Source organism: Oncorhynchus gorbuscha, linkage group LG20, assembly GCF_021184085.1.
Source record: "Oncorhynchus gorbuscha isolate QuinsamMale2020 ecotype Even-year linkage group LG20, OgorEven_v1.0, whole genome shotgun sequence".
Lineage (NCBI taxonomy): Eukaryota > Metazoa > Chordata > Actinopteri > Salmoniformes > Salmonidae > Oncorhynchus > Oncorhynchus gorbuscha.
The window spans coordinates 31,938,651-32,010,061 of record NC_060192.1 but is presented as its reverse complement, the minus strand read 5'-3'; the positions used below and the strand labels follow the sequence as shown (position 1 = coordinate 32,010,061).

Sequence of the window (71,411 nt, the reverse complement as noted above, 5' to 3'; positions counted from 1 at the left end):
TTTTCCAGAGTCTGTTCTGGACATGGGGAATGTGAAGAGAACTCTGGTGGAATGTCTTGTGGGGTATGTATGGGTGTCTGAGCTGTGCGCTAGTCCAAAGACAAGCAGTGATGCAGTCAATCTCACCTCCACCCTGAGCCAGGAGAGACAATTATCAGTCATCAGTCATGTTGAATGCCCTTCCCTATAAGCATGCTGAATGTTAGTTGTTCATTTGTTTACTGTGAAATAGCATTGTATCTGGTCAAATACAACTCTTCCCAAAAGTTTACTAAGGGTTGGTAACATGCTGATTGGTCAGCTGTTTGAGCCAGTAAAGGGGGCTTTGTTATTCTTGACTAACGGAAGGACTTTTGCTTCCCTCCAGGTCTGAGTGAGATTCACTTTCCTGTAGGCTTAGATTGAAGAGGTGACAAATAGGATTGGTAGTATAGTCCACTATCATCCTCAGTCATTTTCAATCCAAGTTGTCAGACCCAGCTGCCTTGTCATTGTTTCGCACCCACATTACGGAATTCAAAATCACAGTGCTTGCCTTTCATAATTTGGTCAGTTATGGATGTGTACAGTATGTTCAGAATTTGTTGTTGTCAATCATGCCTACGTTTGCTAATCTTGCAAACGTAGGCATAATTTGTGGGCTTTGTGATGAATGAGCCATCTGATTCAATGAATGATGGAGCCGAGTTCGCCTTTTTGTCCAAAATGTCATTTAAGGAGCTCCAAAGCTTTTTACTATCATTCTTTATTGTCCCACCCTAATCTATTTCACCTGTCTTGTGATTGTCTCCACACCCCTCCAGGTGTCGCCCATCTTCCCCATTATCCCCTGTGTATTTATACCTGTGTTCTCTGTTTGTCTGTTGCCAGTTTGTCTTGTTTGTTCAAGTCAACCAGCATTTTGTGTCTCAGCTCCTGCTTTTTCCAGTCTCTCTTTTTTCACCCTCCAGGTTTTGACCCTTGCCTGTCTTGACTCCGAGCCCACCTGCCTGACCACTCTGCCTGACCCTGAGCCTGCCTGCAAACCTGTACCTTTGCCCCCTTCTGAATTACAGACCTCTGCCTTTCCCTGACGCTGAGCGTGCTTGCGGCACAGTACCGTTGCCCCACCTCCGGTTTACTGACCCCTGCCTGCCTTAACATGTCTGTTGCTGTCATGACTTCTACCGAAGGTGGCTCCTCTTCCTGTTCGGGTGGCGCTCGGCGGTTGGCGTCGCCGGTCTACTAGCCATCACCGATCCCTTTTCCTTTTCTGATTGTTTTGTCTATGGTTCTTTTTCACACCTGGTTTCATTTGCGTTAATTTCTGTGTGTATATATGTACCCTGTTGCCTGCCTAAGTTTATACGGGATTGGTCTTTCATTGTGATGTGCTTGGTGAGGTTATGCCGTTATTTGTTTTCACGGATTCTTAAGTGTGTGATTGTCGGAACTTTGTTTGTTCCTCCGTGCGTTTGTACGGGTTCGCTGTTGTCGACGGCGTTGTACCTTTTTCGATTGTGCCTTTCCTGTGTTGGTGAACTTTCTTATTAAAACACGCTTCTCAGACATCCTTGCTCTACTACGCCTGACTCCTACACCTACCACCTAGACGCAACATTATCACAATTGCCTGCCCCTGTTGCAATATTAAACATATTGTTTATTCAACGTGGTCTGCATCTGAGTCTTACCTTCATACCTGATACGTTATATAATGTATCTTTGTTTCATAGTACAGTTTCTTTCTTTTTGTTAAGTTTAGTCACATGATTTCTCCATTTATTTATTTGCCATTCGGCTGTGCAGCCAGACTTATTTGGCATTCCTTTTGCGACATCTCTCTCAACCATAAAATGATTTAATTCCTTATCAATCCATGGGGATTTAACTGATTTTACAGTCATTTTGTTAATGGGTGCATGCTTATTCGCAACTGGAATAAGCCATTTCATAAATGTGTCAAGTGCAGCGTCTGGTTGATCCTCATTACACACGACAGACCAGCAAATATAATTTACATCTTAAACACAGGAATCACTACAAAACCTCTTGTATGACCTCTTATACACTATATTAGGCCCAGCCTTTGGAACTTTGGTTTTCCTAGATATGTCTATTATATTATGATCACCACATCTGATGGATTTGGATACTGCTTTAGAGCAGATCAATCAATCAATCAAAGCTCTTCTTACATCGGCTGATGTCACAAAGTGCTGTACAGAAACCCAGCCTAAAACCCCAAACAGCAAGCAATGCAGGTGTAGAAGGAGCATTAGTAAAGATATGTCAAATGCAAGTGGATGATTTAGTTCCTGTTCTGTATGTAAATACCCTGGTAGGTTGACTGATGGCAGGCACTGGTTACAGTTTGAAGCATTTTCATGAGTGGACAGCTATTAAGCCAGTCAATATTTATGTCCCCAAGGAAATATACTTCTCTGTTGAGATCATGTACTGTACATTATCATACATATTACCCAGATACTTACTGTTAGCAATTCGTGGTCTATAGCAGCTCCCACACAAATGGGATTTAAGTGAGGCAGATGAACCTGTAGCCATATTACTTCAACAGCATTTGACATGAGATCCTCTCTGAGCTTTACAGGAATATGACTTTGAATATAAACAGCAACACCTCCCCCGTTGACATTCCTGTCTCTTCTGTAGATATTATAACCATATATTGCTACCACTGTAACACATTCATTATCTAAGTGAGTTTCAGAGATAGAATATGATTGTCATTTGTTACTAGCAAGTTATCGATTTCATGAACCTTGATTTTTGGGCTACATATGTAGTATAGGGTAGGCTATTTCTTGCGCAATTCTGGGATTCTTGATAGTTTTTATTGCTTTACTGGGAGGCTTATCAGAGGTAGACATGACAGTCAAATCAAATCAAAATAAAATAAAATGTATTTATATAGCCCTTCGTACATCAGCTGATATCTCAAAGTGCTGTACAGAAACCCAGCCTAAAACCCCAAACAGCAAGCAATGCAGGTGTTGAAGCACGTTGGCTCGGAAAAACTCCCTAGAAATGTTATGCAGGTGAATGAGGACCCAAAAGCGACTTGGCGAAAACAGAGTTTTTAATCCAGTAAGAAACTTAACAAAACAAAAGGCATAATACTACTCGTAAAAACGAGAACAGACTGGAGACTTGATCAAGAACTGCAGGTTGCCTCGGGAAGGCACTTGAACCTAGCAGACTCAGACACCTGCTCACCACGCAGCATCTGAGGGAAACACGACACGACAGGGCAAAACATAGACACAGCACGGTGAATTATAGATAAGGATCCGACAGGGCAGGAACGGAAAACAAGGAGAGAAATAGGGACTCTAATCAGGGAAAAGGATCGGGAACAGGTGTGGGAAGACTAAATGATTGATTAGGGGAATAGGAACAGCTGGGAGCAGGAACGGAACAATAGAGAGAAGAGAGAGCGGGAGAGTGAGAGAGGGAGGGGGAGAGAGAGGGATATAAAGAGGGAAAGAACCTAATAAGACCAGCAGAGGGAAACGAATAGAAGGGGAAGCACAGGGACAAGACATGATAATTAATGACAAAACATGACAGTACCCCCCCACTCACCGAGCGCCTCCTGGCGCACTCGAGGAGGAACCCTGGCGGCAACGGAGGAAATCATCAATAAGTGAACGGTCCAGCACGTCCCGAGACGGAACCCAACTCCTCTCCTCAGGACCGTAACCCTCCCAATCCACTAAGTATTGGTGACCCCGTCCCCGAGAACGCATGTCCATGATCTTACGTACCTTGTAAATAGGTGCGCTCGACAAGGACGGGAGGGGGGAGGGAAGACGAACGGGGTGCGAAGAAAGGGCTTGACACAGGAGACATGGAAGACAGGATGGACGCGACGAAGATGTCGCGGAAGAAGCAGTCGCACAGCGACAGGATTGACGACCTGGGAGACACGGAACGGACCAATGAACCGCGGAGTCAACTTACGAGAAGCTGTCGTAAGAGGAAGGTTGCGAGTGGAAAGCCACACTCTCTGGCCGCAACAATACCTTGGACTCTTAATCCTGCGTTTATTGGCGGCTCTCACAGTCTGTGCCCTGTAACGGCAAAGTGCAGACCTCACCCTCCTCCAGGTGCGCTCACAACGTTGGACAAACGCTTGAGCGGAGGGAACGCTGGACTCGGCAAGCTGGGATGAGAACAGAGGAGGCTGGTAACCCAGACTACTCTGAAACGGAGATAACCCGGTAGCAGACGAAGGAAGCGAGTTGTGAGCGTATTCTGCCCAGGGGAGCTGTTCTGCCCAAGACGCAGGGTTTCTGAAAGAAAGGCTGCGTAGTATGCGACCAATCGTCTGATTGGCCCTCTCTGCTTGACCGTTAGACTGGGGATGAAACCCGGAAGAGAGACTGACGGACGCACCAATCAAACGACAGAACTCCCTCCAAAACTGTGACGTGAATTGCGGGCCTCTGTCTGAAACGGCGTCTAACGGGAGGCCATGAATTCTGAACACATTCTCGATAATGATTTGTGCCGTCTCCTTAGCGGAAGGAAGTTTAGCGAGGGGAATGAAATGTGCCGCCTTAGAGAACCTATCGACAACCGTAAGAATCACAGTCTTCCCCGCAGACAAAGGCAGACCGGTAATGAAGTCTAGGGCGATGTGAGACCATGGTCGAGAAGGAATGGGGAGCGGTCTGAGACGACCGGCAGGAGGAGAGTTACCCGACTTAGTCTGCGCGCAGTCTGAACAAGCAGCCACGAAACGGCGCGTGTCACGCTCCTGAGTCGGCCACCAAAAGCGCTGGCGAATAGACGCAAGAGTGCCTCGAACACCGGGATGACCAGCTAACTTGGCAGAGTGAGCCCACTGAAGAACAGCCAGACGAGTGGAAACAGGAACGAAAAGGAGGTTACTAGGACAAGCGCGCGGCGACGCAGTGTGCGTGAGTGCTTGCTTAACCTGTCTTTCAATTCCCCAGACTGTCAACCCGACAACACGCCCATAAGGAAGAATCCCCTCGGGATCAGTAGAAGCCACAGAAGAACTAAACAGACGGGATAAGGCATCAGGCTTGGTGTTTTTGCTACCCGGACGGTAAGAAATCACAAACTCGAAACGAGCGAAAAACAACGCCCAACGAGCTTGACGGGCATTAAGTCGTTTGGCAGAACGGATGTACTCAAGGTTCTTATGGTCTGTCCAAACGACAAAAGGAACGGTCGCCCCCTCCAACGACTGTCGCCATTCGCCTAGGGCTAAGCGGATGGCGAGCAGTTCTCGGTTACCCACATCATAGTTGCGCTCAGATGGCGACAGGCGATGAGAAAAATAAGCGCAAGGATGAACCTTATCGTCAGACTGGAAGCGCTGGGATAGAATGGCTCCCACGCCTACCTCTGAAGCGTCAACCTCGACAATGAATTGTCTAGTGACGTCAGGAGTAACGAGGATAGGAGCGGACGTAAAACGTTCTTTTAGAAGATCAAAAGCTCCCTGGGCGGAACCGGACCACTTAAAACACGTCTTGACAGAAGTAAGAGCTGTGAGAGGGGCAGCAACTTGACCGAAATTGCGAATGAAACGCCGATAGAAATTAGCGAAACCTAAAAAGCGCTGCAACTCGACACGTGACCTTGGAACGGGCCAATCACTGACAGCTTGGACCTTAGCGGAATCCATCTGAATGCCTTCAGCGGAAATAACGGAACCGAGAAAAGTAAACGGAGGAGACATGAAAAGAGCACTTCTCAGCCTTAACGTAGAGACAATTCTCTAAAAGGCGCTGTAGAACACGTCGCACGTGCTGAACATGAATCTCGAGTGACGGTGAAAAAATCAGGATATCGTCAAGATAGACAAAAACAAAGATGTTCAGCATGTCTCTCAGAACATCATTAACTAATGCCTGAAAAACAGCTGGCGCATTGGCGAGACCAAACGGCAGAACCCGGTACTCAAAATGCCCTAACGGAGTGTTAAACGCCGTTTTCCACTCGTCCCCCTCTCTGATGCGCACGAGATGGTAAGCGTTACGAAGGTCCAACTTAGTAAAGCACCTGGCTCCCTGCAGAATCTCGAAGGCTGATGACATAAGGGGAAGCGGATAACGATTCTTAACCGTTATGTCATTCAGCCCTCGATAATCCACGCAGGGGCGCAGAGTACCGTCCTTCTTCTTAACAAAAAGGAACCCCGCCCCGGCCGGAGAGGAAGAAGGCACTATGGTACCGGCGTCAAGAGACACAGATAAATAATCCTCGAGAGCCTTACGTTCGGGAGCCGACAGAGAGTATAGTCTACCCCGAGGAGGAGTGGTCCCCGGAAGGAGATCAATACTACAATCATACGACCGGTGAGGAGGAAGGGAGTTGGCTCGGGACCGACTGAAGACCGTGCGCAGATCATGATATTCCTCCGGCACTCCTGTCAAATCGCCAGGTTCCTCCTGAGAAGTGGGGACAGAAGAAATGGGAGGGATGGCAGACATTAAACACTTCACATGACAAGAAACGTTCCAGGATAGGATAGAATTACTAGACCAATTAATAGAAGGATTATGACATACTAGCCAGGGATGACCCAAAACAACAGGTGTAAAAGGTGAACGAAAAATCAAAAAAGAAATAGTCTCACTGTGGTTACCAGATACTGTGAGAGTTAAAGGTAGTGTCTCAAATCTGATACTGGGAAGATGACTACCATCTAAGGCAAACATGGGCGTAGGCTTGTCTAACGGTCTGAAAGGAATGTCATGTTTCCGAGCCCATGCTTCGTCCATGAAACAATCCTCAGCCCCAGAGTCAATCAAGGCACTGCATGTAGCACCCGAACCGGTCCAGCGTAGATGGACCGACATAGTAGTACATGATCTAGATGAAGAGACCTGAGTAGTAGCGCTCACCAGTAGCCCTCCGCTTACTGATGAGCTCTGGCCTTTTACTGGACATGAATTAACAAAATGTCCATCAAATCCGCAATAGAGGCACAGGCGGTTGGTGATCCTCCGTTCCCTCTCCTTGGTCGAGATGCGAATAACTCCCAGCTGCATGGGCTCAGTCTCTGAGCCAGAGGAGGGAGATGGTTGCGATGCGGAGCAGGGAAACACCGTTGACGCGAGCTCTCTTCCACGAGCTTGGTGACGAAGATCTACCCGTCGTTCTATGCGGATGGCGAGAGCAATCAAAGAGTCCACACTGGAAGGAACCTCCCGAGAGAGAATCTCATCTTTGACCACTGCGTGGAGTCCCTCCAGAAAACGAGCGAGCAGCGCCGGCTCGTTCCAGTCACTAGAGGCAGCAAGAGTGCGAAACTCTATAGAGTAATCCGTTATGGATCGATCACCTTGGCATAGGGAAGCCAGGGCCCTAGAAGCCTCCCTACCAAAAACTGAACTGTCAAAAACCCGAATCATCTCCTCTTTAAAGTTCTGGTAATTGCTAGAACAATCAGCCCTTGCCTCCCAGATAGCTGTGCCCCACTCTCGAGCCCGGCCAGTAAGGAGTGAAATGACGTAAGCAACCCGAGCTCTCTCGCTAGAGTATGTGTTGGGTTGGAGAGAGAACACAATATCACACTGGGTGAGAAAGGAGCGGCACTCCGTGGGCTGCCCGGAGTAGCAAGGTGGGTTATTAACCCTAGGTTCCGGAGGGTCGGCAGGCCCGGAAGTAACAGGTGGCACGAGACGAAGACTCTGGAACTGTCCAGAGAGGTCGGAAACCTGAGCGGCCAGGTTCTCCACGGCATGGCGAGCAGCAGACAATTCCTGCTCGTGTCTGCCGAGCATGGCTCCTTGGATCTTGACGGCAGTGTTACGAGCCTCTGTAGTCGCTGGGTCCATTCCTTGGTCGGATCCTTCTGTTATGCAGGTGAATGAGGACCCAAAAGCGACTTGGCGAAAACAGAGTTTTTAATCCAGTAAGAAACTTAACAAAACAAAAGGCATAATACTACTCGTAAAAACGAGAACAGACTGGAGACTTGATCAAGAACTGCAGGTTGCCTCGGGAAGGCACTTGAACCTAGCAGACTCAGACACCTGCTCACCACGCAGCATCTGAGGGAAACACGACACGACAGGGCAAAACATAGACACAGCACGGTGAATTATAGATAAGGATCCGACAGGGCAGGAACGGAAAACAAGGAGAGAAATAGGGACTCTAATCAGGGAAAAGGATCGGGAACAGGTGTGGGAAGACTAAATGATTGATTAGGGGAATAGGAACAGCTGGGAGCAGGAACGGAACGATAGAGAGAAGAGAGAGCGGGAGAGTGAGAGAGGGAGGGGGAGAGAGAGGGATATAAAGAGGGAAAGAACCTAATAAGACCAGCAGAGGGAAACGAATAGAAGGGGAAGCACAGGGACAAGACATGATAATTAATGACAAAACATGACAAGAAAGACCAAAAACTAGGAAGAAACCTAGAGAGGAACCAGGCTATGAGGGGTGGCTAGTCCTCTTCTGGCTGTGCCGGATGGAGATTATAACAGAACATGGCCAAGATGTTCAAATGTTCATAAATGACCAGCATGGTCAAATAATAGGTCTGGGACAGGTAGCACGTCCGGTGATCACGGTCAGGATTCCATAGCCGCAGGCAGAACAGTTGAAACTGGAGCAGCTGCACAGCCAGGTGGACTGGGGACAGAAATAAGATATCGTGCCAGGTAGTCCTGAGGCATGGTCCAAGGGCTCAGGTCCTCCGAGAGAGAGAAAGAAAGAGAGAGAGAATTAGAGAGAGCATACTTAAATTCACACAGGACACTGGATAAGACAGGAGAAGTACTCCAGATATAACAAACTGACCCTAGCCCCTCGACACATAAACTACTGCAGCATAAATACTGGAGGCTGAGACAGGAGGGGTCAGGAGACACTGTGGCCCCATCCGATGATACCCCCGGACAGGGCCAAACAGGAAGGATATAACCCCACCCACTTTGCCAAAGTACAGCCCCCACACCACTAGAGGGATGTCTTTAACCACCAATTTACCATCCTGAGACAAGGCAGAGTATAGCCCACAAAGATCTCCGCCAGGGCACAACCCAAGGGGGGGTGCCAACCCAGACAGGAAGACCACACCAGTGACTCAACCCACTCAAGTGACGCACCCCTCCTAGGGATGGCATGAAAGAGCACCAGTAAGCCAGTGACTCAGCCCCTGTAATAGGGTTAGAGGCAGAGAATCGCAGTGAAAAGAGTGGAACTGGCCAGGCAGAGACAGCAAGGGCAGTTCGTTGCTCCAGACCCTTTCCGTTCACCTTCACACTCCTGGGCCAGACTACACTCAATCATGTGATCCATTGAAGAGATGAGTCTTCAGTAAAGACTTAAAGGTTGAGACCGAGTTTTCGTCTTTCACATGGGTAGGCAGACCATTCCATAAAAATGGAGCTCTATAGGAGAAAGCCCTGCCTCCAGATGTTTGCTTAGACATTCTAGGGACAATTAGGAGGCCTGCGTCTTGTGACCGTAGCGTACGTGTAGATATGTACGGCAGGACCAAATCAGAGCGATAGGTAGGAGCAAGCCGATGGAATGCTTTGTAGGTTAGCAGTAAAACCTTGATATCAAGCCTTGCCTTGACAGGAAGCCAGTGTAGGGAGGCTAGCACTCGAGTGATATGATCAGTCTTTTTGGTTCTAGTCATGATTCTAGCAGCCATATTTAGCACTAACTGAAGTTTATTTAGTGCTTTATCCGGGTAGCTGGAAAGTAGAGCATTGCAGTAGTCTAACCTAGAAGTAACAAAAGCATGGATACATTTTTCTGCATCATTTTTGGACAGAAAGTTTCTGATTTTTGCAATGTTACGTAGATGGAAAAAAGCTGTCCTTGAAACATAGATATAGTACTAAAACACTTGAGTGTCTCTCTTGATCCTAGGTCCTGGCAGAGTTGTGCAGACTCAGGACAACTGAGCTTTGAAGGAATACGCAGATTTAAAGAGGAGTCTGTCATTTGCTTTCTAATAATCATGATCTTTTCCTCAAAGAAGTTCATGAATTTATTACTGCTGAAGTGAAAGCCATCCTCACTTGGGGAATGCCGCTTTTTAGTTACTGTAGCTTTGCGACAGTATCAAAAATACATTTTGGATTGTACTTATTTTCGTCAAATAAGTTGGAAAAATAGGATGATCGAGCAGAAGTAAGGGCTCTTCGATACTGCACGGTACTGTCTTTCCAAGCTAGTCGGAAGACTTCCAGTTTGGTGTGGCGCCATTTTCGTTCCAAATTTCTGGAAGCTTGCTTCAGAGCTCGGGTATTTTCTGTATACCAGGGAGCTAGTTTCTCATGAGAAATGTTTTTAGTTTTTAGGGGTGCAACTGCATGTAGGGTATTGCGCAAGGTTAAATTGAGTTCCTCAGTTAGGTGGTTAACTGATTTTTGTCCTCTGACGTCCTTGGGTAGGCAGAGGGAGTCTGGAAGGGAATCTTTGTGTTGTCTGTGAATTTATAGCACGACTTTTGATGCTCCTTGGTTTGGGTCTGAGCAGATTATTTGTTGCAATTGCAAACATAATAAAATGGTGGTCCGATAGTCCAGGATTATGAGGGAAAACATTAAGATCCACAACATTTATTCCATGGGACAAAACTAGGTCCAGAGTATGACTGTGACAGTGAGTAGGTCCAGAGACATGTTGGACAAACTCACTGAGTCTCAGACCCCGTAATGGGAGGAGTAGAGACAAAAGAAGGCTCGGCCTCAGACTCCGACTAGCTGCTTAATGGGGAAAACGGGTTGACAGTTTCTGTCGGCTGAATGAGCGATACCGGTTGAGCATTCCTACAGCATTTCCCTCCAGAAACCATGAGAAAGTTGTCCGGCTGTGGGGACCGTGTGAGGGGTTTTATACTAATGTTACTATCTGTCCTTACTGGTGGCACAGACGCTGTTTCATCCTTTCCTACACTGAAATTACCCTTGCCTAACGGTTGCGTCTGAAGCTGGGCTTGCAGCACAGCTGTCCTCGCCGCAAGGCGATCGTTCTCCTGTATATTATGAGTACAGCGACTGCAATTAGAAGGCATCATGTTAATGTTACTACTTAGCTTCGGCTGTTGGAGGTCCTGACGAACCACGTCCAGATAAAGCGTCCGGAGTGAAAAAGTTGAATGAAAAAAAGTTAAGTGAAGGAAAAACCAAAAAATATAAACGGTAATTAAAAAGTAAAAACCGTAAAGTTGTCAGGTAGCAAAGTAAGGTTGGCAACAAAACGCACAAAACGCACAGCAACACGTAAACAAGTTGTGACCGGAAATGAGTGATATTTATGTTTGAGCTGATAGTGCAGGTTGCACTGCTCACAGTGGCTTCCTACTAGGACAAAACGTCTCAGTGCTAACAGTATAACTCAGGTTCATCAGCACATGATTACTGCTGACAATAGCTGTAGGATTGACAGATGCATTTAGAGGAACATAAGACAGGTTACTTACAGTATGACTGTCAACACCCCTGAGAAAACGTGCATTTGCAGTAGCACTCGACAACTCAGCGTCACAATGGTGGGGATGATCTGAGCAGGGTCACTGATAGGTCATTGTCTCAACACAGCTTTGAAATGCCAGGACAGGATCCAGGTACCAAGATGATTTAGATGGACTCCGTCATTCCTGTTCAGCATCTTCTGTTTCCAAAATGTATCTATATAAAGTATGCCAACAGAGTGTGCTAGTCTATGTCAGTTTCAGAGACTTTACTTCACTTTGATTAAATCATAGTCCAGTTTATACATCCAGACAACCTTGGCATGACACTGTCCTGAGGGGATTTGCATTCCAGACACACAGCATGTCATCACTAAGATATTTTCACTAGAAAGTGAAGTGTTTCATTCTGCTATCATCAATTAGAGCACAGTCCAACAATGCTGACAGGCTGACAGTGCAGTAAAATGTATTATCATAAGAAGGGAGAGATGAGGAGAATCATTTGTGATGATTCTACTGATTGATATATTTCGTTGTGAAGAACAAAATAGCCTATCAATCAACCCTGTAGAAGAGAAAGTTGACCCCCATGATTGACAGTCCAGAATGGTCAGGAAAGGCCTCAGGCTTAATGTGAGAGTAGAAAATATGGTCCTAGTGAGCCAGCACAGAGTCGCCCAGCGCCGCATGAGTTATGTTGCCTGCTGTAGTCTGACACACAGCCCAATAAATTTCTGTGCTTTTTCAGAGAAAAATACATTTATTTCACATAGGCGTGATCCGGTTCCAGTGGTGACCATGGAAACGGCTGGGATACTCTCTGCAGACTCAACTCATGCAGACGATAGCTAGGTGCCCCCGCGCCTCAAGGTTTCACATTGATTTAACACACATCAAACCTCCACAATAAAAGCCTTTGATTTGTTGAGGAGGAACCCGAGATGCAAGATTCAGTTGCATTTGCATTTCAATGGTATCATCTTTTCATTTTAGGTTCTGAAACATATCAGATGACAATAGGAAACATTTTACGGTAACCACAGACGTCTCTCTCTCTCTCTCTCTCTCTCTCTCTCTCTCTCTCTCTTTCTCCAGTATTCTATATGAGCTACAGGGAACTGAACCTGGAGCCTGTGGTCCACTAGAGTCATGGAAAAAGCACGGCTGTACTTCTCGCACACAAACCCCAAGCGTTTCTAGTCCCGGGAGAGCTGTAGAAATCTGGGGAAAGGAGGGTAAAGCACACATGTAAAAACGACTCTGTGGCTTATTTAGGACTCTATAACAGTGCAATGAGTTTCAAACGTTATTCCAGAAAGACACTGCTGTCATATTATTGAGAGAATGAAACTACTGAAAGGCACCGGTCAGATTTAAAATGTTAAACATATCAGCTGAGTGAGATTTTTTTGAACAGGGTATTGTAGTAGGTGCCAGATGCACCGGTTTGTGTCAAGAACTGCAACGCTGCTGGGTTTTTCATGCTCAACAGTTTCCCGTGTGAATCAAGAACAATCCACCACCCAAAGGACATCCAGTCAATTAACACAACCGTGGTAAACATTGGAGTCAACATGGACCAGCATCCCTGTGGAATGCTTTCGACACCTTGTAGAGTCCATGCCCTGACAAATTGAGGCTGTTCTGAGGGCAAAATGGGTGGGGGGGAGCAACTCAATATTAGGTCGTTCTTAATGTTTTGTACATTGTATTCCCAGAGCACTAATACTTTATTAAAATAATAATTTCCAAAGTGTTCCTTGATCACAGTACAGATAATTCAATATTCTACACTGCATGATTTTTATTTATTTATGTATTTATTTATTTCACCTTTATTTAACCAGGTCGGCAAGTTGAGAACAAGTTCTCATTTACAATTGCGACCTGGCCAAGATAAAGCAAAGCAGTTCGACAGATACAACGACACAGAGTTACACATGGAGTAAAACAAACATACAGTCAATAATACAGTATAAACAAGTCTATATACAATGTGAGCAAATTAGGTGAGAAGGGAGGTAAAGGCAAAAAAGGCCATGGTGGCAAAGTAAATACAATATAGCAAGTAAAACACTGGAATGGTAATTTTGCAATGGAAGAATGTGCAAAGTAGAAATAAAAATAATGGGGTGCAAAGGAGCAAAATAAATAAATTAATTAAATACAGTTGGGAAAGAGGTAGTTGTTTGGGCTAAATTATAGGTGGGCTATGTACAGGTGCAGTAATCTGTAAGATGCTCTGACAGTTGGTGCTTAAAGCTAATGAGGGAGATAAGTGTTTCCAGTTTCAGAGATTTTTGTAGTTCGTTCCAGTCATTGGCAGCAGAGAAATGGAAGGAGAAGCGGCCAAAGAAAGAATTGGTTTTGGGGGTGACTAGAGAGATATACCTGCTGGAGCGTGTGCTACAGGTGGGAGATGCTATGGTGACCAGCGAGCTGAGATAAGGGGGGACTTTACCTAGCAGGGTCTTGTAGATGACATGGAGCCAGTGGGTTTGGCGACGAGTATGAAGCGAGGGCCAGCCAACGAGAGCGTACAGGTCGCAATGGTGGGTAGTATATGGGGCTTTGGTGACAAAACGGATTGCACTGTGATAGACTGCATCCAATTTGTTGAGTAGGGTATTGGAGGCTATTTTGTAAATGACATCGCCAAAGTCGAGGATTGGTAGGATGGTCAGTTTTACAAGGGTATGTTTGGCAGCATGAGTGAAGGATGCTTTGTTGCGAAATAGGAAGCCAATTCTAGATTTAACTTTGGATTGGAGATGTTTGATATGGGTCTGGAAGGAGAGTTTACAGTCTAACCAGACACCTAAGTATTTGTAGTTGTCCACGTATTCTAAGTCAGAGCCGTCCAGAGTAGTGATGTTGGACAGGCGGGTAGGTGCAGGTAGCGATCGGTTGAAGAGCATGCATTTAGTTTTACTTGTATTTAAGAACAATTGGAGGCCACGGAAGGAGAGTTGTATGGCATTGAAGCTTGCCTGGAGGGTTATTAACACAGTGTCCAAAGAAGGGCCGGAAGTATACAGAATGGTGTCGTCTGCGTAGAGGTGGATCAGGGACTCACCAGCAGCAAGAGCGACCTCATTGATGTATACAGAGAAGAGAGTCGGTCCAAGAATTGAACCCTGTGGCACCCTGTGATAAGAAGTAGAAGGACAGAACTGGCTGATAGAGAACATGAGGAGGAACATGAGGAGGATGGATGGTTTGGAGGACGGATGGATGGATGATTTGGAGGAGGACGGATGATTTGGAGGAGGATGGATGATTTGGAGGATGGATGGATGATTTGGAGGAGGATGGATGATTTGGAGGAGGACAGATGGATGATTTGGGGGAGGACGGATGATTTGGAGGAGGATGGATGATTTGGAGGATGGATGGATGATTTGGAGGATGGATGGATGATTTGGAGGAGGACGGATGGATGGATGATTTGGAGGATGGATGGATGATTTGGAGGAGGATGGATGATTTGGAAGATGGATGGATGATTTGGAGGAGGACGGATGGTTTGGAGGAGGACGGATGGTTTGGAGATTGTGCTGCCCCATACACCATTCACAAATAGCAATAGCCAAAGGCAAAGCATCCTATGTGTAATTAATGAATTATGCAAGTTAAGAAAAATAACTAAATCTGTTTAGCGTGTAATTTAAGTGGGTAACATCACTAATCCATCAAACAAATATTTTGGAGTTAGGAGCAGAGGATGCTGGCGTGATTGCCATATTAGAATATTTTCCTCCAATCTCTAATCTTCATGATTATGTTGTCATTTAGGGCTGTCCAATCTGGTGTCATGTTTGTCATTTATTATCATGTCTTGTCCCTGTGCTCCCCATTCTATTCGTTTCCCTCTGCTGGTCTTATTAGGTTCTTTCCCTCTTTCTATCCCTCTCTCTCCCCCTCCCTCTCTCACTCTCTCGCTCTCTCTTCTCTCTATCGTTCCGTTCCTGCTCCCAGCTGTTCCTATTCCCCTAATCAATCATTTAGTCTTCCCACACCTGTTCCCGATCCTTTCCCCTGATTAGAGTCCCTATTTCTTCCTTTGTGTTCCGTTCCTGTCCTGTCGGTTCCTTGTTTAGAATTCACCGTGCTGTGATTGTGTATCGCCCTGTCGTGTCGTGTTTTCCTCAGAAGCTGCGTGGTGAGCAGGTGTCTGAGTCTGTCTGGTTCAAGTGCCTTCCCGAGGCAACCTGCTGTTCACCTGCTGTTCAAGATCGAGTCTCCAGTTTGTCCTCGTCATTTCGAGTGAAAGTTGTTTTTTTGTTTGTATTTACTTTACTGGATTAAAGACTCTGTTTTCGCCAAGTCGCTTTTGGGTCCTCTTTCACCTGCATGACAGAAGGAACCGACCAAGGAATGGACCCAGCGACTTCAGACGCTCGTTACACTGCCGTCGAGATCCAAGGGGCCATGCTCGGCAGACACGAGCAGGAATTGTCTGCTGCTCGCCATGCCGTGGAGAACCTGGCCGCTCAGGTTTCCGACCTCTCTGGACAGTTCCAGAGTCTACGTCTCGTGCCACCTGTTACTTCCTGGCCTGCCGAGCCTCCAGAACCTAGGGTTAATAACCCACCTTGCTACTCCGGGCAGCCCACTGAGTGCCGCTCCTTTCTCACGCAGTGTGAGATTGTGTTCTCTCTCCAACCCAACACATACTCTAGAGAGAGAGCTCGGGTTGCTTACGTCATTTCACTCCTTACTGGCCGGGCTCGAGAATGGGGCACAGCTATCTGGGAGGCAAGGGCTGATTGCTCTAACAAGTTCCAGAACTTTAAAGAGGAGATGATTCGGGTTTTTGACCGTTCAGTTTTTGGTAGGGAGGCTTCTAGGGCCCTGGCTTCCTTATGCCAAGGTGAACGGTCCATAACGGATTATTCTATTGAGTTTCGCACTCTTGCTGCCTCTAGTGAGTGGAACGAGCCGGCGCTGCTCGCTCGTTTTCTGGAGGGACTCCACGCAGTGGTTAAGGATGAGATTCTCTCCCGGGAGGTTCCTTCAGATGTGGACTCTTTGATTGCTCTCGCCATCCGCATAGAACGACGGGTAGATCTTCGTCACCGGGCTCGTGGAAGAGAGCTCGCATCAACGGTGTTTCCCTGCTCCGCATCGCAACCATCTTCCTCCTCTGGCTTTGAGACTGAGCCCATGCAGCTGGGAGGGATTCGCATCTCGACTAAGGAGAGGGAACGGAGGATCACCAACCGCCTGTGCCTCTATTGCGGAGTTGCTGGACATTTTGTTAATTCATGTCCAGTAAAAGCCAGAGCTCATCTGTAAGCGGAGGGCTACAGGTGAGCGCAACTACTCAAGTCTCTCCATCAAGATCCTGTACTACTTTGTCGGTCCATCTACGCTGGACCGGTTCGGGTGCTACATGTAGTGCCTTGATAGACTCTGGGGCTGAGGGTTGTTTCATGGACGAAGCATGGGTTCGGAAACATGACATTCCTTTCAGAGAGTTAGAGAAGCCTACGCCCATGTTCGCCTTAGATGGTAGTCATCTTCCCAGTATCAGATTTGAGACACTACCTTTAACCCTCACAGTATCTGGTAACCACAGTGAGACTATTTCTTTTTTGATTTTCCGTTCACCGTTTACACCTGTTGTTTTGGGTCATCCCTGGCTAGTATGTCATAATCCTTCTATTAATTGGTCTAGTAATTCTATCCTATCCTGGAACGTTTCTTGTCATGTGAAGTGTTTAATGTCTGCCATCCCTCCCGTTTCTTCTGTCCCTACTTCTCAGGAGGAACCTGGCGATTTGACAGGAGTGCCGGAGGAATATCATGATCTGCGCACGGTCTTCAGTCGGTCCCGAGCCAACTCCCTTCCTCCTCACCGGTCGTATGATTGTAGTATTGATCTCCTTCCGGGGACCACTCCTCCTCGGGGTAGACTATACTCTCTGTCGGCTCCCGAACGTCAGGCTCTCGAGGATTATTTGTCTGTGTCTCTTGACGCCGGTACCATAGTGCCTTCTTCCTCTCCGGCCGGGGCGGGGTTCTTTTTTGTTAAGAAGAAGGACGGTACTCTGCGCCCCTGCGTGGATTATCGAGGGCTGAATGACATAACGGTTAAGAATCGTTATCCGCTTCTCCTTATGTCATCAGCCTTCGAGATTCTGCAGGGAGCCAGGTGCTTTACTAAGTTGGACCTTCGTAACGCTTACCATCTCGTGCGCATCAGAGAGGGGGACGAGTGGAAAACGGCGTTTAACACTCCGTTAGGGCATTTTGAGTACCGGGTTCTGCCGTTCGGTCTCGCCAATGCGCCAGCTGTTTTTCAGGCATTAGTTAATGATGTTCTGAGAGACATGCTGAACATCTTTGTTTTTGTCTATCTTGACGATATCCTGATTTTTTCTCCGTCACTCGAGATTCATGTTCAGCACGTTCGACGTGTTCTACAGCGCCTTTTAGAGAATTGTCTCTACGTAAAGGCTGAGAAGTGCTCTTTTCATGTCTCCTCCGTTACTTTTCTCGGTTCCGTTATTTCCGCTGAAGGCATTCAGATGGATTCCGCTAAGGTCCAAGCTGTCAGTGATTGGCCCGTTCCAAGGTCACGTGTCGAGTTGCAGCGCTTTTTAGGTTTCGCTAATTTCTATCGGCGTTTCATTCGTAATTTCGGTCAAGTTGCTGCCCCTCTCACAGCTCTTACTTCTGTCAAGACGTGTTTTAAGTGGTCCGGTTCCGCCCAGGGAGCTTTTGATCTTCTAAAAGGAACGTTTTACGTCCGCTCCTATCCTCGTTACTCCTGACGTCACTAGACAATTCATTGTCGAGGTTGACGCTTCAGAGGTAGGCGTGGGAGCCATTCTATCCCAGCGCTTCCAGTCTGACGATAAGGTTCATCCTTGCGCTTATTTTTCTCATCGCCTGTCGCCATCTGAGCGCAACTATGATGTGGGTAACCGTGAACTGCTCGCCATCCGCTTAGCCCTAGGCGAATGGCGACAGTGGTTGGAGGGCGACCGTTCCTTTTGTCGTTTGGACAGACCATAAGAACCTTGAGTACATCCGTTCTGCCAAACGACTTAATGCCCGTCAAGCTCGTTGGGCGTTGTTTTTCGCTCGTTTCGAGTTTGTGATTTCTTACCGTCCGGGTAGCAAGAACACCAAGCCTGATGCCTTATCCCGTCTGTTTAGTTCTTCTGTGGCTTCTACTGATCCCAAGGGGATTCTTCCTTATGGGCGTGTTGTCGGGTTAACAGTCTGGGGAATTGAAAGACAGGTTAAGCAAGCACTCACGCACACTGCGTCGCCGCGCGCTTGTCCTAGTAACCTCCTTTTCGTTCCTGTTTCCACTCGTCTGGCTGTTCTTCAGTGGGCTCACTCTGCCAAGTTAGCTGGTCATCCCGGTGTTCGAGGCACTCTTGCGTCTATTCGCCAGCGCTTTTGGTGGCCGACTCAGGAGCGTGACACGCGCCGTTTCGTGGCTGCTTGTTCGGACTGCGCGCAGACTAAGTCGGGTAACTCTCCTCCTGCCGGTCGTCTCAGACCGCTCCCCATTCCTTCTCGACCATGGTCTCACATCGCCTTAGACTTCATTACCGGTCTGCCTTTGTCTGCGGGGAAGACTGTGATTCTTACGGTTGTCGATAGGTTCTCTAAGGCGGCACATTTCATTCCCCTCGCTAAACTTCCTTCCGCTAAGGAGACGGCACAAATCATTATTGAGAATGTATTCAGAATTCATGGCCTTCCGTTAGACGCCGTTTCAGACAGAGGCCCGCAATTCACGTCACAGTTTTGGAGGGAGTTCTGTCGTTTGATTGGTGCGTCCGTCAGTCTCTCTTCCGGGTTTCATCCCCAGTCTAACGGTCAAGCAGAGAGGGCCAATCAGACGATTGGTCGCATACTACGCAGCCTTTCTTTCAGAAACCCTGCGTCTTGGGCAGAACAGCTCCCCTGGGCAGAATACGCTCACAATTCGCTTCCTTCGTCTGCTACCGGGTTATCTCCGTTTCAGAGTAGTCTGGGTTACCAGCCTCCTCTGTTCTCATCCCAGCTTGCCGAGTCCAGCGTTCCCTCCGCTCAAGCGTTTGTCCAACATTGTGAGCGCACCTGGAGGAGGGTGAGGTCTGCACTTTGCCGTTACAGGGCACAGACTGTGAGAGCCGCCAATAAACGCAGGATTAAGAGTCCAAGGTATTGTTGCGGCCAGAGAGTGTGGCTTTCCACTCGCAACCTTCCTCTTACGACAGCTTCTCGTAAGTTGACTCCGCGGTTCATTGGTCCGTTCCGTGTCTCCCAGGTCGTCAATCCTGTCGCTGTGCGACTGCTTCTTCCGCGACATCTTCGTCGCGTCCATCCTGTCTTCCATGTCTCCTGTGTTAAGCCCTTTCTTCGCACCCCCGTTCGTCTTCCCTCCCCCTCCCGTCCTTGTCGAGAGCGCACCTATTTACAAGGTACATAAGATCATGGACATGCGTTCTCGGGGACGGGGTCACCAATACTTAGTGGATTGGGAGGGTTACGGTCCTGAGGAGAGGAGTTGGGTTCCGTCTCGGGACGTGCTGGACCGTTCACTCATTGATGATTTCCTCCGTTGCCGCCAGGATTCCTCCTCGAGTGCGCCAGGAGGCGCTCGGTGAGTGGGGGTACTGTCATGTTTGTCATTTATTATCATGTCTTGTCCCTGTGCTCCCCATTCTATTCGTTTCCCTCTGCTGGTCTTATTAGGTTCTTTCCCTCTTTCTATCCCTCTCTCTCCCCCTCCCTCTCTCACTCTCTCGCTCTCTCTTCTCTCTATCGTTCCGTTCCTGCTCCCAGCTGTTCCTATTCCCCTAATCAATCATTTAGTCTTCCCACACCTGTTCCCGATCCTTTCCCCTGATTAGAGTCCCTATTTCTTCCTTTGTGTTCCGTTCCTGTCCTGTCGGTTCCTTGTTTAGAATTCACCGTGCTGTGATTGTGTATCGCCCTGTCGTGTCGTGTTTTCCTCAGAAGCTGCGTGGTGAGCAGGTGTCTGAGTCTGTCTGGTTCAAGTGCCTTCCCGAGGCAACCTGCTGTTCACCTGCTGTTCAAGATCGAGTCTCCAGTTTGTCCTCGTCATTTCGAGTGAAAGTTGTTTTTTTGTTTGTATTTACTTTACTGGATTAAAGACTCTGTTTTCGCCAAGTCGCTTTTGGGTCCTCTTTCACCTGCATGACATCTGGTGCTTTGTGGATAAGTATGTTTATCAAATGAGTGACAACATAACAAATATTTAAACACATACAGTATGATGATGTGTCCGGGGAGCACTCTGCTTCTAAAAGTCCAATAGCTTGAAAACTAGACTGCTGAAAATGCACAATTTTTTTAGGACTGTAATAACAGTGAACGAATGAAAAAATATATATATATTGTTTTTGAGTGGCGTTTCCCTTTAAATCACAGACAGTATAGGGGGTGTAGTGAACAATTATGAGCACTAGCCTTCTGAGTGTTGGTTTCTAAAAACAAATCCACTGGGCCACTAATACGAGTAGGAGGAATCTCATTACAGTCGAGGATGCTTGAACAAACAGCACAAACCACAAAGGTTACCTCAGTAATTACAGTGGATTATGGAGGACAGCATGCTAAATAAAGTGTTCAGTTCTGTATCGAGATACGTGAGATTATTATAGGTTCATTACAACTGTAGAAGCAGAGAAATGGAATTATCATCTAATTATGTCGACAGAGTCATAATAAAAGGTCATACAGACTGAGAACCTTCCAAATTGGAGGTTTTAATTAAAATATACAGTGTATATATATATATATATATATAAAGGCAGGCGAAAATAAAGCCATTGAGTCACATTCGACATGTTTTGAGTGTCCATTTAGTGACCTTGAATATGTTTGCACGCATGACTGACTGTAAGTCGCTTTGGCTACTAAATGGACACTCAACATGTTGAATGCAACTCAATGGCTTTATTTTGTCCTGCCTTTCAGTCAACTGAACGGCACAGCAGCTTCATGCAAACTGTATCAAACCTTGAAATCAGCATCGCTTCATTCATATGGGATCATCTTTTTGAAAGATTTTACATTCTGGGGCTTTGCAGGCTAAAAAAATCATGCTCTGAAACGTGCAACAGGAACTGCACAGAGATCTGTCTCTATGGGAAATCAACAGTATTAATATGTGACTGGGTCTATGACTGGGTCTATAGACTTCAATTAAAAGGCAGGGAAAGTTTCCCCCTCGTGTGCAATTACTGGTTTTTGGTTCCATAGCATTGCTCTGACTCCACTGAAGGCATAGCTGTCACACCCTGACCATAGTTTGCTTTGTATGTTTCTATGTTTCGGTTGGTCAGGGTGTGAGCTGAGTGGGCATTCTATGTTACATGTCTAGTTTGTCTAGTTCTATGTTTGGCCTGATATGGTTCTCAATCAGAGGCAGGTGTTCGTCATTGTCTCTGAGTGGGAACCATATTTAGGTAGCCTGTTTGGTGTTGGGTTTTGTGGATGATTGTCCTTGTTACTGTCTCTGTGTTACTTTGCACCAGTATTAGGCTGTTTCGGTTTTTGTGTTACGTTTTTGTATTTGATTCGTGTTTACTTTGTTTCATTAAACATGGATCGCAATAGCCACACCGCATTTTGGTCTGACTCTCCTTCACCTAAAGGAAACCGTTGCAGAATCACCCACCATAACAGGACCAAGCGGCGTGGTAACGAGCAGCAGCAGCAGTGGGAGAGGCTGCACTACTTGGAGAATATGGACTATACTACTTGGGAGGAAATAGACAGGTGGGCGGTCGACCCAGGGAGAGTGCCGGATCCCGCCTGGGATTCGATGGAGCAGTGCGCGGAAGGTTACAGGAGAAAGAGGTTGGCGAAGCAAGCGCGGCGCGGACGGAAGACCGAGACTCAGCCCCAAAAATTTCTTGGGGGGTGGTCACACACAGAGGGAGTGTGGCAGAGTCAGGAGTCAGACCTGAGCCAACTCCCCCCGTTTATCGTGAGGAGCCAACTCCCCCCGTTTATCGTGAGGAGCCAAGGAGGAGCTCAGAACCAGAGCTGGTGTTGGAGGTGAGCGAAGCAGAGACTGTGAAGGAGTTAATGGGGAAATTGGAGGAGAGAGATATGAGGGATTTGCTGGTTTGGTGCATGAGGCACGACATTTGCCCGACGGAGCGTGTCAGGGATTTAATGGCACCTGGGTCAGCTCTCCATACTCATCCTGAGGTGCGTTCTAGGGGTCTGGTGAAGACTGTGCCAGCCTCACGCACCAGGCCTCCTGTGCATCTCCCTAGCCTTGCACATCCTGTGCCATCTCAGCACTACAGTGCTCCTAGCAGTGCTAACCGTGGCAGGCGTGGTGCTGGTCAGGCACCGTGTTATGCGGTGGTTCGCACGGTGTCCCCAGTACGCGTGCTTAGCCCTGTGCGCTACACCTCAGCTTCCCACATCTGCCGGGCAAGGGTGAAGATCCAGCCAGGGCGGTTGGTGCCAGCCCTGCTCTCAAGATCTCCAGTACGCCTTCACGGTCCGGTCCATCCTGTGCCTCCGGTGGCAGCTCCCCGCACCAGGCTTCCTGTGCGTGTCCTCGGCCCAGTACCACCAGTGCCAGCACCACGCATCAGGCCTACAGTGCGTTCCGCCTGTCCAGCACTGCCGGAGCCTTCCTCCTCTCCAGCGCTGCCGGAGCCTCCCGCCTGTCCGGCGCCGCTGCCGAAGCCTCCCGCCTGTCCGGCGCCGCTGCCGGAGCCTCCCGCCTGTCCGGCGCCGCTGCCGTAGCCTCCCCCCTGTCCGGCGCCGCTGCCGTAGCCTCCCGCCTGTCCGGCGCCGCTGCCGTAGCCTGCCGCCTGTCCGGCGCCGCTGCCGTAGCCTGCCGCCTGTCCGGCGCCGCTGCCGGAGTCTGCCGCCTGTCCGGCGCCGCTGCCGGAGTCTGCCGCCTGTCCGGCGCCGCTGCCGGAGTCTGCCGCCTGTCCGGCGCCGCTGCCGGAGTCTCCCGCCTGTCCGGCGCCGCTGCCGGAGTCTCCCGCCTGTCCGGCGCCGCTGCCGGAGTCTACCGCCTGTCCGGCGCCAGAGCCCCTCAGCCCAGAGCCCCTCAGCCCAGAGCCCCTCGAGCCCCTCAGCCCAGAGCCCCTCAGCCCAGAGGTGCCAGAGCCCCTCAGCCCAGAGGCGCCAGAGCCCCTCAGCCCCTCTGTCCCGAGCAGCCGCCCCTCTGTCCCGAGCAGCCGCCCCTCTGTCCCGAGCTGCCCCTCAGTCCAGTGTCATTAAATAGGGTCGCCGTGGCTAGGAGCATTCTATGTTACATGTCTAGTTTGTCTAGTTCTAGTTTGGTTCCATAGCGTTGCTCTGACTCCACTGAAGGCATGGCTGTCACACCCTGACCATAGTTTGCTTTGTATGTTTCTATGTTTTGGTTGGTCAGGGTGTCAGCTGAGTGGGCATTCTATGTTACATGTCTAGTTTGTCTAGTTCTATGTTTGGCCTGATATGGTTCTCAATCAGAGGCAGGTGTTCGTCATTGTCTCTGATTGGGAACCATATTTAGGTAGCCTGTTTGGTGTTGGGTTTTGTGGGTGATTGTTCCTGTCTGTTACTTTGCACCAGTATTAGGCTGTATCGGTTTTCGTGTTACGTTTATTGTTTTTGTATTTGATTCGTGTTTACTTTGTTTCATTAAACATGGATCGCAATAGCCACGCCGCATTTTGGTCTGACTCTACTTCACCTAAAGGAAACCGTTACAATAGCTTCATACCATGATGGGCACGGTATTATTTTGCATTAATATTAGTGGCACCACCTAACAGTTGAGAGTTATGATAAGTAACTGTATGTGTGTTGCGTGTAGAAGCTCTATCGTTGTAGCCATAAACAATGGACAGCCATTGTGCCTTGACATTTACTGTCAAATTCTCTGACAAAATAGCTTTTCATTCTTAGAAATGCTAAATTCCCTTAATACAAAAAGCTGTTGGCTCCATGGGATGGAAAGGTACGCTTGAATAGTAGAATCATGGTATGTGGGCTTTAGAAAGCCTGTTAAAAAACCAGAAGGAATAGAATGGATAGATGACTGCAGATACCTTTTCAACCCGGCAGCCAGAAGAGGACTGGCCTCCCCTCAGAGCTTGGTTCATCTCTACCCAGTACAGCCAGAAGAGGACTGGCCTCCCCTCAGAGCTTGGTTCATCTCTACCCAGTACAGCCAGAAGAGGACTGGCCTCCCCTCAGAGCTTGGTTCATCTCTACCCAGTACAGCCAGAAGAGGACTGGCCTCCCCTCAGAGCTTGGTTCATCTCTACCCAGTACAGCCAGAAGAGGACTGGCCTCCCTCAGAGCTTGGTTCATCTCTACCCAGTACAGCCAGAAGAGGACTGGCCTCCCCTCAGAGCTTGGTTCATCTCTACAGTACAGCCAGAAGAGGACTGGCCTCCCTCAGAGCTTGGTTCATCTCTACCCAGTACAGCCAGAAGAGGACTGGCCTCCCCTCAGAGCTTGGTTCATCTCTACCCAGTACAGCCAGAAGAGGACTGGCCTCCCCTCAGAGCTTGGTTCATCTCTACCCAGTACAGCCAGAAGAGGACTGGCCTCTCCTCAGAGCTTGGTTCATCTCTACCAAGTACAGCCAGAAGAGGACTGGCCTCCCCTCAGAGCTTGGTTCATCTCTACCCAGTACAGCCAGAAGAGGACTGGCCTCCCCTCAGAGCTTGGTTCATCTCTACCCAGTACAGCCAGAAGAGGACTGGCCTCCCCTCAGAGCTTGGTTCATCTCTACCCAGTACAGCCAGAAGAGGACTGGCCTCCCCTCAGAGCTTGGTTCATCTCTACCCAGTACAGCCAGAAGAGGACTGGCCTTCACTCAGAGCTTGGTTCATCTCTACCCAGTACAGCCAGAAGAGGACTGGCCTCCCCTCAGAGCTTGGTTCATCTCTACCCAGTACAGCCAGAAGAGGACTGGACTCCCCTCAGAGCTTGGTTCATCTCTACCCAGTACAGCCAGAAGAGGACTGGCCTCCCCTCAGAGCTTGGTTCATCTCTACCCAGTACAGCCAGAAGAGGACTGGCCTCCCCTCAGAGCTTGGTTCATCTCTACCCAGTACAGCCAGAAGAGGACTGGCCTCCCCTCAGAGCTTGGTTCATCTCTACCCAGTACAGCCAGAAGAGGACTGGCCTCCCCTCAGAGCTTGGTTCATCTCTACCCAGTACAGCCAGAAGAGGACTGGCCTCTCCTCAGAGCTTGGTTCATCTCTACCAAGTACAGCCAGAAGAGGACTGGCCTCCCTCAGAGCTTGGTTCATCTCTACCCAGTACAGCCAGAAGAGGACTGGCCTCCCCTCAGAGCTTGGTTCATCTCTACCCAGTACAGCCAGAAGAGGACTGGCCTCCCCTCAGAGCTTGGTTCATCTCTACCCAGTACAGCCAGAAGAGGACTGGCCTCCCCTCAGAGCTTGGTTCATCTCTACCCAGTACAGCCAGAAGAGGACTGGCCTTCACTCAGAGCTTGGTTCATCTCTACCCAGTACAGCCAGAAGAGGACTGGCCTCCCCTCAGAGCTTGGTTCATCTCTACCCAGTACAGCCAGAAGAGGACTGGACTCCCCTCAGAGCTTGGTTCATCTCTACCCAGTACAGCCAGAAGAGGACTGGCCTCCCCTCAGAGCTTGGTTCATCTCTACCCAGTACAGCCAGAAGAGGACTGGCCTCCCCTCAGAGCTTGGTTCATCTCTACCCAGTACAGCCAGAAGAGGACTGGCCTCCCCTCAGAGCTTGGTTCCTCTGTAGGTTTCTTTCTGGGTCCTGTCTTTCTAGGGAGTCCTCCCACTGTGCTTCTGCCTCTATATTGCTTTCTCTTTTGGGGTTTAAGGCTGAGTATCTGTGAAGCACTTTGACAACTGCTGATGTAAATTGTGCTTGATTGATTGATTGGACCTGTCAGTCACCCCCACGGATATGTCCCCTGAGTTCTGTTATGGGTTATCAGAAAGACATACCTTTATTAATCCTCCTCATGTCCTCCCCTCCTGCAGCTAACTCTTCTCACTCACTATCAGACAGACATAGTTGACCCAGTCAGATTTAATAAAGGCTGAATGGAGACCAATTCCCTGGTGGAGCTCAGTTGCCATTGGCCAGCAGGAGGACTGTTCATTAACACACATCACATATAGCCAGCAATTTAAACACCACTCGCCACGGTTACTGAACCTGCTTGGGCACGAATTATATGCAAAGCCCAAAAGCCTTGACAACAAATGGATGATCCCAATTTGCTGTTGAGGACTGTCAAGCCTTTTTGACAGTAAAAGGGAACTTGTCCAAGAGAGTCACATGGTCAGCTGCTTCTTTGATTCAAGGATCAGAATATTCTCTGAGTGTGTCTTGAGTTGTTCCTGCTGGCAACGTCTGCATTACCAAGTCTCAACCAGGTGGGATTGAAAAGCACTTATCAAGCATTCTCAATATGACTGGAATAGAGTAAAGGTGAAGGCACACATTCTGCAACAATTTATTTAGCTAATAAATAGTTCTTAAAAAAATGTTTTTTTAAAGAGAGACGACTAAATGCATTGTCATACTTTCTCTTTGGCGACTCAATAGTTAGAAAAACGAGACGACCGGAGTTAAAACGAGACGACCTGAGTTAATGTACCATAGGCCTGGTTTTAACGAGACACTGCCTATTCACACCGAGGTCAGTACAGGTGCATCAAAGCTGGGACCGAGAGACTGAAAAACAGCTTCTATCTCAAGGCCATCAGACTGTTAAACAACAATCACTAACTCAGAGGGAACTTGTCCTTCTGCCTATGCTGAGACCCAATCACTGGCCACTTCAACAAATGTATCACTAGTCACTTTAAACAATGCCACTTTAAATAATGCCACTTTAATAATGTTTACATATCTTACATTACATTACTCATGCCATATGTATATACTGTATGTTTGTACCATCTATTGCACCCTGCCTATGCCGCTCGGCCATCGCTCATCCATATATTTATATGTACATATTCTCATTCACCCCTTTAGATTTGTGTGTATTAGGGAGTTGTGAAATTGTTAGACTACTTGTTAGATATTACTGCACGGTCAGAACAAGAAGCACAAACATTTTTCTACACTAGCATTAACATCTGCTAACCATGTGTATGTGACCAATAAAATTGGATTTGATTTGAAACCTGGAGCAGTCTGAATTAGGTAGAGTGTTTTATAATGATGTTTAAATATGTTTCTCTGTGGGAACACAACATACTACAAGACAAAGAAAAAATCTATTTAAGCATTTCTCTAATATAATTCAAAACTTCCATAATTCATAGCTCGCAATGGCTAATGACCAGTGAAAGAGGAATTCATTATTTATTTTTATATTTTTATCTACAGACAGAATAGATGATTTGCATGTCAAACTGAAAGTTCTAAGGTCAATTTAATTTTCAATCGCTGTTGTTCTATGTTCATATGTTCTGTGAAGGAGTGACTATTGTTGTGTGGGAGAGTATGACGACCGTCCTCATAGATATTGTATTCTATACCAGTTAGTACTTCAATTGAGGACTCCTAAATAGGTGAAGCGAATTGACACAAAGGATATACTGCTTTCTCGGGAACGGGCCCAAATCCCCTTCATTTACATGAAGAAAAGACAGAGAAAAAGGGTGCAGAGGTCGGGCTGCCTTCTGAAAATTCGTAGACGATTGTGTAAACCCCCACTGCCATCCGTTCTATTGGCTAACGTGCTATCATTGAGGGAGGGGCTTGTTGTTGCTGCGTGTAGGTGGTTGGAGTGTACTAGACACTTCACCCTGGAGATTGAAGGGGAGGAGCTCATGGAAGCTCAGAAACAGCAAGCCTACTGATAAGACCAAGTTCAAAAAAGGGCTAAAAGGTAGTGTATGTCTTGTACAGTCAGAGCATCTGAAATGGAAACTGAATGCAAAGGGCTAAGTAAAGAGGAAATTGAATAATCCCACTGGGCACAAACGTCAGTTTAAGTCTATTTTCAATTTTATATTTGGTTGAGTTGTCAACTGACGTGAAATCAACAAAATAATTCACAATGACATTGGATTTAGGTTAAAAGTTTGGGAAAAAATCCTTGATGTTGATGACTTTTTGCAAATTCAATCAATGTTCCATGCTGATTCAATATCATCACATTTACTTTTTTGGTTGAAATTACGTGGAAACAACTTGATTCATGTCCAGTGGGATTCATGTCCAGTGGGATTCATGTCCAGTGGGATTCATGTCCAGTGGGATTCATGTCCAGTGGGATGGCTGTTTTGTTCGACATGTTTAAATGTCCTGCATGTGGGTTTGAGTTTTTAGGGCACGATATCACTGCACTTGGTGTAAAACTACGCTTTGTCATTTTTGCTACAGTTTGCTGTGATATTGGCATTTAAACCCATGACTATTGACACAGGAATCAACCGGTTTCAACTAATCCAAGCTGACTGCATTGACTCCAGGTCCCATCTTCTCCTCCTCTGCTGTGACGGTTTGATGAGTGACGTGTGAGTGACAGAAGGAGGCCCAGTGACGCAGGCAGGAGAACATCCCTGGGCTGTGAGCAGAGGCGGCAGTGGCGGGAGTGTTTTGATTCCTTAGCAGTGGCGGGAGTGTTTTGATTCCTTAGCAGTGGCGGGAGTGTTTTGATTCCTTAGCAGTGGCGGGAGTGTTTTGATTCCTTAGCAGTGGCGGGAGTGTTTTGATTCCTTAGCAGTTTATTTTTTTATTTGTTTTTTTTTTTTTTATTTCACCTTTATTTAACCAGGTAGGCTAGTTGAGAACAAGTTCTCATTTGCAACTGTAACCTGGCCAAGATAAAGCATAGCAGTGTGAACAGACAACACAGAGGTACACATGGAGTAAACAATTAACAAGTCAATAATACAGTAGAAAAAAATGAGTCTATATACATTGTGTGCAAAAGGCATGAGGAGGTAGGCAAATAATTACAATTTTGCAGATTAATACTGGAGTGATAAATGATCAGATGGTCATCTACAGGTGTGCAAAAGAGCAGAAAATAAAATAAATAAAAACAGTATGGGCATGAGGTAGGTAAAAATGGGTGGGCTATTTACCGATAGACTATGTACAGTGGCAGCGATCGGTTAGCTGCTCAGATAGCAGATGTTTGAAGTTGGTGAGGAAGATAAAAGTCTCCAACTTCAGCAGTCACAGGCAGCAGAGAACTGGAACGAAAGGCGGCCAAATGAGGTGTTGGCTTTAGGGATGATCAGTGAGATGCACCTGCTGGAGCGCGTGTTACGGATGGGTGTTGCCATCGTGACCAGTGAACTGAGATAAGGCGGAGCTTTACCTAGCATGGACTTGTAGATGACCTGTAGCCAGTGGGTCTGGCGACGAATATGTAGCGAGGGCCAGCCGACAAGAGCATACAGGTCGCAGTGGTGGGTGGAATAAGGTGCTTTAGTGACAAAACGGATGGCACTGTGATAAACTGCATCCAATTTGCTGAGTAGAGTGTTGGAAGCAATTTTGTAGATGACATCGCCGAAGTCGAGGATCGGTAGGATAGTCAGTTTTACTAGGGTAAGCTTGGCGGCGTGAGTGAAGGAGGCTATGTTGCGGAATAGAAAGCCGACTCTTGATTTGATTTTCGATTGGAGATGTTTGATATGAGTCTGGAAGGAGAGTTTACAGTCTAGCCAGACACCTAGGTACTTATAGATGTCCACATATTCAAGGTCGGAACCATCCAGGGTGGTGATGCTGGTCAGGCGTGCGGGTGCAGGCAGCGAACGGTTGAAAAGCATGCATTTGGTTTTACTAGCGTTTAAGAGCAGTTGGAGGCCACGGAGGGAGTGTTGTATGGCATTGAAGCTCGTTTGGAGGTTAGATAGCACAGTGTCCAAGGACGGGCCGGAAGTATATAGAATGGTGTCGTCTGCGTAGAGGTGGATCAGGGAATCGCCCGCAGCAAGAGCAACATCATTGATATATACAGAGAAAAGAGTCGGCCCGAGAATTGAACCCTGTGGCACCCCCATAGAGACTGCCAGAGGACCGAACAGCATGCCCTCCGATTTGACACACTGAACTCTGTCTGCAAAGTAATTGGTGAACCAGGCAAGGCAGTCATCCGAAAAACCGAGGTTACTGAGTCTGCCGATAAGAATATGGTGATTGACAGAGTCGAAAGCCTTGGCAAGGTCGATGAAGACGGCTGCACAGTACTGTATTTTATCGATGGCGGTTATGATATCGTTTAGTACCTTGAGCGTGGCTGAGGTGCACCTGTGACCGGCTCGGAAACCAGATTGCACAGCAGAGAAGTGGGATTCGAGATGGTCAGTGACCTGTTTGTTGACTTGGCTTTCGAAGACCTTAGATAGGCAGGGCAGGATGGATATAGGTCTGTAACAGTTTGGTTCCAGGGTGTCTCCCCCTTTGAAGAGGGGGATGACTGCGGCAGCTTTCCAATCTTTGGGGATCTCAGACGATATGAAATAGAGGTTGAACAGGCTGGTAATAGGGGTTGCGACAATGGCGGCGGATAGTTTCAGAAAGAGAGGGTCCAGATTGTCAAGCCCAGCTGATTTGTACGGGTCCAGGTTTTGCAGCTCTTTCAGAACATCTGCTATCTGGATTTGGGTAAAGGAGAACCTGGAGAGGCTTGGGCGAGAAGTTGCGGGGGGGGGTGGAGCTGTTGGCCGAGATTGGAGTAGCCAGGTTAGGCATGGCCAGCCATTGAGAAATGCTTGTTGAAGTTTTCGATAATCATGGGTTTATCGTGGTGACCGTGTTACCTAGCCTCAGTGCAGTGGGCAGCTGGGAGGAGGTGCTCTTGTTCCCCATGGACTTTACAGTGTCCCAAAACGTTTTGGAGTTGGAGCTACAGGATGTAAACTTCTGCATGAAGAAGCTTTCCTGACTGACTGCGTGTATTGGTTCCTGACTTCCCTGAACAGTTGCGTATCGCGGGGACTATTCGATGCTATTGCAGTCCGCCACAGGATGTTTTTGTGCTGGTCAAGGGCAGTCAGGTCTGGAGTGAACCAAGGGCTATATCTGTTCTTAGTTCTGCATTTTTTGAACGGAGCATGCTTATCTAAGATGGTGAGGAAGTTACTTTTAAAGAATGACCAGGCATCCTCAACTGACGGGATGAGGTCAATGTCCTTCCAGGATACCCGGGCCAGGTCGATTAGAAAGGCCTGCTCACAGAAGTGTTTTAGGGAGCGTTTGACAGTGATGAGGGGTGGTCGTTTGACTGCGGCTCCGTAGCGGATACAGGCAATGAGGCAGTGATCCCTGAGATCCTGGTTGAAGACAGCGGAGGTGTATTTGGAGGGCCAGTTGGTCAGGATGACATCTATGAGGGTGCACTTGTTTACAGATTTAGGGTTGTACCTGGTGGGTTCCTTGATGATTTGTGTGAGATTGAGGGCATCTAGCTTAGATTGTAGGACTGCCGGGGTGTTAAGCATATCCCAGTTTAGATCACATAACAGAACAAACTCTGAAGCTAGATGGGGTGCGATCAATTCACAAATGGTGTCCAGGGCACAGCTGGGAGCTGAGGGGGGTCGGTAGCAGGCGGCAACAGTGAGAGACTTATTTCTGGAGAGAGTAATTTTTTTAATTAGTAGTTCGAACTGTTTGGCTATGGACCTGGAAAGTATGACATTACTTTGCAGGCTATCTCTGCAGTAGACTGCAACTCCTCCCCCTTTGGCGGTTCTATCTTGATGGAAAATGTTATAGTTGGGTATGGAAATCTGCAAATTTTTGGTGGCCTTCCTGAGCCAGGATTCAGACACGGCAAGGACATCAGGGTTAGCAGAGTGTGCTAAAGCAGTGAGTAAAACAAACTTAGGGAGGAGGCTTCTGATGTTGACATGCATGAAACCAAGGCTTTTTCGATCACAGAAGTCAACAAATGAGGGTGCCTGGGGACATGCAGGGCCTGGGTTTACCTCCACATCACCCGCGGAACAGAGGAGGAGTAGTATGAGGGTGCGGCTAAAGGTTATCAAAACTGGTAGCCTAGAGCGTTGGGGACAGAGAGTAAAAGGAGCAGATTTCTGGGCATGGTAGAATATATTCAGGGCATAATGCGCAGACAGGGGTATGGTGGGGTGCGGGTACAGCGGAGGTAAGCCCAGGCACTGGGTGATGATGAGAGAGATTGTATCTCTGGACATGCTGGTTGTAATGGGTGAGGTCACCGCATGTGTGGGAGGTGGGACAAAGGAGGTATCAGGGGTATGAAGAGTGGAACTAGGGGCTCCATTGTAGACTAAAACAATGATAACTAACCTGAACAACAGTATACAATATTGAGAGAGACATACAGCGAGGCATACAGTAATCACAAGTGTTGAATTGGGAGAGCTAGCTAAACAGTAGGTGAGACAACAACAGCTAATCAGCTAGCACAACAACAGCAGGTAAAATGGCGTTGACTAGGCAGGGAGGGTCGGATTAACTACACACAGAGCCTGAGTGCGGCTGGGGCCGACAGATAAAACATAAACAAGCAGAATGGAGTACCGTGATTAATGGACAGTCCAGCATGCATCAGCTATGTAGCCAAGTGATCAGTGTCCAGGGGGCAGCGGTGGATGGGACTGGCGAGTATTATCCAGGTAAAAAAACGGTCTGGCTGTGCAGAAGGGAAAGCCGCTAGCAGTGGCTAACAATGACTAAATAGCTTGCAGCTAGTTAGCTGGTTAGCTTCTGGAGGTTCTTGAATGTGTTCTAAAAATAAAAAATAATAGCGATTCCGTATCACATTGGGTGAGGCAGGTTACCGGAAGGTATAATTGAATTATACCTGTCCCTGTTCTCTCCTCTCTGCACAGACCATACAAACGCTCCTCACCGCGTGGCCGCGGCCACCCTACTCTGGTGGTCCCAGCGCGCACGACCCACGTGGAGTTCCAGGTCTCCGGTAGCCTCTGGAACTGCCAATCTGCGGTCAACAAGGCAGAGTTCATCTCAGCCTATGCCTCCCTCCAGTCCCTCGACTTCTTGGCACTTGAAACATGGATCACCACAGACAACACTGCTACTCCTACTGCTCTCTCTTCGTCCTCCCACGTGTTCTCGCACACCCCGAGAGCGTCTGGTCAGCGGGGTGGTGGCACCGGGATCCTCATCTCTCCCAAGTGGTCATTCTCTCTTTCTCCCCTTACCCATCTGTCTATCGCCTCCTTTGAATTCCATGCTGTCACAGTTACTAGCCCTTTCAAGCTTAACATGCTTATCATTTATCGCCCTCCAGGTTCCTCGGAGAGTTCATCAATGAGCTTGATGCCTTGATAAGCTCCTTTCCTGAGGACGGCTCACCTCTCACAGTTCTGGGCGACTTTAACCTCCCCCACGTCTACCTTTGACTCTTTCCTCTCTGCCTCCTTCTTTCCACTCCTCTCCTCTTTTGACCTCACCCTCTCACCTTCCCCCTACTCACAAGGCAGGCAATACGCTCGACCTCATCTTTACTAGATGCTGTTCTTCCACTAACCTCATTGCAACTCCCCTCCAAGTCTCCGACCACTGCCTTGTAGCTCTCATCCAACACCTCCCACACTGCCCCTACGGCGCCGTCCCAACCTTCGCTCTCTCTCCCCCGCTACTCTCTCCTCTTCCATCCTATCATCTCTTCCCTCCGCTCAAACCTTCTCCCACCTATCTCCTGATTCTGCCTCCTCAACCCTCCTCTCCTCCCTCTCTGCATCCCTTGTCTCTATGTCCCCTATCCTCCAGGCCGGCTCGGTCCTCCCCTCCCGCTCCGTGGCTCGATGACTCATTGCGAGCTCACAGAACAGGGCTCCGGGCAGCCGAGCGGAAATGGAGGAAAACTCGCCTCCCTGCGGACCTGGCATCCTTTCACTCCCTCCTCTCACATTTTCCTCCTCTGTCTCTGCTGCTAAAGCCACTTTCTACCACGCTAAATTCCAAGCATCTGCCTCTAACCCTAGGAAGCTCTTTGCCACCTTCTCCTCCCTCCTGAATCCTCCGCCCCTCCCCCCTCCTCCCTCTCTGCAGATAGTCAACCATTTTGAAAAGAAGGGACGACATCCGATCCTCGTTTGCTAAGTCAAACGACACCGCTGGTTCTGCTCACACTGCCCTACCCTGTGCTCTGACCTCTTTCTCCCCTCTCTCTCCAGATGAAATCTCTTCTTGTGACGGTGCCCAACAACCTGCCCGCTTGACCCTATCCCCTCCTCTCTTCTCCAGACCATTTCCGGAGACCTTCTCCCTTACCTCACCTCGCTCATCAACTCATCCCTGACCGTTGGCTACGTCCCTTCCGTCTTCAAGAGAGCGAGAGTTGCACCCCTTCTGAAAAAACCTACACTCGATCCCTCCGATGTCAACAATTACAGACCAGTATCCCTTCTTTCTTTTCTCTCCAAAACTCTTGAACGTGCTGTCCTTGGCCAGCTATCTCTCTCTGAATGACCTTCTTGATCCAAATCAGTCAGGTTTCAAGACTAGTCATTCAACTGAGACTGCTCTCCTCTGTATCACGGAGGCGCTCCGCACTGCTAAAGCTAACTCTCTCTCCTCTGCTCTCATCCTTCTAGATCTATCGGCTGCCTTCGATACTGTGAACCATCAGATCCTCCTCTCCACCCTCTCCGAGTTGGGCATCTCCGGCGCGGCCCACGCTTGGATTGCGTCCTACCTGACAGGTCGCTCCTACCAGGTGGCGTGGCGAGAATCTGTCTCCTCACCACGCGCTCTCACCACTGGTGTCCCCCAGGGCTCTGTTCTTGGCCCTCTCCTATTCTCGCTATACACCAAGTCACTTGGCTCTGTCATAACCTCACATGGTCTCTCTTATCATTGCTATGCAGACGACACACAATTAATCTTCTCCTTTCCCCTTCTGATGACCAGGTGGCGAATCGCATCTCTGCATGTCTGGCAGACATATCAGTGTGGATGACGGATCACCACCTCAAGCTGAACCTCGGCAAGACAGAGCTGCTCTTCCTCCCGGGGAAGGACTGCCCTTTTCCATGATCTCGCCATCACGGTTGACAACTCCATTGTGTCCTCCTCCCAGAGCGCCAAGAACCTTGGCGTGATCCTGGACAACACCCTGTCGTTCTCAACTAACAAGGTTCATGCTCTACAACATCCGCAGAACGACCCTGCCTCACACAGGAAGCGGCGCAGGTCCTAATCCAGGCACTTGTCATCTCCCGTCTGGATTACTGCAACTCGCTGTTGGCTGGGCTCCTGCCTGTGCCATTAAACCCCTTCAACTCATCCAGAACGCCGCAGCCCGTCTGGTGTTCAACCTTCCCAAGTTCTCTCACGTCACCCCGCTCCTCCGTTCTCTCCACTGGCTTCCAGTTGAAGCTCGCATCCGTTACAAGACCATGGTGCTTGCCTACGGAGCTGTGAGGGGAACGGCACCTCAGTACCTCCAGGCTCTGATCAGGCCCTACACCCAAACAAGGGCACTGCGTTCATCCACCTCTGGCCTGCTCGCCTCCCTACCACTGAGGAAGTACAGCTCCCGCTCAGCCCAGTCAAAACTGTTCGCTGCCCTGGCCCCCAATGGTGGAACAAACTCCCTCACGACGCCAGGACAGCGGAGTCAATCACCACCTTCCGGAGACACCTGAAACCCCACCTCTTTAAGGAATACCTAGGATAGGTTAAGTAATCCCTCTCACCCCACCCCCCCTAAGTTTTAGATGCACTATTGTTAAGTGACTGTCCCACTGGATGTCATAAGGTGAATGCACCAATTTGTAAGTCGCTCTGGATAAGAGCGTCTGCTAAATGACTTAAATGTAATGTAAATGTAAATGTGAAAAGAGATTGGAAGTAAATATTGGTCATGTGAGTGGTTGGGCTGGCTGGGGACGCGGCGATTCAGACAGTTAGCAGGCCTGTGCTAACAAGCTAACAGTTAGTAGGCCAGGGCTGAGCAAGGTAGCAGTTAGCGGACCGGGGCTAAACAAGCTAGCAGTTAGCAGGCCGAATTAGCAAGCAAGCAGATAGCAAGGGCTAGAAAGTTAGTCTTCGGGGGATGGCGCGATGGGGTGAGTCTCTTTATGCCTCTTCATGGGGTGACATCGATAGACCGGTCGTGGGTCCGGATATTGTAGCCCAGGAGTATGCTTCGGTGGTAGCACAGGAGCTCTGGTTGGGCTAGCTTCAAGCTAAGTGGATGGAAACGCTAGCCAGGAGTAATCATCCGGGGTTGCGGTTAGCTAGTTAGCTAGTTGTGAAGATCCAGCTGAAAATGTTCCGTTTGCGGTGGGAATCCGGGGATAAAAAAAATTATAATAATAGGTCCGTTATGCTCTGGTTAGAGTCGCGTTGTTCGAACTGGCGAGAGCTTTCCGAGCTAAAGGTTAGCTGATGACCAGTTAGCTGATGACCGCTAGCAATGGTTTGCTGGTAGTTAGCTGGCCAGCTTCAGTTGAGGGGTTCCGGATCCGAAGTAAATATAAGTACTTTAGAAAAAAAGCAGATCCGCGCTACATTGGGTGAGGCGGGTTGCAGGAGGGTATTTCGAAATTGAGGTTTAGCAAAATGTTTTAAAAGATATGCGAAGAAAAATATGTAAAAAAATAATGTTTAAAAAACGATATATACAAGGGACACAACAAGACGTCCGACTGCTACGCCACCGCAGTGGCGGGAGTGTTTTGATTCCTTAGCAGTGGCGGGAGTGTTTTGATTCCTTCATCTGCAACTCGCTATAATCCAAAACTTGAGATGCTAATCCCTCAACCGTGCCTTTTTCAATTGGTGCATGATACAACTACCAGCTCCTCAAGGGATATGTGACAGTTTGAGGATATATTGTGTGTACTGTGTGTACTCCCTCAGCATACTGATGTGAATCATATCTATGCATATTTACTTTACCCCTACCTACAGTACATGTGCAAATTACCTAGACTAACCTGTAACCCCGCACATTGACTCGGTACCGGTACCTCCTGTATATAGCCTTGTTATTGTTATTTACTTTAGTTTGGTTAAGGGCTTGTAAGTAAGCATTTCACGGTAAGGTCTACCTGTTGAATTTGGTGCATGTGACAAATAAAGTTTGATTTGACATGGTGAATAAGTACAATAACACATTTAATATATCCCCTGTATATATCCACAAAACCCCTGAGTGGCGCAGTGGTCTAAGGCACTGTATCTATGTGCAAGATGTGTCACTACAGTCCCTGGTTCAAATCCAGGCTGTATTGTATCCAGCTGTGATTTGGAGTCCCATAGGGTGGTGCACGATTGGCCCAGATTAGGCCATCATTGTCAATAACATTTTTTTCTTAACTGACTTGCCAAGTAAAATAAATAATAAATATAATAAAAAGCGTATCGGAGTAGGAGTGCTGATCTAGGATCAGGTCCCCAACCAACCCCAACCATATAATCATATTCTTTATGATCTAAAAGGCAAAACTGATCTTAGATCAGAACTCCTATTCAGGGGCTTTGTGGATAAAACTCACCTGTATGTGCGACCCTGCCCCCCAGTTGTCCAGGACAACAACAGAACCAGCCTGACAGACATTGGCATTCAATGAAGCAAAAATAATCAACAGAGTCGTTAATTTAATTTAATGTTACGTTCCTACCACAATTTTGGCACAGATTTAATAAAATCACAGAATTCAAGGAATGACTGCAATTAAGACTTAAATTACATTTGGGTTAAATATCACATCTTGTACATACTCATGTAAAAATTATACGTTGCACAACTGCTCACGTAAACTGTAGTGTAGGGCTCTGTACTGTAAGATGTAGTGTAGGGCTCTGTACTGTAAGATGTAGTGTAGGGCTCTGTACTGTAAGATGTAGTGTAGGGCTCTGTACTGTAAGATGTAGTGTAGGGCTCTGCACTGGAAGCTGTAGTGTAGGGTTCTGCACTGTAAGATGTAGTGTAGGGCTCTGCACTGGAAGCTGTAGTGTAGGGCTCTGCACTAGAAGCTGTAGTGTAGGGCTCTGTACTGGAAGATGTAGTGTAGGGTTCTGTACTGTAAGATGTAGTGTAGGGCTCTGTACTGTAAGATGTAGTGTAGGGCTCTGCACTGGAAGATGTAGTGTAGGGCTCTGCACTAGAAGATGTAGTGTAGGGCTCTGCACTAGAAGATGTAGTGTAGGCCTCTGTACTGGAAGCTGTAGTGTAGGGCTCTGTACTGGAAGCTGTAGTGTAGGGCTCTGCACTGTAAGATGTAGTGTAGGGCTCTGTACTGGAAGCTGTAGTGTAGGGCTCTGCACTGGAAGCTGTAGTGTAGGGTTCTGTACTGGAAGCTGTAGTGTAGGGTTCTGTACTGGAAGCTGTAGTGTAGGGTTCTGTACTGGAAGCTGTAGTGTAGGGTTCTGTACTGGAAGCTGTAGTGTAGGGTTCTGTACTGGAAGCTGTAGTGTAGGGCTCTGTACTGGAAGCTGTAGTGTAGGGCTCTGTACTGGAAGCTGTGGTGTAGGGCTCTGTACTGGAAGCTGTGGTGTAGGGCTCTGCACTAGAAGCTGTAGTATAGGGCTCTGTACTGGAAGATGTAGTGTAGGGTTCTGTACTGTAAGATGTAGTGTAGGGCTCTGCACTGGAAGATGTAGTGTAGGGCTCTGCACTAGAAGCTGTAGTGTAGGGCTCTGTACTGGAAGCTGTAGTGTAGGGCTCTGTACTGGAAGCTGTAGTGTAGGGCTCTGCACTGTAAGCTGTAGTGTAGGGCTCTGTACTGGAAGCTGTAGTGTAGGGCTCTGCACTGGAAGCTGTAGTGTAGGGTTCTGTACTGGAAGCTGTAGTGTAGGGTTCTGTACTGGAAGCTGTAGTGTAGGGTTCTGTACTGGAAGCTGTAGTGTAGGGTTCTGTACTGGAAGCTGTAGTGTAGGGTTCTGTACTGGAAGCTGTAGTGTAGGGTTCTGTACTGGAAGCTGTAGTGTAGGGTTCTGTACTGGAAGCTGTGGTGTAGGGCTCTGCACTGGAAGCTGTAGTGTAGGGTTCTGTACTGGAAGCTGTGGTGTAGGGCTCTGTACTGGAAGCTGTAGTGTAGGGCTCTGCACTGGAAGCTGTAGTGTAGGGTTCTGCACTGGAAGCTGTAGTGTAGGGTTCTGCACTGGAAGCTGTAGTGAAGGGCTCTGTACTGGAAGCTGTAGTGTAGGGCTCTGTACTGGAAGCTGTAGTGTAGGGTTCTGCACTGGAAGCTGTAGTGTAGGGTTCTGTACTGGAAGCTGTAGTGTAGGGTTCTGTACTGGAAGCTGTAGTGTAGGGTTCTGTACTGGAAGCTGTAGTGTAGGGTTCTGTACTGGAAGCTGTAGTGTAGGGTTCTGTACTGGAAGCTGTAGTGTAGGGTTCTGTACTGGAAGCTGTAGTGTAGGGTTCTGTACTGGAAGCTGTAGTGTAGGGTTCTGTACTGGAAGCTGTGGTGTAGGGTTCTGTACTGGAAGCTGTAGTGTAGGGTTCTGTACTGGAAGCTGTAGTGTAGGGTTCTGTACTGGAAGCTGTGGTGTAGGGTTCTGTACTGGAAGCTGTAGTGTAGGGTTCTGTACTGGAAGCTGTAGTGTAGGGTTCTGTACTGGAAGCTGTGGTGTAGGGCTCTGTACTGGAAGCTGTAGTGTAGGGTTCTGTACTGGAAGCTGTAGTGTAGGGTTCTGTACTGGAAGCTGTAGTGTAGGGTTCTGTACTGGAAGCTGTAGTGTAGGGTTCTGTACTGGAAGCTGTAGTGTAGGGTTCTGCACTGGAAGCTGTAGTGTAGGGTTCTGTACTGGAAGCTGTAGTGTAGGGTTCTGTACTGGAAGCTGTAGTGTAGGGTTCTGTACTGGAAGCTGTAGTGTAGGGTTCTGTACTGGAAGCTGTAGTGTAGGGTTCTGTACTGGAAACTGTGGTGTAGGGTTCTGTACTGGAAGCTGTAGTGTAGGGTTCTGTACTGGAAGCTGTAGTGTAGGGTTCTGTACTGGAAGCTGTGGTGTAGGGTTCTGTACTGGAAGCTGTAGTGTAGGGTTCTGTACTGGAAGCTGTAGTGTAGGGTTCTGTACTGGAAGCTGTGGTGTAGGGTTCTGTACTGGAAACTGTGGTGTAGGGCTCTGTACTGGAAGCTGTAGTGTAGGGTTCTGTACTGGAAGCTGTGGTGTAGGGTTCTGTACTGGAAGCTGTAGTGTAGGGTTCTGTACTGGAAGCTGTAGTGTAGGGTTCTGTACTGGAAACTGTGGTGTAGGGCTCTGTACTGGAAGCTGTAGTGTAGGGTTCTGTACTGGAAGCTGTGGTGTAGGGCTCTGCACTGCAAGGCTCTGTAGGCCGCTGTCACAAGAAAAGTCGTCTACACTTAAATAGGTCTGCCTCAAGAACTTCTTATGCAATAAAAACATGCCATCTCATGGCTGTTCTTCATCTATCGTCCTTGGTTATTATGGATGATATCAAACTCCCTTTCTGCCGACTGTTAGATGAGGTATATTCTGAATTATTACTCAATTCTATTCTAGCTTCTAGTTTCATGACACTGGCAACTGTCTTGTCTGTCTCAGCTCGGTTGGAGAAACTGGGCCGGTGAAAAGCCCTGCTCTGCTGTGTCTTTTAAACAGGAAAGACAGATGAATGTCTATCTGTGTTACACACAGTTGACTTGATACATTTAGCATATATATAACAATCGCTTCCCATCTCATCCCAAATATGAAACTCGTATATGTACTACAATAATTGTGATTTTGAACAAAATGATCAAATCATCTAATTTTAACTCTGGAATATGCATGTGGTTAAAAGTACCAATTGTTCAAAGAGTAGCGAAGAGACGTTAAGCCTAAAATGTATTGAAACTGGGGAAATCACTTGCCATTATGCCACCAAATGGATGTTTAATCAACCATTCAGAGCCCTGCTGCGTTATAATTAGCGTGTGGAGGCGCCCATTCCCTCCTATATAGCTTCAATTACGCAGCCATTCATATGCATAACTTGTATTCTTTTTTTTAAGGCCTTTTAATTGGCTGAGTGGTTTTTTTCATTCTATTCAATCAGACTTCCTGCATTTTCAGCAGAGAGACAGACATTTACTAACCTCTCCTGACTGATAGCAAAGAGGAAGAAGTGTATGTTTTGACAGAAAGTGAAATGCTATTCTGATTGTGGGAAATTATGATATAATACATATGTCCTTTAGGCGATAGGCCCAAACATTTGTCTGGAAATAGAGTTACTGTGAGTAAATAATAAACTCTCATTGATTCCGTGGCTTTGAAGTACAGTACATGACATAACTCAACCACAGTAAACATTGTTTTGTAGCTGCTGGCATCATGCATGATTTCCGCAATCCATAAAGGAACTGACTGTGAGTGGAGTCATGTTTTCATGCAACCATAAGCTCCTACAGTTTTCTGCTTCAGTCTCGTTGTTCCATAACATTAGATCATCACTGCTCATTTCTTGCAGTCAACAATGCTGCTTTCACAAGATATTCTGCTCTGTCTTCCTGTTGTTCCAGTGTCATAAGATCTACAGACGTGTGCTCCTGACCCTGTCCACCCCCTGGGACATTACCACAGTGGGGGCTTTGTCTGCCCCCTGGGACATTACCACTGTGGGGGCTTTGTCTGCCCCCTGGGACATTACCACTGTGGGGGCTTCGTCTGCCCCCTGGGTCATTACCACTGTGGGGGCTTCGTCTGCCCCCTGGGTCATTACCACTGTCGGGACTTCGTCTGCCCCCTGGGTCATTACCACAGTGGGGGCCTCGTCTATGTAACACAGAACAAGGTTGTCCAAAGCCATGTGGCTCCTCTTCTGAGGACCATCATGGTCCATAGAGCACTGTATCAGACCAGGCTCGCTGGCTCCTTTAGAGCAGCACAGGGTCACCTTGGTGAGTAGGGTATCCAGGGGTTGAAGGGAATGCATCCAGACAGGCAGGAAGTCCCAGCTCTGCAGCCTCACTGGCAGACAGCCTGGCCTGTGTACCTGCAGCATGTTCACCACAGACACCAAGAGGAGGGCCGCAGCGAAGGGCACGCCCACCCCAGCCATTATCTGCCAGCCTGCCATGGAGAGGGCGAAGACAAGCGAGGGCAGGAGCAGGAAGCACAGAAGCAGGTAGAGTACAGCGAACCAGCGATATTTGGCCGTGCGCTGCCCCAGAGTCCTGGCCATTCGGATGGGCAGGCGGGTGGTGGGCACAGGGTACCACAGCAGAATGCCCAGTATGTTGAAGAAGAAATGACACAAGGCGACCTGTAGAACAGACCAGGGTAATGTAATGAGAGGGATATGATGGAACAGAAGACCCTGTAAATAGACAAGCCCCCCCCCCGTGCTTCTACATCTGCATTGCTTGCTGTTTGGGTTTTTAGGCTGGGTTTATGTACAGAATTTTGTGACATCGGCTGATGTAAAAAGGGCTTTATAAATACATTTGATTGATTGATTGATTGATTGATTGATTGGAAAGGATAACAAAAACAGTAATGTAAAGTTCCAGTGTAAAAGGATGAGATACCTGGAAAGCTGCGGCCAGCTTGTCCCCTGGGCTTGCCAATGCTGCCAGGATAGCTGTGGTGGTTGTACCAATGTTTGACCCCAGGGTCAAAGGGTAGGCACGTTCAATGCTGATAACACCAATACCTGAGAGCACAAAGTACAATGGCATCACAGAGCCATGTGATGGGGATGCAATTCCATTTACTGAAGCTTTATTTAGTAGAGGAATCACATGGTTGGTGAGGAGACAGCATTATCTAGTTCCAGGTAGGGAACTGCTGGCTGGAGCAACAACACGTCTGATAAGTTGATCCTCAACACTGGGGCCCCTCAGGGGTGTGTACTTAGTCCCCTCCTGTACTCCTTGTTCAACAACGACTGCGTGTCCAAACACGACTCCAACACCATCATTACATTTTCTGATGACACAACAGTGTCCCCCACCCACATGTACATGTACCAAGAGGCTCCTCCACCTGATCACCGACAACGATGAGACAGCCTATAGGGAGGAAGTCAGAGACCTGGCAGTGGGGTGCCAGGACAACAACCTCTCCATAAATGTGAGCAAGACTAAGGAGCTGATTGTGGACTACAGGAAAAGGTGGGCCGAACAGGCCCCCATTAACATCAACGGGGCTATAGTGGAGCGGGTAGAGACTTAAGTTCCTTGGTGTCCACAGCACCAACGAACTATCATGGTCCAAAAACACCAAGACAGTAGTGAAGAGGGCACGACAAAACCTTGTACCCCTCAGGAGACTGAAAAGACTTGGCATGGGTCCCCAGATCCTCAAAAGGTTCTACAGCTGCACCATCGAGAGCATCCTGACCGGTTGCATCACTGCCTGGTATGGCAAATGCTCGGCATCTGGGTAGTGCGAACGGCCCAGTACATCACTAGGGCCAACCTTCCTGCCATCCAGGACCTATATAATAGGCGGTGTCAGAGGAAAGGCCATAAAATTGTCAGAGACTCCAGTCACCCAAGTTATAGACTGTTTTCTCTGCTACGCCAAGGCAAGCGATACAGGAGCGCCAAGTCTAGGACCAAGAAGCTCCTCAACAGCTTCTACCCCCAAGCCATAAGACTGCTGAACAACTAATAAAATCGACACCAAACAATCCCCCCCACCCCTCTTGTACACTGTTGCTACTGCTGCTCGCTGTTTATTATCTATGCATAGTCACTTCATCCCTACCTACATGTACAAATTACCTCAAACCTGTACCCCTGCACATTGACTTGGTACTGGTGCCCCCTGTATATAGCCTCGTTGGTGTTAGAATATTGTGTTACTTTTTATATTTTTTTACTTTAGTTTATTTAGTAAATATTTACTTAACTCTTCTTGAACTGCACTGTTAAGGGCTTGTAAGTAAGCATTTCACAGTAAGGTCTACACGTTGTATTTTAAGTTGAATTTCATTTCATTTGAATAGCAGTAGCTATTCTGTGTGAGAAAGACTGTCTCCGTGCCTGCACAGCATATCCTAAACTCCAGGGGATTAACCAGCCCAGAAAAAAGGATTCCATGGAGCCACAGCTCACTCCCATGCTCCGTGGGAGAGTCCAGCCACTGTGCAGTTAATTATTGCTGATCTCAGAACACTGAGGTAGATCTATCACCCAGAGAGTGCCGGGGATTAGACGGCATGAAACTGATCCTCCACTCTCTAGCAAATAATACACCTGGCTCTATCATCAGACACACATAATTCCCAAACAAAACCAAAATGAATTAATGTTAATATAACCTCTTGTTTCTCCTTTTTTAAATTTTTTTAATTTAACCTTTATTTAACCAGGTAGGCTAGTTGAGAACAAGTTCTCATTTGCAACTGCGACATGGCCAAGATGAAGCATAGCAGTATGAACAGATAACACAATGTGTGCAAAAGGCATGAGGAGGTAGGCGAATAATTACATTATTGCAGATTAACACTGGAGTGATAAATGAACAGATGATCATGTACAGGTAGAGATATTTGTGTGCAACAGAGCAGAAAAGTAAATAAATAAAAACTGTGGGGATGAGGTAGGTGAAAATGGGTGGGCTATTTACCAATAGATTATGTACAGCTGCAGCGATCGGTTAGCTGCTCAGATAGCAGATGTTTGAAGTTGGTGAGGGAGATAAGAGTCTCCAACTTCAGCGATTTTTGCAATTCGTTCCAGTCACAGGCAGCAGAGTACTGGAACGAAAGGCGGCCGAATGAGGTGTTGGCTTTAGGGATGATCAGTGAGATACACCTGCTGGAGCGCGTGCTACGGATGGGTGTTGCCATCGTGACCAGTAAACTGAGATAAGGCGGAGCTTTACCTAGCATGGCCTTGTAGATGACCTGGAGCCAGTGGGTCTGGCGACGAATATGTAGCGAGGGCCAGCCGACTAGAGCATACAAGTCGCAGTGGTGGGTAGTATAAGGTGCTTTAGTGACAAAACGGATGGCACTGTGATAAACTGCATCCAGTTTGCTGAGTAGAGTGTTGGAAGCAATTTTGTAGATGACATCGCCGAAGTCGAGGATCGGTAGGATAGTCAGTTTTACTAGGGTAAGCTTGGCAGCGTGAGTGAAGGAGGCTTTGTTGCGGAATAGAAAGCCGACTCTTGATTTGATTTTCGATTGGAGATGTTTGATATGGGTCTGGAAGGAGAGTTTGCAGTCTAGCCAGACACCTAGGTACTTATAGGTGTCCACATATTCAAGGTCGGAACCATCCAGTGTGGTGATGCTAGTCGGGCATGCGGGTGCAGGCAGCGATCGGTTGAAAAGCATGCATTTGGTTTTACTAGCGTTTAAGAGCAGTTGGAGGCCACGGATGGAGTGTTGTATGGCATTGAAGCTCGTTTGGAGGTTAGATAGTGTCCAATGACGGGCCGAAAGTATATAGAATGGTGTCGTTTAACCAGATTGCATAGAGGAGAAGGTACGATGGGATTCGAGATGGTCAGTGACCTGTTTGTTGACTTGGCTTTCGAAGACCTTAGATAGGCAGGGCAGAATGGATATAGGTCTGTAACAGTTTGGGTCCAGGGTGTCTCCCCTTTGAAGAGGGGGATGACTGCGGCAGCTTTCCAATCCTTGGGGATCTCAGACGATATGAAAGAGAGGTTGAACAGGCTGGTAATAGGGGTTGCGACAATGGCGGCAGATAGTTTCAGAAAGAGAGGGTCCAGATTGTCAAGCCCAGCTGATTTATACGGGTCCAGGTTTTGCAGCTATTTCAGAACATCTGCTATCTGGATTTGGGTAAAGGAGAACCTGAAGAGGCTTGGGCGAGGAGCTGCGGGGGGGGCCGGAGCTGTTGGCCGAGGTAGGAGTAGCCAGGCGGAAGGCATGGCCAGCCGTTGAGAAATGCTTGTTGAAGTTTTCGATAATCATGGATTTGTCGGTGGTGACCGTGTTCCCTAGCCTCAGTGCAGTGGGCAGCTGAGAGGAGGTGCTCTTGTTCTCCATGGACTTCACAGTGTCCCAGAACTTTTTGGAGTTGGAGCTACAGGATGCAAACTTCTGCCTGAAGAAGCTGGCCTTAGCTTTCCTGACTGACTGCGTGTATTGGTTCCTGACAGTTGCATATCATGGGGACTGTTCGATGCTATTGCAGTCCGCAACAGGATGTTTTTGTGCTGGTCGAGGGCAGTCAGGTCTGGAGTGAACCAAGGGCTGTATCTGTTCTTAGTTCTGCATTTTTTGAACGGAGCATGCTTATCTAAAATGGTGAGGAAGTTACTCTTAAAGAATGACCAGGCATCCTCAACTGACGGGATGAGGTCAATGTCCTTCCAGGATACCCGGGCCAGGTCGATTAGAAAGGCCTGCTCACAGAAGTGTTTTAGGGAGCGTTTGACAGTGATGAGGGGTGGTCGTTTGACTGCGGCACCGTAGCGGATACAGGCAATAAGGCAGTGGTCGCTGAGATCCTGGTTGAAGACAGCGGAGGTGTATTTGGAGGGCCAGTTGGTCAGGATGACGTCTATGAGGGTGCCCTTGCTTACAGAGTTAGGGTTGTACCTGGTGGGTTCCTTGATGATTTGTGTGAGATTGAGGGCATCTAGCTTAGATTGTAGGACTGCCGGGGTGTTAAGCATATCCCAGTTTAGGTCACCTAACAGAACAAACTCTGAAGCTAGATGGGGGGCAATCAATTCACAAATGGTGTCCAGGGCACAGCTGGGAGCTTAGGGGGGTCGGTAGCAGGCGGCAACAGTGAGAGACTTATTTCTGGAGAGAGTAATTTTCAGAATTAGTAGTTCGAACTGTTTGGGTATGGACCTGGAAAGTATGACATTACTTTGCAGGCTATCTCTGCAGTAGACTGCAACTCCTCCCCCTTTGGCAGTTCTATCTTGACGGAAGATGTTATAGTTGGGTATGGAAATCTCTGAATTTTTTGTGGCCTTCCTGAGCCAGGATTCAGACACGGCAAGGACATCAGGGTTAGCAGAGTGTGCTAAAGCATTGAGTAAAACAAACTTAGGGAGGAGGCTTCTGATGTTGACATGCATGAAACCAAGGCTTTTTCGATCACAGAAGTCAACAAATGAGGGTGCCTGGGGACATGCAGGGCCTGGGTTTACCTCCACATCACCCGCGGAACATAGAAGGAGTGGTATGAGGGTGCGGCTAAAGGCTATCAAAACTGGTCGCCTAGAGCGTTGGGGACAGAGAATAAGAGGAGCAGGTTTCTGGGCATGGTAGAATATGTTCAGGGCATAATGCGCAGACAGGGGTATGGTGGGGTGCGGGTGCGGGTACGGCGGAGGTAAGCCCAGGCACTGGGTGATGATGAGAGAGGTTTTATCTCTGGACATGCTGGTTGTAATGGGTGAGGTCACCGCATATGTGGGAGGTGGGACAAAGGATGTATCAGGGGTATGAGGAGTGGAACTAGGGGCTCCATTGTGGACTAAAACAATGATAACTAACCTGAGCAACAGTATACAAGGCATATTGACATTTGAGAGAGACATGCAGCGAGGCACACAGTAATCACAGGTGTTGAATTGGGAAAGCTAGCTAAAACAGTGGGTGAGACAACAACAGCTAATCAGCTAGCATAACAACAGCAGGTAAAATGGCATTGACTAGGCAACGGGGCCGACAGATAAAACAAACAAGCAGAATGGAGTACCGTGATTAATGGACAGTCCAGCGTGCATCAGCTATGTAGCCAAGTGATCAGAGTCCAGGGGCAGCGGTGGATGGGGCAGGGGGGCTGGACTGGCGAGTGTTATCCAGGTTAAAAAACTAACAATGACTAAATAGCTTGTAGCTAGTTAGCTGGTTAGCTTCTGGAGGTTCTTGAGTGTGTTCTAAAAATTAAAAATAATAGCGATTCCGTATCACATTGGGTGAGGCAGGTTTCCGGAAGGTATAAACAAAAAAATTTAAATCGGGAAGAGATAGAAAGTACATATGGGCCACTGCGTGTTTGGAACGCGGCGATGCAGACGGTTAGCAGGCCTGTGCTAACAAGCTAACAGATTAGCAGGCCGGGGTAAACAAGGTAGTAGTTAGCGGATCTGGGCTAAACAAGCTAGCAGTTAGCATGCCGAATTAGCGAGCAGGGAGATAGCGAGGGCTAGAGAGTTAGCCTTTGGAGGACGTCGCGATGGGGTGAGTCTGTTTATTCCTCTCCATGCAGTGACAACGATAGACCGGTCGTGGGTCCGGGTATTGTAGCCCAGGAGTATGCTAGGAGCACAGGAGCTCGTCCGGGCTAGCTTCAAGCTACGTGGGTGGAAACGCTAGCCAGGAGTAATCAACCAGGGTTGCGGTTTAGCTCGATAGCTAGTTGTGAAGATCCAGCTGAAAAATGTTCCGTTTGCGGTGGGAATCCGGGGATAAAAAATAAATAGGTCCGTTATGCTCTGGTTAGCGTCGCGTTGTTCAAACTGGCGAGAGCTTTCCGAGCTAAAGGTTAGCAGATGACCGGTTAGCTGAAGACCGCTAGCATAGCTGGTGGTTAGCTGGCTAGCTTCAGTTGAGGGGTTCCGGTTCCGAAGTAAATATAAATACTTTAGGAAAAGTAGCTACATTGGGTGAGGCTGGTTGCAGGAGAGTATTTGGAAGCTTAGGTTTAGCAAAATGTTTTTAAAGATATGCAAAGAAAAATATCTAAAACGAAAAAGAGACGATATTTACAGAGACACGATACGACAGGACGACTTACTGCTACGCCATCTTGGACTCCTGTAAGTGTATCATCAACAAATAGAACAAAAACAAGCCCTGCATTATTCAATTGGGTTAATGCCCCCCCACATAAAAAAAGTGAAATTCATGAGAAAAGTAATACCTCACCAAGGCTTAAAGAGAAACTAGTGCCACCACCTCATGAACTCATATGCGTCACTATCACCACCAGAGGAATGAGTCATTTGATCTCCTGCTCAGGTCAGCTGGCTACAGAATACCTTCAGCTTGGAAGATTACAGGGCCCGAAATTCTTAAGCATCTCAGAGTAGGAGTGCTGATCTAGGATCAGTTTTGTATATTAGATTATAATGAATAAGATTACAGGGGGCTGATTCTAGAGGATTCAATCAGATTCGCACTAGCCAATTCCTGTTGTTTAGCTGATTAGCTGTTGTTTTGACATGTCGGAGGTGGAAGTGCGGTTGAGCTGTCAAATCCAGAAGCGGCTCCCGGCGTTATACCTACAGCAAACATTGCCATTGGCTGCACGGAGTGACGTTAATAGAAATCCCGTGCAGCCTTGTTTATAAGTTCTAACCCTGGAAAAGAAGTAGTAGTTTATTACAGTTTTCCAGGTGGGCCGTGCTTGGAAGCAAAAAAATTCAGACCCCTTGACTTTATGAACATTTGGTTACGTTACAGCCTTATTCTTAACTTGATTTTTTTTTAAATCTCATCAATCTACACACTATACCCCATAATGACAAAGGAAAAACAGATCCGATTACATAAGTACTCAGAATCCTTTACTCTGTACTTTCTTTAAGCACTTTTTGGCAGCGATTACACAGTCTTCTTGGGTAAGACAACAAGCTTGGCACACCTGTATTTGGAGGGAGTTTCTCTCATTCTTCTCTGCCGATCCTCTCAAGCCCGGTCAGGTTGGATTGGGAGCGTTGCTGCACAGCTATTTTCAGGTCTCTCCAGAGATGTTCGATCAAGTTCAAGTCCGGGCTCTGGCTGGGCCACTCAAGGACATTCAGAGCCAACTCCTTCAGAGACCACTCAACACAGGAGGGCACTCCTGCATTGTCTTGGATGTGTGGTTAGGGTCGTTGTACTGTTGGAGGGTGAACCTTCGCCCCAGTCTGAGGTCCTGAACGCTCTGGAGCAGGTTTTCATCAAGGATCTCTGTACTTTGCTCCGTTCATCTTTCCCTCGATCCTGACTAGTCTCCCAGTCCCTGCCGCTGGAATACATCCCCACAGCATGATGCTGCCACCACAAATGCTTTGCCGAAAGGATGGTGCCAGGTTTACTCCAGATGTGACGTTTGCCATTCAGGCCAAAGAGTTCAATCTTGGTTTCATCAGACCAGAGAATCTGAGACACTATAGGTGCCTTTTGGCAAATTCCAAGCGGGATGTCATGTGCCTTTTAGTGAGGAGTGTCTTCCGTCTAGCCACTCAACCATAAGGGCCTGATTGGTGGAGTGCTGCAGAGATGGTTGTCCCAACTCCACAGAGTAACTCTGGAGCTCTGTCAGAGTGACCATCGGGTTCTTGTTCACCTCCCGGGCCAAGGCCCTACTCCCCCGATTGCTCAGTTTGGCCCAGCAGCCAGCTCTAGGCAGAGTCTTGATGGTTCCAAACTTCTTCAATTTAAGAATGATGGAGGCCACTGTGTTCTTGGGGACCTTCAACACTGCAGAATATTTGTGGCACCCTTCCCCAGGTCTTTGCCTCAACACAATCCTGTCTCAGAGCTGTACGGACAATTCCTTCAATCTCATTGTCACGACCTGATCGGTTTCACCTGTCCTTGTAATTGTCTCCACCACCATCCAGGTGTCGCCCATATTCCCTATTATCCCCTGGGTACTTAGAGTTGAAGTTGGAAGTTGACATACACCTTAGCAAAATACATTTAAACTCAGTTTTTCACAATTCCTGACATTTAATCCCAGTAAAATGTCCCTCTCTTAGGTCAGTTAGGATCACCACTATGTTTTAAGAAGGTGAAATGACAGAATAACAGCTTTTATTTATTTCATCACATTCCCAGTGGGTCATAAGTTTACATACTCAATTAGTATTTGGTAGCATTGCCTTCAAATGGTTTAACTTGGGTCAAACGTTTCCGGTAGCCTTCCACAAGTTTCCCACAATAAGTTGGGTGAATTTTGGCCCATTCCTCCAGACAGAGCTGGTGTAACTAAGTCCAAGTTTGTAGACCTCCTTGCTCGCACATGCTTTTCAGTTCTGACAACAAATTTTCTACAGGATTGAGGTCAGGGCTTTGTGATGGCCACTCCAATACCTTGACTTTGTTGTCCTTAAGCCATTTTGCCACAACTTTGGAAGTATGCTTGAGGTTGCGACCAAGCTTCAACTTCCTGACTGATGTCTAGAGATGTTGCTTCAATATATCCACATCATTTTCCTGCCTCATGATGCCATATATTTTGTGAAGTGCATCAGTCCCTCCTGCAGCAAGGCACCCCCACAGCATGATGCTGCCACCCCCGTGCTTCACGGTTGGGATGTTGTTCTTCAGCTTGCAAGCCTCCCCCTATTTCCTCCAAACATAATGATGGTCATTATGGCCAAACAATTCTATTTTTGTTTCATCAGACCAAAGGACATTTCTCCAAAAAGTATGATCTTTGTCCCCATGTGCAGTTGCAAACCGTAGTCTGGCTTTTTATGGCGGTTTTGGAGGAGTGGCTTCTTCCTTGATGAGCAGCCTATCAGGTTATGTCGATATAGGACTCATTTTACTGTGGATATAGATACTTTGTACCTGTTTCCTCCAGCATCTTCACAAGGGCCTTTGCTGTTGTTCTGGGATTGATTTGCACTGTTCGCACCAAAGTACGTTCATCTCTAGGAGACATACCGTCTCCTTACTGAGCGGTATGGCGGCTGCGTGCTCCCATGGTGTTTATACGTGTTTACTATTGTTTGTACAGATGAGCGTGATACCTTCAGGCGTTTGGAAATTACTCCCAAGGATGAACCAGACTTGGGCTCTACAAAAAAAAATCTGAGGTATTGGCTAATTTGTCTGGATTTCTTTTGACTTTCCCATGATGTCAAGCTAAGAGGCACTGAGTTTGAAGGTAGGCCTTGAAATACATCCACAGGTACACCTCCAATTGACTCAAATGATGTCAATTAGCCTATCAGAAGCTTCTAAAGCCATGACATCATTTTCTGGAATTTTCCAAACTGTTTAAAGCCACAGTCAACATAGTGTATGTAAACTTCTGACCCACTGGAATTGTGATACAGTGAATTATAAGCGAAATGTTCTGTCTGTCAACAATTGTTTGAAAAATGACTTGTGTCATGCACAAAGTAGATGTCCTGACCGACTTGCCAAAACTATAGTTTGCTAACAAGAAATGTGTGGAGTGGTTGAAAAACGAGTTCTAATATCTCCAAATTAAGTGCATGTAAACTTCCTATTTCAACTGTATACCTGTGTTCTCTTTTTGTCTGTTGCCAGTTTGTCTTGCTTGTCAAGTCAACCTGTGTGTTGTCTCAGCTCCTGCTTTTCCCCTGCCTTTTTGTTTCTTGCCCTCCTGGTTTTCACCATTTACATTTACATTTACATTTAAGTCATTTAGCAGACGCTCTTATCCAGAGCGACTTACAATTGGTGCATTCACCTTATGACATCCAGTGGAACAGTCACTTTACAATAGTGCATCTAATCTTAAAGGGGGGAATACTTATCCTATCCTAGGTATTCCTTAAAGAGGTGGGGTTTCAGGTGTCTCCGGAAGGTGGTGATTGACTCCGCTGTCCTGGCGTCGTGAGGGAGTTTGTTCCACCATTGGGGGGCCAGAGCAGCGAACAGTTTTGACTGGGCTGAGCGGGAGCTGTACTTCCTCAGTGGTAGGGAGGCGAGCAGGCCAGAGGTGGATGAACGCAGTGCCCTTGTTTGGGTGTAGGGCCTGATCAGAGCCTGGAGGTACTGAGGTGCCGTTCCCCTCACCCTTGCCTGTCCTGACTCTGAGCCCACCTGCCTGACCTCTCTGCCCTGACCCTGACCCTAAGCCTGAATGCCGTCCTGTACCGTTGCCCTCTCCTCTGGATTATCGACCCCTTCCTGCCTTGACCTGTCGTGAGCTTGCCCCTGTTGCTGCAATAACCTTTGTTACTTCAACACAGTCTGCATTTGGGTCTTACCTGACACCTGATACTCATGGATTGTTTTATTCTCTGACATACACTGTCAACTGTGGAACCTTAAATAGACAGGTGTGTGCCTTTCCAAATCATGTCCAACCAATTTAATTTACCACAGGTGGACTCCAATCAAGTTGTAGAAACATCTCAAGGAGGATCAATGGAAACAGGATGCACCTGAAAATTTCGAGTCTTATGTCAAAGGGATTTTATTTTTATTTAATGTGCAAAAGAAATGTAAAACCTGTTTTCCCTTTGTCATTATGGGATATTGTGTATAGTTTGCTGAGGATGTATTTTTTTTTTAAATCCATTTTAGAATAAGGCTGTAACATAACAACATGTGGAAAAAGTCAAAGGGTCTGAACGCTTTCTAAAGGCACTGTATGACCTAAATAAAAACAATGATCTGCTTTGTAGGTACCGGTAAATTACTTTGAATCTGGTCCTAGATCAGCACTCCTATGAGCCCAGAACTTTGCATGGTAAATAGTATTCGTAACACTCACCTATGAGAGGAGTGATGACAGAGGTGAACACTGAGCTGCTCTGAACCACAAAGGTCATGCCAGCCCCCACTAGGATGGCCAGGTAACCTGCCAGCCAGCCAAACGGGTAGGGGAAGTCTGGAGGAGGGGAGAGAGGGAAGATTCATATTATTTACAGTATGTGGAGTTTCAGTAAAGAGCTTTCAAGAGAAATATGTCAGATGCTGGGATTGTTATTTTATGCTGCCAAACATACCCTCATAAAACTAACTATCCTACCGATCCTTGACTTCGGCGATGTCATTTACAAAATAGCCTCCAACACTCTACTCAGCAAATTGGATGCAGTCTATCACAATGCCATCTGTTTTGTCACCAAAGCCCCATATACTACCCACCACTGCGACCTGTATGCTCTCGTTGGCTGGCCCTCGCTTCATATTCGTCGCCAAACCCACTGGCTCCAGGTCATCTACAAGTATTTGCTAGGTAAAGCCCCTCCTTATCTCAGCTCAATGGTCACCATAGCAGCACCCACCCCACAGCACACACCCCACAGCTCCAGCAGGTATATTTCACTGGTCACTACCAATGCCAATTCCTACTTTGGCCGCCATTCCTTCCAGTTCTCTGCTGTCAATGATTGGAAGGAACTACAAAAGCAAATTTCACTGAAGCTGGAGCCTCATATATCCCTCACTAGCTTTAAGCACCAGTTGTCAGTGCAACTCACAGATCACTGCACCTGTACATAGGTCATCTGTAAATAACCCATCCAACGACCTCATCCCCATACTGTTATTTATTTTATTTATGTTGCTCCTTTGCACCCCGGTATCTCTACTTGCACACTCATCCTCTGCACATCTATCACTCCAGTGTTTAATTGCTATATTGTAATTATTTCGCCACTATGGCCTATTTATTGCCCTGCCTCCCTTATCCTACCTTATTTGCACACATTGTATATAGATTTTTTTCTATTGTATTATTGACTGTATGTTTGTTTATTCCATGTGTAACTCTGTGTTGTTGTTTGTGTTGCACTGCTTTGCTTTATCTTGGCCAGGTCGCAGTTGTAAATGATAACTTGATATCAACTAGCCTACCTGGTTAAATAAAGGTGAAATAAAAAAATGAAAAAATAAAATATTTTACTGACTGCGTAATCTACCTCTGTGTTTAATTACAGCTTTGTTTTCCTCACACAACCAAAGTGTATATATGCTTACTAAATGGCTGCGTAGTGCTTATGTAAAAGCTGTGCAGAGCCTATGGGCCCCACCTCTAATAAGCTATGGAGAGCCTATGGGCCCCACCTCAAATAAGCTATGCAGAGCCTATGGACACCACCTCTAATAAGCTATGCAGAGCCTATAATGGGCCCCACCTCAAATAAGCTATGCAGAGCCTATAATGGGCCCCACCTCAAATAAGCTATGCAGAGCCTATAATGGGCCCCACCTCAAATAAGCTATGCAGAGCCTATGGGCCCCAACTCTAATAAGCTATGCAGAGCCTATGGACACCACCTCTAATAAGCTATGCAGAATCTATAATGGGCCCCACCTCAAATAAGCTATGCAGAGCCTATAATGGGCCCCACCTCAAATAAGCTATGCAGAGCCTATGGGCCCCAACTCTAATAAGCTATGCAGAGCCTATGGACACCACCTCTAATAAGCTATGCAGAATCTATGCAGAATGGGCCCCACTCTCAAATAAGCTATGCAGAGCCTATAATGGGCCCCACCTCTAATAAGCTATGCAGAGCCTATGGGCCCCAACTCTAATAAGCTATGCAGAGCCTATGGGCCCCACCTCTAATAAGCTATGCAGATGGGCCTAATGCTATGGAGACACCACCTCTAATAAGCTATGCAGAGCCAGCCATTGAGTTTCCACCTCTAATAAGCTATGGAGAGCCTATGGGCCCCACCTCTAATAAGCTATGCAGAGCCTATGGACACCACCTCTAATAAGCTATGCAGAGCCTATGGACACCACCTCTAATAAGCTATGCAGAGCCGATGGGCCCCACCTCTAATAAGCTATGCAGAGCCTATGGGCATCACCTCTAATAAGCTATGCAGAGCCTATGGGCCCCACCTCTAATAAGCTATGCAGAGCCTATGGGCCCCACCTCTAATAAACTATGCAGAGCCTATGGGCCCCACCTCTAATAAGCTATGCAGAGCCTATGGGCATCACCTCTAATAAGCTATGCAGAGCCGATGGGCACCCTCTCAAATAAGCTATGCAGAGCCTATAATGGGCCCCACCTCTAATAAGATATGCAGAGCCTATAATGGGCCCCATTCTAATAAGCTATGCAGAGCCTATAATGGGCCCCACCTCAAATAAGCTATGCAGAGCCTATGGGCCCCACCTCTAATAAGCTATGGAGAGCCTATGGGCCCCACCTCTAATAAGCTATGCAGAGCCTATGGGCCCCACCTCTAATAAGCTATGGAGAGCCTATGGGCCCCACCTCTAATAAGCTATGCAGAGCCTATGGACACCACCTCTAATAAGCTATGCAGAGCCTATGGACACCACCTCAAATAGATATTAGTTGCAATCATACACAACAGGGAGGAAAAAAATCAATCAGAACTATGTTTTCTGATCTCAATCTTCCAGTCACATTTATATTACACCCACCTGTGTTGATGATCCTCTGGATGGCCTTCACCACCTGGCCTTGGAGCAGGGAATTGAGCAGCTTGACCAGCAGCAACAAACAGGTGCACAGGAGCAGAAGAGAGCAGGCGAGCAGAATGAGGCCTACCGCCAGGTCGGACAACCACGACTCCACAAACAGATGACTGCCTAGGGACATCAACAGAGGACTGGGTCAGTCTTTCTTTTTTATCTGTCAAGATGATCTGTCACTAAGGCTCCACTACGGGTCCAACTAGGGCCCGCAGCCCCAGGACTGTAGCAGAAGCAGTATGACTGTCACATACTTCCCTGTGACAGTGCTTTGACACTCGCTCAATTCCAATCATTAAAGTTACATTGATTTACATTTTTCTATATTTTCAAGCAGAGTCATGTTCTGTGTTGTCCAGGTTGTTGCATTGCTTTGCCAGCAGGGTTGTACTGGCGTACAGTTGAAGGAATCACCAACAGAAACGTTCACAGAGGACTGCAGGGGGATGAGAGAGAAACATCTGTCTTTGAAACCACCAAACCAGTGACTCCAGATATTTTGCATATCAAGAGAGGCCTGTGGCATTTGGTCTTACCGTTAGGATGTGATTCTTACACCATACCCTCACCAGACTCCTGTTACTCATGGCCTCATCTCCCATGGCGATGCCTGTGATGACAGACTTGTCCAACTGTAAGGATAAACGGGAATAAAACATGATATCGCGAGGTGATCAAAGGAAGGATAAATGATCCAAAGACAAGCTCATAAGTCTTTCTACATTCCTGGACATGTGACTCATGTTTGACCAAAGCCACACAGTGCAGACCCACACATTTTTTTCCAACCCAGACAGTACCTTTTATGATGAGTTTGGTGAGTGGTTCAGTGCCTGAATGATGAGTTTTGTGAGTGGTTCAGTACCTGAATGATGAGTCTGGTGAGTGGTTCAGTAACTGAATGATGAGTCTGGTGATTGGTTCAGTAACTGAATGATGAGTTTGGTGAGTGGTTCAGTACCTGAATGATGAGTTTGGTGAGTGGTTCAGTACCTGAATGATGAGTTTGGTGAGTGGTTCAGTCATGACCTTGAGCATCTCTGGGGCCTTATCTCCAGAGCTGATGTGGAAGGTGTCAACTACAGCCTGAGACAGTCTTCTCAGCAGGCCTGTGGTTGCCTCCAGGGGCAGTAGCACCAGCACTGACAGCCAGTTAAAACAGTCATGCACCGTCGCTCCAGCAAATGCCCTGTAATGAACAGGCATTACAGGGCACATGCATGATGCCAAACTATGGCGACACTTGGTATAGGGTTTGTTTAAATCCTTAGGAATTACAGGAGAGGAGGATACACAGCCATTTCTTACCGTTCAAACTCATCCCTCTCTCCAGCCTGCATCAGAGCAACGATGGTGTTGGTGACGGACGTCCCAATATTGGATCCCATGAGGATTGGGATGGCAGACCTCACATTGAGTACTGCACAAGCAAGGAGTAAAACAATAAACCACTACTCATCTATATTACAGAGTCAATCTTTTTTATAGAAATACTATTTCATCTTGTATTAAGGCAACATGTCAATAAATACCTTTCATCTTGTATTGAGGCAACATGTCAATAAATACCTTTCATCTTGTATTGAGGCAACATGTCAATAAATACCTTTCATCTTGTATTGAGGCAACATGTCAATAAATACCTTCCATCTTGTATTGAGGCAACATGTCAATAAATACCTTCCATCTTGTATTGAGGCAACATGTCAATAAATACCTTCCATCTTGTATTGCAGTTGTTCCTCCAGTAATCCAGACCTATTGTGTAGTATAATGCAGTACAGTAGAGGTTTTGTGTGTGTGTGTGTGTGTGTGTGTGTGTGTGTGTGTGTGTGTGTGTGTGTGTGTGTGTGTGTGTGTGTGTGTGTGTGTGTGTGTGTGTGTGTGTGTGTGTGTGTGTGTGTGTGTGTGTGTGTGTGTGTGTGTGTGTGTGTGTGTGTGTGTGTGTGACTTACGGCCCGAGGAGACGAGGCTGACGACAATGGAGGTGGAGGTAGAGGAGCTCTGGACCAGAACCGTCACCAGGATGCCCACCACCAGCCCTGCCACCGGGTTGGACAGTATGGCGTTGTCGTTGAAGATGTCCCCAGCCACCTTACCTGTCCACCCAGTGGGGAACACACCACTTACATTTACAGCTGTGGGGTAAGGCTAATGATTGTGATTTTTTTTATGCCAATCTATAAAGTTTTGTCTCATGTAGTCAGAGATTGAGGGGAGAGTAGTCATACATTAATGGACTAGGATGGATGAACCTGAATGAACCTGAGGAAGGATACCTCCTGCTAACTGGAAGGCAGAACTCAGGACATCCAACGAGCAGATGAACATGTACAGGAAGAGGAAGAGCAGGGGGATCTTGGAGACGTTGATGAAAACTGATCTCATTCTCTCTGCCTGAGTCTGGGACATTGACGAAGCAATATCTGCAGGTTAAAATAACAAGTTCCCGGCATCTCAGATAAGCTGTTGTCATAGTGAGATGAACTATTAGTTGGTTAATAGATAACCATGCATGAAAACAAAACATTCTGAATTAAATGGTTTACTTTTCAACATTATGCCTGGAGTGTTGCAGGTAAATCAGTCACACTATATTCCATTCCTGAGTGTGTCAATCCTCTCCTCCACTTACCATGTGCTTTTATGAGTGGGGATTGAGGTCAGGTTTTTGGGGGGTCGGGAAGGATGTCTCCGTCCAGGTGTGACTGTTGTCCCAGGTATTTCCTCTTCACCAGAGCACATAATGAGTCCCGGAGGGGCATGCTGTCATGGAACACATCCTATTGTTAGAGGAGTCTATGTCCAGTTGAAGTAATATAGAAATGACATTAGTGACCACAGTAAAGTCAAATTACTGCTTGGCGAGCAATCGTTCTAAAGAATGGACCCCACAGAACCTTAGGAACATGACAATAAGCCAGTTGGATCAGTTGACTGAGGTCAGGTGAAATAAGACTTTAATGATATAAATATTATTTTGTATAAAGTTGTCAATATTGCATTCATTCTTGATTTATTTATTTGTTAATTTAAAGGGTGTAGATTTTTGTATCGTAGTGTGCACTTTGTGGATCTACAGCTTTTAAAATACAGCTCAAAACGCTGTTTCTGCAAAGCATAGCGGTATAAAGCATGGTGGTAGATGAAAGGTTTAGATCCTGTTTTCACTGTCTCTGGGGCTGCTGAGGAGGCTGAATATCAAGCCAGTAGTCTTCCACTTCAATAATTCAAAGTCTTTACATCTGTGGGTGCAAAAAGATCTCCAATGCCAGTCGAAAGCTCTCTAATTCCTTTGATTAAAAATACATATCTAGATAGCACATGCTAGCTCACATCCCAAACAATGGATAATGTTAACAGGGGCCACAGAGAGAGAGACAAAATAATTTGGTCATGAAAACATCGATTAGATTAGTGACAGCTATTAGATAGACTTGTCTTACCGTCTTATGCCCAACACTTTACCACCAAACAATGACAGTATACTCCTTCGTTTGACTATGTGTTAAGGAGAAAGACCTAGTCTCCTCCTGAGTCTGAGGTGCAAAGTCTAAAAGTAACACCTCACGTGTTTAACCACAAAACATTGAATGTGTTCCAGGTGGTTAAATAATACTCAATATGAAGAGAGAGTTCACTGATTATGTGGCAAATGCCTAAAGGCTACAACTTTCATAAGGAAAGAGATGGGGAGCATTATTTCAGCATTACTCAGTCTTTTTGAGTGTTGGAACAGAATGCAGAGGGTGACACCCTGTGGAGAGACCTAGAGAAACAGGCAAACGTTGCTCTCTGAGGAGCTGGCTGCCCACTACTTGTGTGGTCGCTCGGGACAGAAACGGTTGTTGGTGAATGATGTCATATCCCCGGCTGTGAATGATGTCATATCCCCGGCTGTGAATGATGTCATATCCCCAGCTGTGAATGATGACTCTGCTTCCTGGACAGAAACGTCCGATTTCTGTCCCACAGATAAATATGATGATTCACACAGAGATATATGCCATGTAGTTGGTCCTCAGTTGGTCCTTCTGTAGCTCAGTTGGTAGAGCATGGCGCTTGTAACGCCAGGGTAGTGGGTTCGATTCCCGGGACCACCCATACGTAGAATGTATGCACACATGACTGTAAGTTGCTTTGGATTAAAGCGTCTGCTAAATGGCATATATTATTATTATTATTATTATATTCTGTAAAAGACATCATTGATTACACACACACACACACACGCACACACACACATACACACGCATACACACACACACACACACACACATGCTATAAATGGTATGCTATCCTGGAAATGAAAATGTTTAGTTTCTATATTCTTAGGCCTAGATTCGATCAGATCAAGCGTTAACACACATGCACACACTCGGGGACACACGCGCACACATACACAAGTCATATAGAGATGTAGGATCTTAATTTGAATTTGAATGTATTAACCAGAAGTGCTTTAAATATGTATCCTATCATGTGCTGTGTTGAATTCTTATTTCCTTTTCAGTGGCGACCCGTCAATCAGGGCAGGTTTTGTATGTTATTTTGGCATTAATACATGTCACATATCAGTTTGTAAACAATGTAAACCATTATAATAATCATAATCATTGAGTTAATAAAGCTGCATACCAACTTGGTCTCATTTTTGCTTTCTTGAGTATAATGCAGCCTAGCTCAGTGCTTTCTGTGGTGGTGGGGCAGCCGGCGAGTAGGGGTTGGTAATGTTCTCTAGTTGTGCCGTGATTGGCTCAGTGTTCTGTCACTCATGGGGACACCACGTCAGCGCAAAATCTAACGGTAGATCTCAAAAATTCAATTCCCTTGGGTGCTGCCATCGAGTTAAATTAGAAGTGCCCACCCAAGAAGGATCAAGGATATTGGCCACAGATAAAATGAAGTTAAATCATGTTATATCTATAGTAGCTTTGATTGGACTGATCATGTCAACATCATACTTTCGAAATATTAGCTAGCAAGCTAGCAGTCATCATCATGAATCAAGTCAACAATCTGCTGGCAAATCCTTTTCAATCCTTGTCATATGAAGAGAAATAAGGAAGAGAAATTATAGATAAAATGTATCTGTGCTCATTGGCCATTGGACATAAACATTACACAACAAGTCGCAATTCGCAATTTCAACAATGAGTGGTTTGGAAGGAATCAGTGGCTAACTGCAAGCATTGCAAAGAAATCACTTGCCTGCTATTCAGTGGAGAGGATGTGTGGTCCAAGTCTGGGTATAAGGCTCTCTTTTCCAAGCTAAAAATGATAAACATTCAACATTGGCCATGCTGTCAATCCAGCATGATTTCTCCTGCGCTCAAAACAACTGGAAATTTCGGACTGGGAAATCTGACTACAGTGCGTTCAAGACAACTGGGAACTCGCGCCACCTTCCTGTTCAAGTGAATACAGCACAACAAGGTCAGTCCAAAAATGTATTTATGCTGCTGTATAAATGATGTAATATGCCAGGAAGATATGTATACTGTAGCTTGGAAGTAATACTAAGTGTATGTTGTGTATTAAGCTGTTAGCTGTAGGTGGTGCATATGCAGCCTATAGCCTGTTTTAGAGAAATGTCATCATCGAATGTTTAAAGAGCTGTCATTGTCTGCTTATGTGCCCCCTTTATTTATCCTATGGTTCTGACTTGGTGTACACTGTAACAAGTGTTCTGAATTCTGTTGCTGTAAATTTCAAAAGTGCTGAACAAATTGTTATTTTGACTACGTCCGTCCTAGCTCGCTCATTAATGTCTTAATTGAAATTACGGATTTCCTCTTGTCCTCTCGTCGTCCCCTTATGCCATAGTTTGTACATCTCAATTGTTCGTAGAAACCTTAAACGTTTGTTTAAGCAAGTCAGCAATATCAGCTATGTTTTTTAAAGGCAGCAAATGAGGCTGAATAAATTGTTTCGCTGCCAGACAAGGCTCTGCTGATAGTCAGGTATAACAATGATAAGGTGTTGGGCCCTAAGAGTTTGTGGGCACCGTTTTTCACCGTTATAGTGCAATTAATGTATTGTTTAGTGTTGTGTAGAGGCTTTGTGTCATGCTGGTGAAAGAGGACCCAAAAGCGACTTAACAGAAACAGAGTTTATTCAAGTCCAAACAGAAAACGACAAATCCTGAATCCTTAACAGGAAATGTCCAAACAGGGAATAACAGAAATCCTCTAGTCTGTAGAGGGGAATAACAGGAGAAGCGGCCACAGACTGCAGGTCGCTTCGGGTAGGCGCAGGCCGTAGCTGACAGAGACACCTGCTCACACGCAGCATCTGATGAAGGCAAAAACACGACAGGACAGGGCGATACACAATCACAGCACGGTGAATTCTAAACAAGGAACCGACAGGACAGGAACGGAACACAAAGGAAGAAATAGGGACTCTAATCAGGGGAAAGGGTCGGGAACAGGTGTGGGAAGACTAAATGATGATTAGGGGAATAGGAACAGCTGGGAGCAGGAACGGAACGATAGAGAGAAGAGAGAGCGAGAGAGTGAGAGAGGGAGGGGGAGAGAGAGGGATAGAAAGAGGGAAAGAACCTAATAAGACCAGCAGAGGGAAACGAATAGAATGGGGAGCACAGGGACAAGACATGATAATAAATGACAAACATGACACTTTGCTGGCATATATAAAACATATATATTTTGGGGGGCTCCACCAAGATTTACATACTGCTCCTTTTAGTCTTTGTCTCGTGGGAATGAGTGTTAATCAGGGACCTAAGCCACGAGCCAAACCAGGAGCATTGGGGCTAATGAGCTGTCCCTGCACAAAGGCAATTCAGACGTTGTTAAGGATATTACATTTACATTTAAGTCATTTAGCAGACGCTCTTATCCAGAGCGACTTACAAATTGGTGCATTCACCTTATGACATCCAGTGGGACAGTCACTTAACAATAGTGCATCTAAAACTTAGGGGGGGGTGAGAGGGATTACTTATCCTATCCTAGGTATTCCTTAAAGAGGTGGGGTTTCAGGTGTCTCCGGAAGGTGGTGATTGACTCTGCTGTCCTGGCGTCGTGAGGGAGTTTGTTCCACCATTGGGGGCCAGGGCAGCGAACAGTTTTGACTGGGCTGAGCGGGAGCTGTACTTCCTCAGTGGTAGGGAGGCGAGCAGGCCAGAGGTGGATGAACGCAGTGCCCTTGTTTGGGTGTAGGGCCTGATCAGAGCCTGGAGGTACTGAGGTGCCGTTCCCCTCACAGCTCCGTAGGCAAGCACCATGGTCTTGTAGCGGATGCGAGCTTCAACTGGAAGCCAGTGGAGAGAACGGAGGAGCGGGGTGACGTGAGAGAACTTGGGAAGGTTGAACACCAGACGGGCTGCGGCGTTCTGGATGAGTTGAAGGGGTTTAATGGCACAGGCAGGGAGCCCAGCCAACAGCGAGTTGCAGTAATCCAGACGGGAGATGACAAGTGCCTGGATTAGGACCTGCGCCGCTTCCTGTGTGAGGCAGGGTCGTACTCTGCGGATGTTGTAGAGCATGAACCTACAGGAACGGGCCACCGCCTTGATGTTGGTTGAGAACGACAGGGTGTTGTCCAGGATCACGCCAAGGTTCTTGGCGCTCTGGGAGGAGGACACAATGGAGTTGTCAACCGTGATGGCGAGATCATGGAACGGGCAGTCCTTCCCCGGGAGGAAGAGCAGCTCCGTCTTGCCGAGGTTCAGCTTGAGGTGGTGATCCGTCATCCACACTGATATGTCTGCCAGACATGCAGAGATGCGATTCGCCACCTGGTCATCAGAAGGGGGAAAGGAGAAGATTAATTGTGTGTCGTCTGCATAGCAATGATAGGAGAGACCATGTGAGGTTATGACAGAGCCAAGTGACTTGGTGTATAGCGAGAATAGGAGAGGGCCAAGAACAGAGCCCTGGGGGACACCAGTGGTGAGAGCGCGTGGTGAGGAGACAGATTCTCGCCACGCCACCTGGTAGGAGCGACCTGTCAGGTAGGACGCAATCCAAGCGTGGGCCGCGCCGGAGATGCCCAACTCGGAGAGGGTGGAGAGGAGGATCTGATGGTTCACAGTATCGAAGGCAGCCGACAGATCTAGAAGGATGAGAGCAGAGGAGAGAGAGTTAGCTTTAGCAGTGCGGAGCGCCTCCGTGATACAGAGGAGAGCAGTCTCAGTTGAATGACTAGTCTTGAAACCTGACTGATTTGGATCAAGAAGGTCATTCTGAGAGAGATAGCGGGAGAGCTGACCAAGGACGGCACGTTCAAGAGTTTTGGAGAGAAAAGAAAGAAGGTATACTGGTCTGTAGTTGTTGACATCGGAGGGATCGAGTGTAGGTTTTTTCAGAAGGGGTGCAACTCTCGCTCTCTTGAAGACGGAAGGGACGTAGCCAGCGGTCAGGGATAAGTTGATGAGCGAGGTGAGGTAAGGGAGAAGGTCTCCGGAAATGGTCTGGAGAAGAGAGGAGGGGATAGGGTCAAGCGGGCAGGTTGTTGGGCGGCCGGCCGTCACAAGACGCGAGATTTCATCTGGAGAGAGAGGGGAGAAAGAGGTCAGAGCACAGGGTAGGGCAGTGTGAGCAGAACCAGCGGTGTTGTTTGACTTAGCAAACGAGGATCGGATTTCGATCTTCTTTTCAAAATGGTTGACGAAGTCATCTGCAGAGAGGGAGGAGGAGGGGGGGGAGGAGGATTCAGGAGGGAGGAGAATGTGGCAAAGAGCTTCCTAGGGTTAGAGGCAGATGCTTGGAATTTAGAGTGGTAGAAAGTGGCTTTAGCAGCAGAGACAGAGGAGGAAAATGTAGAGAGGAGGGAGTGAAAGGATGCCAGGTGTTTTCCTCCATTTCCGCTCGGCCTTCCGGAGCCCTGTTCTGTGAGCTCGCATTGAGTCGTCAAGCCACGGAGCGGGAGGGGAGGACCGAGCCGGCCTGGAAGATAGGGGACATAGAGAGTCAAAGGATGCAGAAAGGGAGGAGAGGAGGGTTGAGGAGGCAGAATCAGGAGATAGGTTGGAGAAGGTTTGAGCAGAGGGAAGAGATGATAGGATGGAAGAGGAGAGAGTAGCGGGGGAGAGAGAGCGAAGGTTGGGACGGCGCGATACCATCCGAGTAGGGGCAGTGTGGGAAGTGTTGGATGAGAGCGAGAGGGAAAAGGATACAAGGTAGTGGTCGGAGACTTGGAGGGCAGTTGCAATGAGGTTAGTGGAAGAACAGCATCTAGTAAAGATGACGTATTGCCTGCCTTGTGAGTAGGGGGGAAGGTGAGAGGGTGAGGTCAAAAGAGGAGAGGAGTGGAAAGAAGGAGGCAGAGAGGAATGAGTCAAAGGTAGACGTGGGGAGGTTAAAGTCGCCCAGAACTGTGAGAGGTGAGCCGTCCTCAGGAAAGGAGCTTATCAAGGCATCAAGCTCATTGATGAACTCTCCGAGGGGACCTGGAGGGCGATAAATGATAAGGATGTTAAGCTTGAAAGGGCTGGTAACTGTGACAGCATGAAATTCAAAGGAGGCGATAGACAGATGGGTAAGGGGAGAAAGAGAGAATGACCACATGGGAGAGATAAGGATCCCTATGCCACCACCCCGCTGACCAGAAGCTCTCTGGGTGTGCGAGAACACGTGGGCGGACGAAGAGAGAGCAGTAGGAGTAGCAGTGTTATCTGTGGTGATCCATGTTTCTGTCAGTGCCAAGAAGTCGAGGGACTGGAGGGAGGCATAGGCTGAGATGAACTCTGCCTTGTTGGCTGCAGATCGGCAGTTCCAGAGGCTACCGGAGACCTGGAACTCCACGTGGGTCGTGCGCGCTGGGACCACCAGATTAGAGTGGCAGCGGCCACGCGGTGTGGAGCGTTTGTATGGTCTGTGCAGAGAGGAGAGAACAGGGATAGACAGACACATAGTTGACAGGCTACAGAAGAGGCTACGCTAATGCAAGGAGATTGGAATGACAAGTGGACTACACGTCTCGAATGTTCAGAAAGTTAAGCTTACGTAGCAAGAATCTTATTGACTAAAATTATTAAAAATGATACAGTACTGCTGAAGTAGGCTAGCTGGCAGTGGCTGCGTTGTTGACTTTGTAGGCTAGCTGACAGTGGCTGCGTTGTTGACACTACACTAATCAAGTCGTTCCGTTGAGTGTAGTAGTTTCTACAGTGCTGCTATTCGGGGGCTAGCTGGCTAGCTAGCAGTGTTGATTATGTTACGTTGCGTTAAAAGAACGACAATAGCTGGCTAGCTAACCTAGAAAATCGCTCTAGACTACACAATTATCTTTGATACACAGACGGCTATGTAGCTAGCTATGTTGAAGTCAGCCACGGGAGTGGACACGTGCCACAAACTGTGCTCAGCCGCACCACTACTACTGCCGGGGAGAGGGCAAACCTATGGTTTCCAGTACGTTACTGTACGTTAATGATGAAGCTTTCTCCACCCTCCCCAAACATGGCCTGCTACAATGATACTGCGTGAGGCTGCTACTTCCGCGTCGGAACCCTATGATGCCGACGTGAAGAGTGTTCCGTGCCGAACAACTGTGGAATCAAGCATGTATGTGTTGTGAGTGTTGCCGGCTCTGGCCTTGTGTTATTGTTCTCTTGCTTTTATCCTGTAAACAAACACATTTTGATACTAAGAACAGAGAAAAGGAGGATATTAAAGAATTGCAAACCCTGACGGTCTGCCTGTGTGTGGTATTGGGATTCTAATAACTTGTTTGTTGAACATACACAAGGTTTATTTACAGGCTCAATTGCTTCACATTTTCAAAGTGGCATACTGACATTAATTCTGACATAAGTTCCAAAAAACGAAATGTTTTAGGAGAGTGTACATAACAAATCCACTATACCTCATACTTCCACACATCCCAACTGGCACATGCACATATGTTTTCACCACTCGCTTACTTAATTACAGCTTTCTATTAAGTGCCTGTGTTTTGTAGAGGAAGTCTCTAGTCATTCTTTGAACATCATATCCTCACAAACAATGCATTTGACACCTTTTCTTATTTAGTAAACAACCACATTCATAAGACGTTTACAAAAAATGTACAGCCTTTTTGTCGTTATGAGAATACAAACAGCAGAAAACTGAATAGATTTCCAGAGGAATGATTGATGTAGCCCATGACTCTGACTCTCTGCCTGGTGCTGTCTGCCCCTTCATTTCAGTTCTTCTGATGAGGATGGACTCTCTGGGGGCTCCTGGCAGATGTGGAGAATAAAATATTTTAGCAGTATCGGCAGGGAATGTGATCAGGCAATGGAAAGGTCATGTGGTCTATGGCTCGGATGAGGAAAAAGATCAAGTGCGTTGTATCCACCTTATTCTCAGTCTCCGGCTTCCCTGGCAATGATTTCTGTGTCGTGTGAAAAGCCTGGAGAAAGACTATCGTTAGCATACCAACAAAAGGAAACCAGCCCAAAGTTATCTATCTGATTAACACTAGTTCCATCACTAGTTTAAGGAATTGGCAGTCATCTCTCTCTCTGCCATAACATGCCATGTGTTGTAATGAAAGAAAGACCTGCAGCTCAGGTGGTTTAAACACACCAGCAAGGGGCACTCCCAGTTGTTAAACAATGAGATGGATCAAGATGCTTTTGAATACACATGACATTTACATTTTTTTTTAAACCTTTATTTAACTAGGCAAGTCAGTTAAGATTAAATTCTTATTTACAATGACTGCCTACTCTGGCCGCTGGGCCAATTGTTCGCTGCCCTATGGGACACTTTATCACGGCTGGTTGTGATACAGCCCAGGATCAAACCAGGGTCTGTAGTGACACCTCTGGGCACTGAGATGCAGTGCCTTAGACTGCTGCGCCACTCCTGAGCTCAAAATCAGCAAACTGACGGACGGTATAATGTCGTCCACCTTTTTGGCTTGTTGAATCTCATCTGTTGACTTGGACCTGTTCTTCACTGTATGAGGAGAGGTTGGTTGAGCCTACATGGGAAACAGGAAAAGGAAATTGTTCAGACAGGATGATGTCACCAATTGACATATTTAAGCCCCCCCAAAAAAAAATGGTTAAAGATACACTAACTTTATTCTGTGCTGACTCCATAGTAGTCTCTGCTAGCCCCAGGCTTTCTACGGTCTGTAGTTCAACGTCAATCTCTATCCACCGATGACTGTTCTTCTGGAAAATAAATAAATAGGAAACAGGACACCAGCTCAGTCAGGGCGCAGACTGAGGCTTCTCTCTGATCAGGGGCTCTCTGTGGTCCGAAGCAGGAAATGAACATAATACATTGTTAGTTTTGTTATGGAGCTTTCTCAATTGCAATAGACTTGGTCTGAAATAGCCTACTAATTTGGAGGCTTTAATGGGCATAAGTGTATTGCTGAGACTGTCAGACTGACCTTGTATAAACCAAAATGAGTGGTGCAAAGTCAAGGAAACTTATCCCATCACAGTGACAGCCCATAGTGTACTATTAATGTCTCATATAGGGAGGAGTATATTGACTTTGAATAGGAACTAGAGTTACAGATAGTTTGCAGTACAGACTAGATGATATAATATCCACTTCTGTGTCACACACCTCTCTAACCCCTCACGTGCGTATGTGTTTGAATGACATTTCCCATCTCGCTCCCATCAGGTTGTATGTATGATGTGTCGAAGAGGAAGCCATACATAATGTACTCATAGTGAGTCATACATAATGTACCTCTCCGGCTATGGGTTTGACACTAAAAGCTAATGGGTTCTCTCTCTCTCTGTGTGTGTGTGTGTGTGTGTGTGTGTGTGTGTGTGTGTGTGTGTGTGTGTGTGTGTGTGTGTGTGTGTGTGTGTGTGTGTGTGTGTGTGTGTGTGTGTGTGTGTGTGTGTGTGTGTGTGTGTGTGTGTGTGTGTGTGTGTGTGTGTGTGTGTGTGTGTGTGTGTGTGTGTGTGTGTGTGTGTGTGTGTGTGTGTGTGTGTGTGTGTGTATTCTGATTCTAGCTTTGAGAAGAGCTCTGAAAGGCATCAAAGATGAAAACATGTTATCTCATACTTTTTAAGAAAAATAACATCATACAGCCTTGCTTATCATCCCTGAAAATAATATAATAAAAGTATTGGCCAAAATACACACTGCCATAACATGCAGGAACTAAAGACAAAATGACAGTTCAGAAAGCATCACCATGGCAACAACATGTCGGCAGGAGCCTAGTGGGCTAACTGAAAGAGCCCAACTGTCTGAGAGATACCCCCTTGGGGAAAGTCTTCTGCTGCACATGACTGACTGACAGTCACTCATTCAGTCACTCACCCACTCAGTCACTCACTCACTCACTTACTTAATCCCTCACTCACATAGTCACTCACTTACTCAATCCCTCACTCACATAGTCACTCACTCACTAATTCAATCACTCATCAATCACTCGGTCACTCACTCACTCCCCACTGGGCACACTGGTGGAATCAATATTGTTTCAACATAATTTGTCAATTGTGTGATATGGGCTCAACCACTACCGTTTTCATCTAATTTCAACCAGCACTGTAAACATTGAAATGACGGTAAAACTTTAACTTAAATACACTGACTTAACCTGACTAAGAGGTTGCTAAATCAATGTAATTTCCATATAATCATCAGAACAATGTACTTATTCCACATTTTGTTGTTACAGCCTGAATTCAAATTCTTAATTATTATTATTTTTTAAATCTCTCACTCATCTACACACAATATCCTATAATGACAAAGTGAAAATATGTTTTTAGAAATGTTTGCAAATTTATTGAAAATGAAATGCAGAAACTTCTCATTTACATGAGTATTCACATGCCTGAGTCATTACTTTGTAGAAGCACCTTTTGCGGCGATTACAGCTGTGTCTTTCTGAATAAGTCTCTAAGAGCTTTGCACACCTGGATTGTATAATATTTGCCCATGATTCTTTTTTAAATTCTTCAAGATCTGTCAAGTTGATTGTTGACCATTGCTAGACAGCCATTTTCAAGTCTTTCCATAGATTTTCAAGACGATTTAAGTCAAAGCTGTAACTCGGCCACTCCGGAACATTCAATGTTGTCTTTTTTAGGTTATTGCTGAAAGGTGAATTTGTTTCCCAGTGGTGTTTGAAAGCAGACTAAACCAGGTTTCTCTTTAGGATTTTTCCCGTGCTTAGCTCTATTCTGCTAAAATAAAACTCCCTCGTCCTTGCTGATGACAAACATACCCATAACATGATGCAGCCAGCACTATACTTGAAAATATGAAGAGTGGTACTCAATGATGTGTTGTGTTGGATTTGCAACGATTTATTTGGGCATAAAGTGAATTTCTTTGCCACATTATTTTGCAGTATTACTTCAGTACCTTTAAAAAACATATATATATATATTCTGTACAGGCTTTTTTCTTTTCACTCTGTCATTTAGGTTAGTGTTGAAAAGTAACTACAATGTTGTTGATCCATCCTCAGTCTTCTCCTATCACAGCCATTAAACTCTGTAACTGTTTTAAAGTCACCATTGGCCTCATAGTGAAACACCTGAGTGTTTTCATTCCTCTCTGGGCAACTGAGTTAGGAAGGACACCTGTATCTTTGTAGTGACTGGGAGTATTGATACACCATCAAAAAGCCTAATTAATAACTTCACCATGCTCATATTCAATGTCTGTTTTTTTCTTCATATCTACCAATCGGTGCCCTCCTTCGAGGCATTGAAAAACCTCCCTGGTCTTTGTGGTGGAATCTCTGCTTGAAATTCACTACTCCATTACCGATAATTGTATTGTAAGGGGGTACAGAGATGAGGCAGTTATTCAAAAATCATGTTAACCACTATTATCGAACATGGAATGAGTCCATGCAACTTATTATACAATTTATTTATACAACGTATGATACAACTTATTACACATTTTTAATCCGGAACTTATTTAGATTTGCCATAACAAAGTGGTTGAATCATTATTGACTCAAGACATTTCAGATTTTATTTTACAATTTTCTACAAACAAATTTCAACTTTGACATTATGGGGTACTGTGTGTTGGCCATTGACACAGAATCTCAATT

General features: G+C 46.9%; 1 protein-coding gene and 1 long non-coding RNA gene across 4 annotated transcripts in view; both read right to left on the bottom strand.

Moving 5' to 3' along the window:
- Positions 1 to 40,684: 40,684 nt before the first annotated feature.
- Positions 40,685 to 59,960, bottom strand: LOC124006663 (sodium-dependent phosphate transport protein 2A-like). 3 transcript variants are annotated; one of them, XM_046316712.1, is made up of 12 exons: positions 59,834 to 59,960; positions 59,023 to 59,153; positions 58,667 to 58,813; positions 58,343 to 58,486; positions 57,696 to 57,807; positions 57,381 to 57,576; positions 56,924 to 57,019; positions 56,703 to 56,823; positions 56,337 to 56,504; positions 53,694 to 53,810; positions 42,864 to 42,988; positions 40,685 to 42,598 (listed from the first exon to the last, which is right to left on the bottom strand). In XM_046316712.1, exons 3-12 carry the CDS (start codon positions 58,797 to 58,799, stop codon positions 41,867 to 41,869), a joined length of 1,944 nt encoding a protein of 647 aa, XP_046172668.1. In that variant the 5' UTR covers positions 58,800 to 58,813; positions 59,023 to 59,153; positions 59,834 to 59,960; the 3' UTR covers positions 40,685 to 41,866. The 3 variants fall into 3 exon arrangements, with proteins under 3 accessions (XP_046172668.1, XP_046172669.1, XP_046172670.1); XM_046316713.1 differs by having other exon boundaries at positions 58,667 to 58,790; XM_046316714.1 differs by lacking the exons at positions 59,023 to 59,153; positions 59,834 to 59,960 and having other exon boundaries at positions 58,619 to 58,798.
- Positions 59,961 to 67,091: 7,131 nt separating this feature from the next.
- The window catches only part of LOC124006671, a 6,197-nt gene continuing 1,877 nt past the window's right edge, over positions 67,092 to 71,411 (bottom strand). Inside the window, exons 2-5 of the long non-coding RNA XR_006833818.1 lie at positions 68,431 to 68,526; positions 68,259 to 68,330; positions 67,701 to 67,754; positions 67,092 to 67,581 (exon numbers count right to left, since the gene is read on the bottom strand). This is a non-coding gene — a long non-coding RNA (uncharacterized LOC124006671). The remainder of the gene's footprint in view (positions 67,582 to 67,700; positions 67,755 to 68,258; positions 68,331 to 68,430; positions 68,527 to 71,411) is intronic.

Bases quoted from the DNA above. Each gene is read 5' to 3' on its own strand.
- LOC124006663 (XM_046316712.1), bottom strand. From the start codon at position 58,799: ATGTCCCAGACTCAGGCAGAGAGAATGAGATCAGTTTTCATCAACGTC. The intron at 58,487-58,666 runs GTATCCTTCCTC...CTGGGTGGACAG, and splicing joins TGCCTTCCAGTTAGCAGGAG to GTAAGGTGGCTGGGGACATC. The intron at 57,020-57,380 runs GTACTGAACCAC...TTATCCTTACAG, and splicing joins TCACCAAACTCATCATTCAG to TTGGACAAGTCTGTCATCAC.